The sequence below is a fragment of the Choristoneura fumiferana genome, chromosome 9, assembly GCF_025370935.1.
Source record: "Choristoneura fumiferana chromosome 9, NRCan_CFum_1, whole genome shotgun sequence".
In the NCBI taxonomy this organism is placed as follows: Eukaryota; Metazoa; Arthropoda; class Insecta; order Lepidoptera; family Tortricidae; genus Choristoneura; species Choristoneura fumiferana.
Genome location: NC_133480.1, coordinates 6,032,723 through 6,104,811, shown reverse-complemented (window position 1 = coordinate 6,104,811; position 72,089 = coordinate 6,032,723). Strand labels below are relative to the sequence as shown.

General features: G+C 37.1%; 2 protein-coding genes and 1 long non-coding RNA gene across 4 annotated transcripts; 2 read left to right on the top strand and 1 right to left on the bottom strand.

Moving 5' to 3' along the window:
* Window positions 1–11,701: 11,701 nt before the first annotated feature.
* Window positions 11,702–32,401, top strand: LOC141431052 (neo-calmodulin). The gene is made up of 7 exons (XM_074092024.1): window positions 11,702–11,786; window positions 12,156–12,259; window positions 22,827–22,963; window positions 24,239–24,382; window positions 25,607–25,816; window positions 28,235–28,291; window positions 29,244–32,401. The coding sequence occupies exons 1-7, from the start codon at window positions 11,784–11,786 to the stop codon at window positions 29,342–29,344; spliced, it is 756 nt and encodes a 251-aa protein (XP_073948125.1). The 5' UTR covers window positions 11,702–11,783; the 3' UTR covers window positions 29,345–32,401.
* Window positions 25,831–27,279, top strand: LOC141431053 (uncharacterized). Its single transcript, XR_012451692.1, has 2 exons — window positions 25,831–26,269; window positions 26,424–27,279. It is a non-coding gene; the product is annotated as an uncharacterized lncRNA (long non-coding RNA).
* Window positions 32,402–33,915: 1,514 nt separating the features above from the next.
* Pgam5 (Phosphoglycerate mutase 5) lies at window positions 33,916–45,616 on the bottom strand. Of its 2 annotated transcripts, none has more exons than XM_074092023.1 (6): window positions 45,173–45,616; window positions 44,852–45,030; window positions 42,860–43,077; window positions 41,477–41,607; window positions 39,491–39,637; window positions 33,916–37,337 (listed from the first exon to the last, which is right to left on the bottom strand). In XM_074092023.1, the coding sequence occupies exons 1-6, from the start codon at window positions 45,346–45,348 to the stop codon at window positions 37,268–37,270; spliced, it is 921 nt and encodes a 306-aa protein (XP_073948124.1). In that variant the 5' UTR covers window positions 45,349–45,616; the 3' UTR covers window positions 33,916–37,267. The 2 variants fall into 2 exon arrangements, with proteins under 2 accessions (XP_073948124.1, XP_073948123.1); XM_074092022.1 differs by having other exon boundaries at window positions 41,477–41,610; window positions 45,173–45,609.
* Between the last annotated feature and the right edge of the window lie 26,473 nt (window positions 45,617–72,089).

Sequence of the window (72,089 nt, the reverse complement as noted above, 5' to 3'; positions counted from 1 at the left end):
GTCGTCATTATCGAAGATAAATCGATGAATATTTATTAAACTAGCCATTTGGGCACGTGATAAGAGATAAATAGATATTTGTTCGCGCGTTTTTTAAAATTCTTCCTGTGAGAGGGTGAAATAACGGATGAAACTTTATATGGAAGATCGTCATTATTGAAGATAAATCGATGGTTCTTTTGTGAAACTTGGCATTTGGACATTATAAGAAATAAATAGATATTTGTTCAAGCGTTTTTGAAATTTTTACCGGCGAGGGGATGTTAGCAGAGGAAATGATGCAGTGTTAGCAGTGCCCTTTAAGCTCATAGCAAAATGTACGCAATGTGGGGTTATAATAGATGGCTTATTGACATAGACAGTCAGACATGAAAAATTATGATTTCCAGATTTTTCTTATTTATTGTGCTATATAAGAGCTACCTTTATGCAAAAAAAATCCAAGTTTTTAGGACAGCCGGAAGTGCCCTATAACTTTTTCTGTTAAGGCAATTTGTATGGACACACCTTTTTAATGACTGTAGCTTTTGATTGCCTTGACTTAGAAGTTTGATTTTTTCACAGATTTCGGGACTATTGACCTGAGTTTAGGGTTTTAATCTCAATTCGATACCGATACGAGATAGAGGATCTTGACAGACAGACGGACGTACGGACAGCAAAGTGATCCTATAAGGTTCCATTTTTTCCTTTTGAGCTACGGAACCCAAAATCATTTATTCCGGCGCTTTTAAAATTTCGACCTATAAATATGGGGATGAAAGTTCTTAAGTAATTCCAAACAAATTTACTATAAGTATGTTTATCGGAAATATGTGTAGCTATGCTTAGTAAAAATGCCGTTTTAATTATAATCCTACCCTCCTAACTTACAATAAAGGACGTAAGGTGTCAAGAGTTCACTATGAGGAATAATAATTAGTCCTTTTGTGTTGGTAGGGTAGAATACACGTCGTATTGCTAAAATGTGGCTACCCGCAAAATATTTATGTTTTACCAAAGAACATGGATGTATGGATGTTCAGTTCAGTTCAGTTAAGTTTATTTTATTCAGTAAACTGTGGAAGTTTCTATGTGCTATTATTGGCAGAATAGGTATCCTAAATAAATTAAATACTTCCCAAAGTTATTATTCCACGCGGACGAAGTCGCGGGCAAAAGCTAGTAATATTATAAATGCGAAAGTTTGTAAGTCTGTTTGTTTGTTTGTGTACATTCATCACGACTAAACTCCTGAACCAACTTTAGATTAAATCGGTCACAGATAGTTTGAGTCCCGGAGAAGGACATAGGATAGTTTTTATCCCGGAAATTGCATAGTTCCCGCGGGATAGCGATATACGAATTCTGCGCGGACGGAGTGGCGAGTGACGGCTAGTTATTTAATATTTTCAAATAAGTCGACTTAATAGTAGAGGTAAAGAAATATAATTAGATTTACTAGATGCATTGTATTTACCGCTGGTATTTACCGATAATGGGATATGTACCTACTTAGAAACTGTTTCTACATACAACTTGACGTTCCAAATAAAAATAAACTTGACGTTCCATATCAATTCCGTACCTACACCAATAAGACTAATTTTATGTTATATACTAAAAGTCGCTGAACTAGACATGTTTTGTCTTAGAGGACGTAATATTGAGACTTCTGCATGCTACCTACTAGATAGTAGGCAGAAGTACGTAACAAGTAAGTAGGTGAAAAGATGTCAGCGATGTTGTTTTTCAGTATATTACGTTATCTCACTAAAGTTATTAGAAGCGTGTCCGTATTTATAACCACATATAGATTAAACACGTTTCAAGAAAATGTTCATTAATTAAAAATGTTTATAGGTTAGGTACTGAAATTAAATTTATAAGCGTTATTACTAATGGCTAATTGATTTAAGCTGAAATTGGATTTACCATAAATTACTGACCTTTATAATACAGTCTAACACAGGATTGTTGAGCTGATTGTTGAATCAGGTTTATTAGTGGTAATACTTTTGAATTCCGTTAGTACTAAGAGTTTGTATTACTGCTAAATTACGAACAGAGCCTAGAGTGAGTTAGACGATTTATTGGTGTGGTTGTATACTTAAGTCTTAAACTTCCTGCTTAATTTTAACACATTTTTTTTATTTTAAAGTAATTTATTGAATCAGGCGTTACTTTGCGGATGTCCATATCAATAAACTAAACGAATTTCTTTGCTCACCCGCGACCTTATGATAGCTAAGTTTATGCAAGATATGAGTGTTCATGCAGTTTCTCCACCTCCACACTGTAAGAACACACACAAACCCATTTATCCACCACCACAATACACTGATGCATTTCGAACTCAACTAGAGCTCATCTTCAGAGCAACACAACGTACACCATACTACCAGAATACCAGATGTTACTCTAAAAAAAACTACCATATGTCCTTCCCGGAGACTCAAACTATTAAATACTATTTTTTTCTAAATAAATCAATAACATTAAATTCAGCTTTCGTCTATTCAAAGTCAATCATTTTAGACACTCAATTGTTATAAATTAAGATGATATTTTCGTCAATCTGTACCAATCAAAACTAATAAAACGAATTCAAGGACGGGTCAGTATCGAGCGAGAAAGTCGAAGCAAACCGAACTTACGAGGAAAGTACGTGTATATTACAATACTGTACCTACTGTACGAGTGTAAGCAAGGACCATGTATGTAAGTTTTCGGTTACAAAATACGTCTCGATCGCGTTCGCGTTTAAATCTCAATTTGTATTGAAACACGAACATCACCTCTATATGTCAGTCTGTCTGTTACGCTTTCACGCTTAAACCGCTGAACCGATTTTGATGAAATTTGGTACAGAGATAGAATAAATCTTGGGAAAGAACATAGGCTAGCTTTTATCGCGAAAAAGGCTTTAAGGAGTTGAAAGTTAATATGGGAGATCGTCATTTATTAAAGATAAATCGATGGTTCTTTATGAAACTTGGCATTTGGGCACGTGATAAGAGATAAATAGATATTTGTTCAAGCGTTTTTGAAAATTTTACCAGCGAGAGGATGTTAGCAGAGCCTTCTAAGCTCATAAGCAAAATGTACGCAATGTGGGTTCATTTTAGATGGCTTATTGACATAGACAGTCAGACATGAAAAATAATGATTTGTTGGATTTTTCTTATTTATTGTGCTATAAGAGCTTTACCTTTATGCAAAATTCCAAGTTTCTAGGATAGGAAGTACCTACCCTATAACTTTTTCTGTTACGGCGATTTGTATGGAAAAACCTTTTTAATAACTGTAGCTTTTGACTTTTACACAGCTTTCGGGACTATTAAAACTCGATACCTATACTCCGCGCGTTTACGAGATAAAGGGTCTTGACAGACGGACGGACGGTCAGCAAAGTGATCCTATAAGGGTTATATTTTTTCCTTTTGAGATACGGAACCCTAAAAAACATTTGTTCCGGCGCTTTTCAAATTTCGACTTATTTACTTGAAAATATGGGGATGAAAGTTCTTTTAAGGAATTTCAAACAAATTTACTATAAGTATATTTATCGGAAATATATGTACCTATGCTTAGTAAAAATGCCGTCCTTATTATAATATTAAATATTACTCTTACTACCCTCCTAACTTACAATAAAGGACGTAAGGTGTCAAGAGTTCACTATGAAGAATTAGTCCTTTTGTGTTGGCGCAGGGTAGAATACACGTCGTATTGCTAAAATTAAATGTAGCTTCCCGCAAAATATTTATGTTTTACCAAAGAACATGGATGGATGGATGGAAGAACAAAAAAAAATTAGTTTATATTTATAGCAAACCGTAGAAACATCAATTCATAAATTATAATTTGACAAATTATTTACATACATAACAATAAATACTATCTAACATCCAATACTAAAACTATTTATAAACTAATAAGGAAATAGAAATAGGTAGCCTAAATAAATTAAATATTTCCCAAAGTTATTATTCCACGCGGACGAAGTCGCGGGCAAAAGCTAGTGTATAATAAATGCGAAAGTCTGTGAAGATGTTTGGAGGTTTGGATGTTTGTTACTTCATCACGTCTAAACCACTGAACCGATTTAGATGAAATTCGGTATATAGAGTCCTGGAAAAGAACATAGGGTAGTTTTTTTCCCAAAAAAATACATGGTTCCCGAGGGATAGCGATTAACGAATTCTGCGCGGAGCGGACGGAGTCGGGGGTAACGGCTAGTAAATCATAATGGTGTGCACGTTAGACCTCTTGGTGTCGGGCAGGTAATTGCCGACCTAGGTTGTTTGAACCTGAATTACCTATGTCGTGTTACTAAGCACCTACCGCGGGTAGAATAAAATTTAATTGCAGTAGGCGTTACTAAATAAATAATGCAACTGACAGCTAATTAGCCCACTCGAACAGTTCATATTAATTATAATAATAATCACCTATCGTACAGACTTATCGGAAAAATACTATTGTGTAGCCTCTTAGCGTTTTTATAAAACTTGTTCTCTTCAAATACCTACATACCTACTGGATAAGTAAAACTGTGTAAAGTTAAGCACATGAGTTTGTAAACACCTGTTAAAATTTTATAAACTGTGTGCTCGGAGCTAAACAACTAACATTAGATTAAAAAAACATGCGCGTGGGTATAAAACCCGTAATTGACACGGACCCCACCCCGCAGGGTTGGGTCGCTCACTTTTCTCCGCAACATAGGTAACATATGGCAACTTGCTAAAAAAAATATCTCAATTTAGCTTAATACCTAGTCTTTAGATGTACAAAACCCGCCAACATTTTTTCAGCAAGTGGCCATTAGACTTATGTACTTAAATCCTACAATAAAAATATGACAGTAAACAACTGGTACCTAACATTAACAGTTGTATACCAAGTCGAGGTGCTAAGACGCGGTTGGTTGGACCGGTGCGGTGTTAATCACACCACTCAACCGGCGTCAATTTCAAACAGAAATAAAACTAATAAAAACACTCACCGAGCGTCTTCATGAACTCATCGAAGTTCTCCGAAGATTCCAGCTTGTATTTCTTGCCAACGAAATCCATTTTAAATTGATTTGGTTTTTTTCGTAAAAACGACCAAAGCTCGCGCTCGCTTACCGGCTTCTACTCGAATGAATACCCCGCCACAGCGCGCATGCCTAAGTAACTGAGTGAATGGATGAGCGGCTGAACGAATGAACGGATCAACTGACTCATTCGACCTTGGTAGTGATGTGTCTCGCTCGAGTTATCGAAGCGGCCGAGATCGCGAGTTCAACGGACTCACCGGCGACATAATGTAATCTTATTCAATGCGGTTGGTCTAAAAACATGCAGAACGTTATTCTTGAATGACTCTTTCATAACTAGTCCTTCGTGACCTGAATGGTGGTACTAAGAGCTAAAGAATTCGATAACATTTGCAGCTATATGTAATAGGTACCTACTTGTATTTTTTTCGAGACTGATTCATCAATGGGGCTTTTTGAATAAGTTTCCATATCGATGGTTAAGTTCAAAAGGTCACAGCACTACTGCATAGGCATCTCTTTCCGTCATAGTGTTAACTAGTAATTTTATCTCTTCCTTCCATGGCTATTCATTGGAGCCCTCGCTCGTGATTATACGAAAAGGGTCACCGTGTTTTGCCGATGTTGCTGCCAAAATACACTGCAGTTCGATTAAAATGAAAATTAAACCCATACCAACATAAAAAATTTGTACGTATCTACATACCTGCTGATCAAGAACTTAATACATGATTATTTAAGGAGGAGGTATTTATAAGTAAGTACTTAAAATTTTATTGTTTTTGACAATCTTCGTGGTAGGAATAAGAATGATTTCAATTTAATTTTAAGAAGGTGAAAAATAACTTATTTACTCCAAATAACTAAAACACACGTTACGTTATAACAATCCTCCTAACATAATACCAACTTAAAATTTCATCATCATCCCAGCCTATATACGTCCCACTGCAGGGCACAGGCCTCCCCTCAGAATGAGAGGGCTTGGGCCATAGTTCCCACGCGGGCCCAGTGCGGATTGGGAACTTCACACACACCATTGAATTGCTTCGCAGGTTTGTGCAGGTTTCCTCACGATGTTTTCCTTCACCGCAAAGCTCGTGGTAAATTTCAAATGTAACTCCGCACATGAATTTCGAAAAACTCAGAGGTGCGAGCCGGGGTTTGAACCCACGACCCTCTGCTTGAGAGGTGATGGGTCAAACCACTAGGCCACCACGGCTTACTTACAATTTAATACATAAAATTTTATTAAAAAAGTAGAAAAATAAAACAAAGTAAAAATAAAACTTGTCACTCTGACCCGACGCCCTGAGAGGGACGGTACGATATGGACTTCGATTTTCGAATTTCGTAGTAGCCCCCCCCTTTAATATGGTTATAGATAGGCACCAAGATATCCCGTTTACATTTATAGATACCTAACCTACACCAAAACTGCTGCAATTTTGATTTGGATACTTAATCTAATCTCATGTAGTTATCAAGTAGTTACATTGAAAGTATTTCTTAAAACAAATGAGCACTTACGTCAAAATACCTGAAACTTTATATTAGTAATGCAACTGGACACATACAAATGTTCTGAGAATGAGTGTTAGATGTTTAATAATATAAAAAAATAATAAGTTCATCATCATCATCATCATCATATCAGCCTTAGGACGTCCACTGTTGGACATAGGCCTCGCCCATAGACCTCCAGTTGCCTCGGTCGGAAGCGGCTTGCATCCACCGTGAACCCGCGACTTTAACCAGGACCAGAGGCCGTATTGCCTATCGTATCTGACGCTCGCGATCGCAACCAAATGACAGATCTCGCATAAAATATAAAAACTGTCATTTGATTGCGATCAGAAACGTTAGACAATACGGCCTCAGTCAGGACTTTACAATACAATACAATAACTCTTTACTGCACACCAACACAGTAAGCAGTACAGAAAACACAGGTATATACGTAGAGATTTATTATATAAGGTAGGTACCTAAGCAATAGGCGGCCTTATCGCTTATTATTAGTTATTACGGGTGGTTTTGTGACATGTAGGTATATTAAATAAAAATAAAATTAAAACAAACCTTTTGGAAACAAGCTTTTATTACTTGTAAGTAGGGAAGGGCCGAATATTCGTTTTATATTCGGTTTACCGAATATTCGTATTCGGTCGAATATTCGGCTAAATCACCGAATGTTTGGCAAAGTGGTACTCAAACTTTTTACTATATTGAGCTATGTATGAGTTGTGTTAAATGTGTTATTTTTATGAGGTACAGTCGGAGTAAAAAAATATTCGTCACCCTAAGATCTATTTTCCTTTGCTCAGTATGAGCGCTAATCTGCTTTACCGATTGAGTAGGACATACTGCGTCAACCTGTCAACCTGCTAAACATAATCAGGTGACCATAGCAACCCTACCACTACACCTTGGCACTGACAAACACTGACAATTAAATAGAATATTATTTAGTTAAAAAAAATGCGTAAATATATACTTTTGCAAATGTGGAATCATTTACATATTAATGCACGTGACTGTACAATTTAAAGTTGGGGGGTTTCAACAATAACTCTTTATTATATATTTTCATTTACCTAAATGCGTCCGTACCCTATTGCATTGCACCTGTTGGTACAACGACTGACAAACGACACATAAGTAGTGACAACGCTGTACGAAGCCGAAATTAGCCGAGTCCAAAGACCGATGTGCAATCTTTATATGGCCGGGTACTATAATTGGAATACATAACAGAGTTATCCGGAGATGGATATTAAACCGTCTATTACAATACCGATACTACTTTCCTAGAAAGCTAAACCGGAATTGAGCAATCAAACAATAAGTTTTTGAAGAGATGTGATTCACTCAATAATGGCTGAACAAAACTAACAAAGCAATAGCAAATGGAATGACAAAGATACAAAAGATATTTATAGAAACTGGAGTTAAAAATAGCTTTATTGGTGGTATGCAGTAGGTACAGTCGGCATTAAATGGATTTGCCGTGTGTAAAGTGCTCTGCCAGCATTGAATATTCATAGATACTGCAAATTTGTATGGATGGATGGAATCCTCGGTGCGCGAGTCCGACTCGAACTTGGCCGTTTTTTTTGTCCTTTTGTAATCTCATTGTTACTGTTTTATGGTAAGTAATAAATAAAGATCAAGATTTTATCATTGTTACTTAAAGGCACTCCAGATCTACTATACCTGATCCTTATCATATCTTAAATTTTAATGCAACGTTTACAAATGTCACGGATTTCTGTCTAAATAAAAAAATGCATTGTATTGAAATGCATCCTCAGCTCCTCGCGCCGTTCACCAACCACGTTTGTTTCTCATCTGCACATAGCTTTGCACCTTTCGCACAGCTCTGATACGCAGCCTTGTCCGATAGTTTCAGAACCCTTCACGAAGTTTTCAAGGCCAGTTGGTATTGCTAGATGTATTATTAATAGCAGCATTCAAAGTCAAAGTCAAAATATCTTTATTCAATTTTAGTAATAACAATCACTTCACTTCGAATAGACGTTGCCTTTTGTCTGGAAAGGGCCTTGGGTTGAAGCTTTTTAGTTTTCCAGTGCCAGTGTGTAATTGAATATGTTGTATGTAATGTTTTAAACTTTCGTGATTTTCGTGACCACATAACAGTAGCCGCCGCGTGGTCCCGAGTAAGCTTGAAACACGCAGAGAGCGGTGGCGGGGCGGTGCGGCGCGGCGCGGAGGCGCGCGGTACCGGTTGTAATATTCGAACTAACATGAAAGAGGGCACACAGAATACCGCGCGGGAAATATGCGTGGCGCGGTATTCTGTATGCCCTCTTTCATGTTAGCTCGAATATTACAACCGGTACCGCCTCCGCGCCGCGCCGCACGTCTCCACCTCCACGCCGCGCCGCACGGCTCCGCCTCCCGCGTCAGTGTCTAGCTGTAGTGTGTGCCACTGTACGTGGTTGAAACGTCGAGGTAATTACTCTTTATTTAGCGTGATAATTCCCGAGTAAATATAACATGTACTTATCTATTTATATAAGTATTTTTATCCGTCTACTACTCATAACATAAGCTTTGCTTTAAGACTAGGTCAATTGGTATCCATTGTCTTAATATGCTTACATTTATTGATTTAATTGATTATTTCTGTTACCAACTCATATAATACCAAAACAAAGAGTAGGTACCTATAAAACTAACAAGTTTCTACTAAATATTACGTTTTTGAATACCTACAAGATTTTTTTTTGTTGACAGTACTTGCATTGTCACAGAACTTACATTATGTACTTATACCAAATTATAAGTCTTTCCGACCACTGGAAGTGAGTCAAAATGAACTTACAAGATTTGGCCCACCAACAACAACAACAACAAACGTACTAAACTAAACTTATTATAAAGTAAGTTAGATGTAGCCGATATGTTATTTATAAATTTATTTACTGGTTTATTCGAAAATTTCGCACCTGGCGCCCTAACAGTCGTTTTTATTTCTATTACATATTTGTATGTATAATGTAATAATGTTTGCTCTCGGGTATTGGATGTTTTATATGTATTTTATTTTTATCTATCTATATAAGTATGTTTATCCGTTGCCTAGTATCCATAGTACAAGCTTTGCTTAGTTTGGGTCTAGGTCAATTCAATTGGTGGCAATTAGTGTCCCATGATATTTATTATTATTTATTTATTAGATACCTAATACACAGAATTTCAGCATTCGATTCCATTTCCATAATTTCAGTAATCAAATCACGGTGTAAAGTATGTACATAAGTACTTAATTGAAATTACCGATAAGCAGTCGTTTCCATTACAAACTAAATACGCCTTGCAAAAAATTGCAATGCCTTGCAGCTTCTAGAGAGCTAACAAAGCAACTTTAACAACCTAACATGCTTCACTCACTTCTTTTCAACTTTAAACCCTATTCAAGAAACATACGGTTGATTCTGCATCAACGCTGGTAAGATAGATACGAGTTAGTCGAAGTAAGTCGATAGGCAACCCATTCCGTTCAACCTCGAAAGCCTTCGGTCGCGCATGCGTGGAACGTTGACACCCGTTCAGCTTCCCAGCACCTTTTGTCAGTACCGTTGAAACCTTCAGCCACCCTTGTCTTCACGGAAAAAAGTAATCGAAATTTAAAAAACAAAACATTCAGTGTTCTTTGCTACCCAAGGTAAGTTGCTTAACTTGTTTGGTTTGAAGGATTGAATGGGAATATTTTGTATGGACGATTAAATTTGATTTGCATAAGTGTGTGGTTGGAATCATTAATTATGTACCTGCAGAGCCGGCTGTCGAAGATGGCTTCTAATCTTATGAAAATGGGTGGAACGGTTTTACGATTTTGCTTAATGTTTTATTTTGTAACTGTTACATTTATGGTCTCTAAAGCAGGAGATCGTAGGTTCGAGGCCGGGCGCGCTCTTTGTTTTTCGGGATTTAACATTTAAAATAAACATCATGAGGAGACACTCGAAGTAACTGTAGGTATGGTGTTATTCTATGGTTCTCAATGCGAACTAGGCCCGCGAGGGAAATACAGCCGTAATGCCTCTGATCCTGATAGGAGACCTGTGCCCAGCAGTGAGATGACGTATGGGTTGGAGATAAATTGTTATTGTTGATTGATTGATTATTAAAGGGTTACACCCTGGTAGATCAGTTTGTTCTCTCTATATAATCGACAATTTAAAATGTCCACAAGTATCTTTGTATGGTTTTAAAATATCTAAAAATTCTTCTTCAACTCGGATTGTCAAACAATAAAGATCCATTTGAATAAATAAAACAACTGCTTCATAGTCCCAGTACTGCAGCGGAAAAGTTGGTTTTGAAATTAGAGCAGGCAGTCAAATTATTCCTTTATTACTCAGTATATTAGCATGTGTCACATTTATGCCCCTAGAGTACCTATTCCATAACTTTTTTTAGTATCTTATCTTCTATCTTATCTAATACTTATTAAAACGTAGTTTAGATAAAATATCTTTTTTTATTTGTGAGTACAAACTCGTACCCCGGCTTCGCACCTCTAGTTTTTCGAATTCATGTGCGGAATTACATTTGAAATTTACCACGAGCTTTGCGGTGAAGTAAAGCATCGTGAGGAAACCTGCACAAACCTGCGAAGCGATTCAATGGTGCGTGCGAAGTTCCCAATCCGGCGTACTCTTGTTCTGAGAGGAGGCCTGTGCCCAGCAGTGGGATGTATATAGGCTGGGATGATGATGATGATGACAAACTCGTAACCAAAGGTTTTCGAATTAAACATAGTCCTGCGTTCTGTACCTACCTTATCATAAGTAGCCTTAGTTTAAATTAGGCAAGAAAATCCGTGTAAGTTGTAGGTAGGTACAGTCAATTACAAAGATATCGATAAGGTCAAACTTAGGCCAAAGTTACTAAAATATGTATACTTGACTTTATTGACTTAACATTAAGGTCGTTAGGCATTCTCTTTAACCCTGCAACTCCTTGCTACTTCAAAGAGCGATTGTGCAATTAAAAACGGATCATCAAAATCAAAAAATGGGTTCGCTAACAACTCGCTGTATTTTTCAACGACACCCAACGAGTGAGGGTGCAATGTTAAGACCGCCACCTTGCACAGTATGTGTGTTTGTGCAGGAAGCGGCGGGCGCGGGACGCCTGCGCAGGCGCGACGAGCCGACCCAACATATTCTCCGCGGTCAACAACTTCTTCGCTGATTCGCCGCTGGTGAATCAGCTCAAAGGCATCATGGTGAGTGTGAACTTATCTGTGTCATGCACGCTGTCACAGGCATCACATTTAGCAGTCAATAGCAGAAAAAAGCCTCGTAAATATTTTGCCAACGAGTAAGTTGAAGAAGAAGATAAAACATTTATTTACAACAACACAAGGCACAACAATATTATTTAATAAAGACAACACGAAGGACACAGTGTGTCATTGCGGTTGCGAATCGGACACTGGCTCAGTATACTCGTAATGCTGAAAAAAAAAACCCCAGCTCTCAATAACTCCTCTCCACATCTCCAAAACTACCTACTGTGCTTAAAATTCCATTCCTAATTTTATCTGTGGTTGATTTTTAAATTACATCAAGCTTTACCGCATGGTTTGTTTCAGACGAGACAAACGAGCAGCAGCGGGGGTGAGCCCGGCCCGCCGGACGAGCCCTCCCGCCCCGCCAGCCGCGGCCCCCCTTCCGTTGCACTCAGTCACTCCGAGAGGCGAGTATTACCACTCCACTCAGTTGTATAGGCTAGCAGTAGCAGCAGCGACTCCTTCCACCTCGCCAGCTGTGGCTCCCCCCCCCCCGTTGCACTCAATAACTACGCACTCCAATATGACTCCAATAGACAAGCCAGGCAGTTATAAGTGAGTGGCAGCGGCGACAAACTCTTTCTTCGAGCTGCGGTCCCCCCTCCCCCGTCCGTGGCCCTCAGTCGCTTCGAGTCTCAAATAGTTCGAAGTTCGAGAGGCAAATATTAAAACTCCACTCAGTTACGTAGGCCAGCAGTAGCAGCTGTGAATCCTTCCATGTTGCCAGCGCTACCTGCCCCCCTCCCCTCCCGTCGCACTCAATAACTACGCACTCAGAGAGACAAGTCAGGCAGTATGTAAGGCAGTGTGAGCGGCAGCGGTGGAAAACTCTCTCCCTCACTAGCCGCAATCAACCCCCCGTTGCACTCAGTCACTTTGAGAGCAAAAGTTGAAATTTTGTTTTGTAGACGATAGTTAGACCAAAAAACTCAAACACACCTATTGACAACAAAAACACACTACATCACAACAAAAACAGTAAAAACATAAATAGGAGAAGAGAGAAAAATTAGAGACGTTGTGCTGTAGTGTGATGCCAAAAGGACAACAAGTAAGTAGTCAAACAATTGGCCTTTACTCCAAAAAGTACGTTTTAATTCTGATAGTGTAACCCATTTCGCCCTTTCAGGTACACCTATGGTATACCGAATGTGGAAAATAATTAGTTGTTGACATGGATCGATACGCTTTCCACATTTCCTCGAATCAACATGTCAGCGTTATAAATTCTGAGTAGGTATAGAACACAGAATATTATTGCGATGGTTGGAAGGTTAATTGATCGAAGCGCCATTTTTGTGGAAAATTTTAAATACCTAACTCAAACGATATAGAAAAATTCACCGATTCCGAACATGCTCATATAAAACTTTCAACCGTTGATTGTACAATCAAGTAAAAGCTTTGTTGTTTGAGTGATTAGTATAATCAATTTTAAACCGCGGCGTGCCGTCAAATAGACGTTAAATTACTAACTACTATTGTTTCTACGTTACAATGGTTTGTACGTTTTTTTTTAATAAATAAACTGGCGAAGTATGTTTTATTTATTTGAATTTTGGGCCAAAAATATTTTTGACACCTAACGACCTACCACCACCACCACCTACGACCACCTAAGTATAAAAATGTCTCTCAGACAATTTAACGCATATTTTGTACATAGTCGAATAATGATCAAAAACAAAATTATGGTCTAATTAAAAATGGCACGTGCACACCCAAATCATGATATTTATTGAAATATTTGGCTCAAAATAAATCTAAACATAGGCTAAGTTCTGTGAATAAAGGCTTATAATAGAATTCCACGAATACCGTAGAGGGTGCCGTAGCTGCTACGCTGTAGGCAGCTACGCCGTAGCTTGTTACTTCAATGCTTTATTCTTTACACGTACTGAAGCATTAAATTTGCACGTTACATAAGCATACAGGAATATACATGAGTTTGTTTTATTAAAAAACAAGCTTCATTACCTACTTGTAAATTAGGTGGGTGTGTTCTATAATTAAAGGAGAAACAGATTCTTGACAAGGCTGGAAAGTATTTAAAATTAAAAAAGTTATTTTTTGCAGTTCAATGTTTTCTTCTTTTTTTATTTACATATGCTACGAGGCGCTACTTTTTGCTTAGTTTCATAGTTCTATGCTAAATACGTAAGCTTTAGTTTTGTTTCCCACGGTTCTAGATTAAATTACACTTTAAAACTTTTTTTTCAGTTTTATCATTTGATAGCCTGAACAATCATGTGCTGCCGTAAAATATTTAAATGGAGTTTCTAAGTTTCTTTTTTGCGGCTACAAAAAAACAGTCACAAATATTTCGTATTAATTTTTAACTTGATGACTCTTCGTGTTCTTGAGATAAAGAATCGTGACAGAAGGCCACACAAACAATGAAGTCATCCATAAATAACGGTTTCTTTTTTACTTCTGAGGCTCGAAACAGTGGCGGCACACCCTGTACCTAATGGTTTTTCCGGCAGCGGAACGACGAGCGTGTTCTCTGTCCATTGCGTGGCCGAGACGAGACGCGTGCCGCCCATTATCTACCTGGTAGTGGTAGCACACGCGATGAACAACTAAAACGCTAGCTTACCACTGCCTGTTGGCGTCCAGTTCGCTGTCTTATACGTGTGTACGTCCATCCCCAACACATCGTCACGTACTCCGAATATGACAGCTCGGAATAGTGATTAATGACTGATAATGCCAGACATTTGTTACATAATTATTATACCTAAGTATTTTCTGGTAAACCAAAGATTGCAGAGGACTGCTTACTCTCTTTTACTTTGATTACCAGTGTTCGGAAAGGGTGAACTGTTATGAGAGTTTGCATAACATGGACATACCCTGTCATTTAATGGTAGGTAGTTGTCATCTTATTATACGAACGCAATTTTATTTAATTTAGACTACTTTTCTACTAGAAGCTTTACGTCGCCGTGAAAACGATCATAAGGTAGTGAACATAGGTCGTAGCTGTCGCTTCCGAATCGCCTTTACAAACCATGTATAGGCAGAGTCATTCACGATGACGCGTGCCGTGGTTCTTATTACAATGTCATTAATGTCTAATTTTGACAAAATCACGCGTCTTCGTGGATGGCTCTAGGTATACTTAGGTACGTAAATGCCGCACCAACATGGCCGCTGCTTAAATCATCTTTCATAGATGATATAGGCCAATGATGATGATGATGATGATGAAGTAAATCTAGACACGCGGCAGTATATGAACAAGAACCATTTCGAGTAACTTTCGACAAAACTGAACCCCTAAATCAAAGCACTATAGTAACTCCGAAGGTCCGTTTTTGCCTCAGTATTTAATCCCAAAGGAATTGTAAGTTATGACTGGGATAACACCGTAAATTGTAACTTGATGAGGTTGATTAAGGTTAGTGATATTATTTATATTTTAAAGGTTGAGAGTGAGTGCATTTTTAGAGAAGACTCTTTCAACAAATAATAGTCACAGGTAGTAAAATAATCTTCTAGTTAGACGACAATAGTTCCTCAACTCATACATAATGCAATAAGGGATAGCTATAATAGTTATTTATGTGACTGATACATTATGAAAGGAATGAAAACACGAGTGAGGTTTTATAAAACGAATGGCTCTGTGCACGACATCAGCGCCACCTAGCGTCCCCAACTTTTATGGCTCTGATGCTCTGACGTTTTGAAATTTCTTCGCGACATTGTGACAAAAATCAAACCTATAACGTATTAATTTATACGTATTAATAATACAAAATTACTGTGATACCGTGATTTGGGTGGGCAAAGGTTGTGAATTCATTTTTGGTCATTAAAATTAAATGAGGTAAGTAAAATTTATTCAAAAAGTGTTTTATTTTCGTTATGTCAGGGTTTGTTTACTTCATGTTTAGTTGTACTTTTACTGTAAAACGAAAGATAAAGCTATCTTATTTTTTTTCTTTGAATAATAGTAAAGTTATATTGTTCTTATATCGCTAGAAATAAATTAAATATCGTTTTCAGATCAAAATTAGTATCATTTTGAAGACCGGTTTTGTGAGTATCACTCAATATAAAATTTCAACCACAAACCGTTTCATAAGGAAAATTGTTGCTGGACATGTCCGAGATGTAGAGGAATTAAGAACAAAACAGGGACAGTGTTCAATAATTCAAGCTCGCATCATAACACAAACATCTATTACTAAAATTAGGTAGTTAAAGTCTATATAAATTGCTTTGTTAATGACAGATTCATATGAGTATGACAGATGACAGAGCCAGAACTATTTTTACTTTTGGCCACCATGAGCGCTGCGATAGATTTCATCACACCCACCTAGTACTTCGCACCCTCCCATCGAGTTAGTGGTATGACTGACAGTGACAGTTGTAGTTTTTTAATTCATAAAAAACTTGTCTTGGCTTGAGCTTAAGTCGATTTTGATTCTCAAATAGATTTAAATATTCGAGATTCAAAAAATATATATGGAACAATAACTTTATTATGGAACGAAATTACAAATCGACTAATTCGATTATCGCAACCTAACATGATTATTTTTTCTAGAAGTTGTTCGAAATTTGAATTTAATTAAAGTGTCGCTTACCGACCCTTTAATGTAAACATGATGCAACCACAGATAGTAGTTTCTTAATATAGGTCATTGCTTATCGTCTCTGAACATATTGTAGGTTAAGTTATGATATGGATGTAGATAAAATTAAATTATGTATTACTAGTGTTTAACTGCGGTTTCGTTGAATTCCGGGATTTTACTAAATTCCCACGGGGATTCTCAAAAATTACATCTTGGATTTCATTGACGTTGTACATTAATAACCCGAGTCAAATTTCATGAATGTTTCTGAACCTTGCGGTTGAAATTTGAAGATTTTATCCCGATCCTATATGTTATTCCAGATGTTCAGCTATCTACACACCATACTTCATCCAAATCTGCCCCGACACACACAGATACTACCAGCCTTTCACATTTATATTTTATTTATTAATAGGACAAAATTAAATATGCCCTTTGGAGCGCGTGGACTATTCTGACTTTCATTTCTTTTCAGCCTTAACAAAAGTAAATTGTACTTATTTGCTTAAGGCTTAAAGTATTTCAAAAAAATTAAAATACTTAAATAAATAACAGTCTCGAATACTATTCAGATTATAAGCTATAAAACAACTATAACAAGGCCTCACCCGAGAAGGGATTTGTATCGATTGCTCTCCCACCGCGCCATCGAGAGAATTTATCGGAAAATTTTATTGCAAAGCTCTCCTCGCTACTGACGGGGAGGGGGCAAATATTTAGTTCCTTGGAAAGTCATACAGTTTGAAACAGTTAAGAATATTATGCAACTATTTTATTTATGCACAGTTAAGTATATTATAGCGCATAATAGATATTCCATCAAGAAAAGTCGGAATACGATGGTACCTGAAGTCTCAATCAAATATTGTATTAAATGAGTGTCAATTTTTGTGTTCATTAATATACAGAGAACTTTATTATTTAGTGTCAAATGTCAAGACGGCTGTACGATGGGTACTAAAACTAATTAAAAGAACACGATAAATACGATTTTTTCCAATAAAATACGATGGAAAACCATATACAGTCAACGTCAAAAATAAGTGATCACTTTTGTATCTTATCGCTTTCAGTCGTTTAGTATGGCTTTTCAAACATTACGTTAAAGACTGTACTACATCTGTGTAATATAATAAATTAATAATACTTACCAAATGACGGGTCATGTTGACAAGGTTCTGAATCAATTTGGTTAACTGTGGTACGAAACATTCGTGTCACGAGCCCGATTTTCGGTTGGCCGGTTATTTATTCAATAAAACATGTCAGCTGTAAAATGTTTTTGGCATAAGCCACATTAATCTTCAAATAAAGTTTCTAATTTCCATACAAGATTGTAATTAAGTCTTTAGCAAATCAACGCAGTGCTCTAATCACTTTAAGAACTTTGAAACAATCAGGAACACTTCGCTAAACAAGTAACTTTTTCAAGTTCACATCGTCTATGTAAAACATTTAGGGGCTGTTTTACCATCCATTGATTAGTGTCAACTGACAGTTAAATGTGATGCTGTCTCCGTCTATTCGAACAAAACAAATTGAGACGGCATCACATTTAACCGCCAGTTAACACTAATCAGTGGATGGTGAAACAGCCCCTTAATCCCAAATTTTATCTGCGTGAAACAGACAGTTTCTGCAGACATTTTGTACAAATATAAGGTAAACGTCCCAGTGCTCGACACGCTAATGCCCAATAGACGACACCCTGCTGTCATCTCTATTGCTAACGATATAAGATTAAAGATGCCAACTATTGGGACAGTGACGAGCACTCGTACGTTTACTTTAATTATTATCTCAGGATCCAAGAGACTTGTGACATGTATGGGGGATAATTTTATGAAATCAATTATTTACTATTTTATTTTTGCATACTAACTGCTTCAATTCGTGGTTGGCTCCGCATATCAGGGGGCACTTAGTGCCCCCGCCAAGTCGAGCAAAACAAAAACAAAGGCACGGCCGTACCATACTTTTCTCGAAGCCATTCAGGCTATTTTCAACATTTTTCTTTATATTAATTCCAAATGTACCTAAATGTAAATTTTTGTACTGCTGTGTGCTGTACAATAAAGGATTTTTTTCGTTGTAATTTTTTTTGTTTAATTTGAATATTCCATAATGCTTTAGTGACATTCATAGATAAATACATTATGGTAAGCAAAACAATCCCGCTACAAGTTAACGTACTCGTATTTGTTCAAGAAATATACAATTACAACCGAGCCTATTTCCGTCGCCCAATTTGGTGGATAAATATTTACACACAAGCCTGGCTTTATTATCACTCGTGATATCATTGTCCCGTTTTCCCAACCTTAGTGTGAGAGAGATGCCAGCACGTGCTCGATGGGGAATAAAAAAAATCCCAAAGATAGTTTTTTAGGAGTGGTTATCGGAATCCATTGGTGATATAAAAGCTATGCTGCAATCACACGAGACAATGCAAAAAAAAGAATTCAGCGTTTTTCTGGCATTTTTTTTTCATCATTACTTGCGGCAAGTATTAAACAGAGATGATACTTAGGGGCTGTTTCACCATCCACTGATTAGTGTTAACTAACGGTTAAATGTGATGCCGTCTCCGTCTATTCGAACAAAACAAATAGAGACGGCATCACATTCAACCGACAGTTAACACTAATCAATGGATGGTGAAACAGCCCCTTAGGGTTAAATTTTAATAAAAAGTGAGGACAATACCGATGCATCCAGCGTGATGAAAATTCTTGCGACTGTCCTACCGTTTTGCGCCTATAAACGTGGTATAGTACGAGTATGACGTTACGGACCTTTCAAAACGCTCATCAAGGGTTCCGTGAATTCGACAAGTATTCAATGCTCAATACTCAGTTTTGGTAAACTTACCCATTAACTAGTAGTTAAAGCTAACAGCCTTTGGCTTCACACATAATATTTATTTTTTATTTTATTTCCACAAAAGAAATGACAGAGTTATTTTTATGGGAGCTCGGAGCGGTGCGGGTTTCCCTTTCGTCCTTTCTTTAGCAAATCCTTCAAGCAATTATTCAGATTAAAATATCAGCCAACTTTCTAAAGCTTCTTTAGGTAATCCCGCGAAATAAATGTAAGTGTTAGGTTGGGATTTTTACGAAATTTGCCTTGTATTTTTGGCTCTTACCCTAAATGTTAGTGCCATTTTCTAGATCAAGACTAAAGCTTACTTACAAGATGGTGACTGAAATCCATAGTCACATAGATTTTTACTTCACGAATTTTCAACCGTGAGAAGAAGAAGAGGAAGCCGTGGTGGTCTAGTGGTTTGACCTATCGCCTCTCAAGCAGAGGGTCGTGGGTTCGAACCCCGGCTCGCACCTCTGAGTTTATCGAAATTCATGTGCGGAATTACATTTGAAATTTACCACGGGCTTTGCGGTGAAGGAAAACATCGTGAGGAAACCTGCGCAAACCTGCGAAGCGATTCAATGGTGCGTGCGAAGTTCCCAATCCGCACTGGGCCCTCGTGGGAACTATGGCCCAAGCCCTCTTTTTCTGAGAGGAGGCCTGTGCCCAGCAGTGGGACGTATTGACAGAGAGCATGTTTTTGTGAGGATAATATGTTCTTCATTTAAACGACTTTATACCTAGATTAGTAAGTAATAATGAATTTTTACATAAAAATAAAAACATATAAAATAAACTAAAGCGGGCTTCCTCTTCCAAAGGTAGCGCAGCGCGCGCGGGGCATTGTACCCAAGACGCTGGCGGGCGTTTATTCCAGCGTTTCAACCGTCTCATTATTCTACACTTTTCTGCAAGAATGACCGAATATTCTGATACAGTTTTTTAGTTATCTGGTAGAAATACAGGAACACTTACAAATAATTGTAAAAACGACATCAAAATCTACAGCCAATTCGTAAAAAATATGACCACATAAATGAGGCTTGAATAAACGCCCTGGCGGCGTTGCCCCGCTGCACTGCGAGGCTGTCTTTGGGCGAAGCAAAAGCCTGCTCTTAGGTCGCCAGAGACGCCGATTAATTTGTCCGACACTTCTTTCATAAACTTTTAGGGCCTGTTTCACCATCCATTGATTAGCGTTAACCGACGGTTAAATGTGATGCCGTCTCCGTCTATTTGAACAAAACAAATAGAGACGGCATCACACCTAACCGCCAGTTAACACTAATCAATGGATGGTGAAACAGCCCCTTAAACTATTAAACTCAAATGAAGATCACAATGTGTAATTCCTGTATTTAGTAGGTAAGGTAATTTTATAAATTGTAATGATTGAGCGAAGCTGAGGATTAAGTCTAGTTCTCCATGCTTACGGTAGCTACCCACTACACCCTATCATAATATGACTGTAATAGGACGTACCAGGCACGGAATCTAACGCGACACGGACTACAACATGTCAACAGCGTCAAATTCGCTACTCAGAAAAAATGCGTTTGTGGAAATCATATTGTTAGAGTAGCGTTTTGTCTTCTACGCACGCAATCAGCATAATACTGTCTAGCGTGGGGATTATGCCCCCTCCTCAAAACCAAAATGAAACTACGACATCGCGGGCAACCGGTGTTTGTAAGTGACGAGTTGTCTCTCATTTTGGCGTTCTAAGGGGGAGGCTTTTTGTTCAGCAGTGGACGTCTTCCGGCTGATGATGATGACTACTTATTCAAAGGAACAAAGATATAACCGGGTCAGTTCAACTAAATTGCCGTCCCTCGGAACTGCAAACAAAAAGGGTCTTCTTATTGTATTACTAAAAGAAAACATTTACTTAATACGTGTGGATTTTCTATTTAAGATTCGCGTCTTTGTACTCGGGGGACCCTTATCTTAGGCTTAAACGTGACAAGGGACATATTGTTCCTATAGTTACGTTTTTACGCGTTATAAGCGACTTTATTTGAAGTGGTGAAGCAGAAAGTTAGACTTTTTACGTATAGCTAAGTAGAGACCGAATTATATGCAACATAAGAAATTGTGAAATTGAAAAGTTTTTAATCTTTATTAATTTTAAAAACTAAGTATCGTCAGTAATTTTATGATTCCCTAGGTTAGGTTAGGTTTTTTAGTAGATTCTTACCATGAGATAGTGATCCAAATGTTCAGTATTAAAATTGTGCCATCAATCACTCAAAATAATTTCAAAAGTGGAAAAATACCGTTCCATATTATTTGAGCTTGGGTGCTACCTTGCTACGTTAACACTGGCTATAAATGAATCTTGATATTATCATATTAGCTATCCTGCCCAGAAATATTGCAAATAAGTATAGTGAAAATATTAATCATCACAAGATTTTTGATAAAATGCAGTAATCGACGAAAAATATAAGTTATCATAAGGTCGCATTTTATGTTAGTAGTATATGTATTGTATGTATGTATTTATATCATTATATCATTTGTATTTATTTTAATATTATTGATTTTTTGTTTGTTCTTGTTTTCTGTTTCTGATTCCGCCAGCTATTTTTGTTTGACATAACCATAAGTTCTTGTACCTGCAACCTTTTTACTATACTATTTATACTAAGTAAATCAGGTTAAGTTTTACGTTTGGGGGACAAACCCTTAATAATTACACCGCTGGCCTCAGACTCTTTCGTCTATTGTAAACTCCAATAAAGGTCTCTACCCACTACCCGCCCGTATCATGCCATGACTGTAACAGGAGCGTGCCAGGAACGGAATGTCAAGCGCATACATGACACCCGACGGCGACGGTTGGGCGTAGTCTCATACTTTTCAATACAAAGAATATATTTTTGCCTGACACGTTGTTATTAGGTACATGCTATTACGGTCATTTATTTATTATTTACTAGCTTTTGCCCGCGGCTTCACCCGCGTGGAATTTGGTTATCGCGCGCTGTTCCCTCTGGAACTGTGCATTTTCCCGGGGTAAAAAGTAGCCTATGTCACTCTCTGGTCCTTAAACTATATCTCTATGCCAAAAACCACATCAATCCGTCGCTCCGTCTCGACGTGAAAGACGGACAAACATACAAACACACACTTTCGCATTTATAATATTAGTATAAGTATGTAACTGTAAATTTAAAGACATACAAATAATCATAATATTATGTAGCAAAAATCCACATAATTAATAATAAAAAATAAAACATAATAAAAGAGTTATTTATGGATTTATATCCTTGCTTCCCTGAGGCGACGGAAGACCACGCCCTTCGGCCAGAAGTCGGAGTGCTGGAACATCTGCTGGTGCTTAGCATTTGGATCTAAAAGAGCGAAAATTTTTAGCCCTATTAGACTCGAGCGAGCGGATAACTAACTCAGCTCCTTCCAACCGACTTCTCTTTCTTCCTTCTTCTTCGTTGGTATATACGATACGGTGTAATGGGTAGACCTTTAACAGTAACTGTTATCACAGCCAGTTGTCGCAGCGGTCGGTGTCCCCGGCGCCGCAGCGGCAGGTGACGTTCCTGAAGCCGGCAGCCGACACCACGCTGGACCGGAAGGCTTCCATCGTTGACGAGACCAGTGGAATTACGAGGACGCAAATGAAGGGTGAGTGAAGTACATACGCACGGAGTTGAGTTTAAATTGATTTTTGATAAATTTGGTTTCATACTTTATTGTCTTTGTTAATAAACGGAACAAACAGAAATAACTAACTTAGCTACGTTTAAATATTACAAATCTAAATCTTGCCCCTGCGGAGAGTGCTCATAGGGCTGGCTGCATTTCCGCGCTGGATTGTGATTATAACACAATACAAAACAAACAAGCAAAACAAGCAACAGATAATCCCAGAAAATTATAACACAGGAATGGGGATATCAGAAAATGCAGAAAAATAAGCTTATTCTTTGAATGTGTGGGTGGGATGTCAATTGTTTCATATTGATTCATACCTAACTGTTGCTCGGGACTCATCGATTTTGTTTGTTTGTACAAATTTATACTTACTCTTTATTTGTACATAAAGGAAAAACCAAAAAGTTACAAAAAATAAAAATAAATTTTTAAACACAAAGGCGGACTTATACCTGAAGAGATCTCTGCCAGTCAGCCTTTGAGTGGTGGTTTTCTTTGTTTTCCTGAGGGTTCATATGAGAAGGAGAAAGAAAACCGATCTTCTGTTTCGGGTTCGAACGCCCTAGCAAACCAGTTGAATTGTAAGTAAGTAGTCGTAGGTTAAATTGTATATGGGTGTGACTGCACCTGCGAGCAGCGCTTGAAAATAATACAAAATAGATAAAATTTAAACACTGCGGGCTAGATTATATTTAGTATGTACCTACTTCTTTAATATTCGTAAGGCAGTAAAATACGAGTGAATCATCAGATAAAGAACGATGATAGCACATTTATGACTGCGGTTTACGCGGAAATCCGGGTAAAAATAAAACGTAAAAATGTAATCGATTAAATTTATTAATCAATTGACCTAGGTATGGGATAGCAATAAATGAATTCTGCGTGGACGGAGTCGCGGGTAACGGCTATATGTTATACAGTAGGTACAATTCAAAGCAAAGTAAGTAAGTTGTAAGCAAAGTATATCTCCATCTTATTCTAGCAATTGCGTTCAGTGCAAATGCCAGCGCTTGCCAAACTTGTAGACGCGACATTAGGTGTTAGGGTCTCCGCTAATTCGCGCGGGTGCACTGCACGGCGCGGGCGCCCGTGTAGCGTGCTGTTTCAGTATAGGTTTCAATAGAGCAGAGACCCGCCTTACGTAGCGCTGCTCTCAGATGTCATGAAACAAGCACTCGCGCGAGGAGGCCCTTATCGATTTTGGGAAAAATGGTGATCCTTCACAATTTTTTTCCTCCACAGAATTTCGCGAAGCCTTCCGTCTCTTCGACAAGGATGGAGACGGAACCATTACCAAAGAGGAGCTTGGGCGGGTCATGCGCAGCCTGGGACAGTTCGCGCGCGTCGAAGAGCTGCAGGATATGCTGCAGGAAGTGGACAGCGACGGTGAGGGTCCAAAGACTGGTAGACCAGAATTAGGGTACAGGAGGTGTTCGGACGGGTCATTCGTGCTCTGGAGCAATCCCGCGGCTTTTTTTATTTTATTTTTATTCCAAAAAAGGGTACAACAAAACTTACAAGAAAAAGGACAGTATCCTTACTAGTGACCTAATCAAGAAAATACGTAAACGTGACAGTTGTGGTACCTACACACAGCTATACAACAGTAAGCCCTCTAACTCCTAAGCTAAGTGAAAACAACCATGTAAACAACCATGCACACAAATACGCACACATAGACGTGTCTCAACAATGCACGACCTATGTGACAATAATATGACTAAAATAAAAATAAAAAAACATACAAGACAAACATACAAGACAACAAGAAATATAACTCTGAAAACAAAGGACTGTTGATGAATTTGGTTCCGAATCGAAAACTAAAAATGTACTCGTATGGTTACTAAACGATTTTAGTCAGAGTCGAAATCCTTAACTGATTTAGCAACAGTGACAGATAAAACAATCCATTGTCTTATCAAATACTGGCCATTTACAACGGGATTATTGTCTTGTACATAAATTAAATGATAGTAAACATTGATAAGTGAAATTTACAAGCTTGTTTAGCTTGTACAAACATAAGCCGGGTGTCAAAGTACAATCGGAAGTGCCAAGTTCATATTGAGGTAGGTACCTCAGGTGGTGGTTTCAAACGAGATTCAGCCACTTTTGTACCCAGTAAATTGGCATAGGGCCCAAACCTATCGACGCGGAATTGGCTTAAGCTGACAAAAAAACTTTATGTCCACGCATTAAGAGCGAAAAAGACGTCGATCGGCTCAGCCGTCGCGAAACGACGTTTACCGACAGAAAGACGTCTTTTTCGCTCTTATTGCGTGGACATTACATCGTTTTTTGGTAGGCTTAAGCCGATTTCGTGTCAATAGATGTGCGGTGACCCATAAAAGGTTTTAGTCTGACACTTTAGCTGACGGTATGTTGAAAACCGTTTAGCCTTTATCCATCAGAGATGCGCGAGGATGTGTTGCGAGAAATGTGTATTTCGTGCTGAACCAATAGAAACGCTTCAGTTACCTATCGTTGTTCCGCTTAGCTGTTTGCACTGAGTGAGGATATTTAGATAAATTAAGCGTTTTTCTCTCATTCTCGCACATCTTTGTTGGAAAAGCTTTATACTTATCTATTTCGGTCTAACATTTGCAGGCGACGGCAACGTCAGTTTCGAGGAGTTCGTCAGCATCCTTTCCAAGTCGATGTCGGGCGCGGGCGGCGGCACCAGCTCGGCGGAGCAGGAGGAGCGGGAGCTCCGGGACGCCTTCCGCGTCTTCGACAAGCACAACCGCGGGTACATCTGCGCGTCGGACCTGCGGGCCGTGCTGCAGTGCTTGGGGGAAGACATGTCAGAGGAGGAAAGTACGTACCACTTACATATACAGGATGTCCCAAGACCACATGGAGGGAAAGTATCTTCAATATTGTAGGTAGACAATTTTACTGAAAAGAGACTTCATTTTATGATTTTTCAAAAAATTTGGAAAAATCGCTTGTCTGAACCAAGTAATTAGGTACCGTAAAACTACACAACTATAGTATAGGGCCCCAACTTTAGTCCAGTGAACTTGTCAAACAACATCGTAGCTGCATCGACTAGTAGCGACGTCTAGTTTATTATTTATTACTATTATCATTCACTGACGTATGTAGGAACTAGTTTCTTGCGTATCCAATAGATGGCCAACGGATTCAAGTCAGTTGGTTGCTTGCTGGAAGAACCGGTATAAACGTGTCGTTTGAGCTCCGCAAACTTTTATTCCCAGATAGTGGTTGAAGCGACGATATAAACTCTGTGTTGGATTCAAATGGAAGGTAATGTTTCTTGGATGTAATTAATATATAGTTTATTGTAAAAATTGCAAGATTAAAAAAATGTGAAGGTTTTTTTTGTAATCTCGCCCTTGGGTTCCAACTATAGTACTAACGGATTTTTGGACCATAATTAAGTCAACATATTTTATTCCAGAAAATGACGTCACGAGATAAAATGATGAGAAGAAAAATAGGTGGGCGAGCGTATAAGTGCTACAGCGATCGCCAAATGGAACTTTGTCTCATGGATATCACAAAAAAAAAAACACTAACACATCGTGAAGCTGCTAATAGTTATTTGTGTCACAAGGGAGCAAAATGGTGTATTTACGGCGAGGGCGTAAATTTAATCCAGAATGTAGCAAAGTATTCTAAAGTAGAATCCTAAGCGTAACGAGGGATTCAAGTGTTAGCGCCCAAGATGAAAATAATTTTGCTCCGGAGTGGCTCATACAACTTTTCACATCGAGCATTAATAAACTTGAAAAAAAAATTCTAAATATTATTAAAGAACAACCAGCATAAGAAAATGGCGTGGCTTTACAATTATAAACTTCAAAAAATGGCATTTGCAATAAAACACTTAGAAAAGCCTTGAACAGAAAAGTTGCACTTTGCTCCCTCTCGCCAGGGAGGAAAAGTTACTTTTCTGAAGGAGAGGTGTGAAAAAAAAACCTAGGAGCTCTGCATATTCTATCGAATGAATGAGATTGTTTTCGCGATCGAAACGCCATTGAAATTAGGCACAAAGCGTGCATTGTTCCATGTACCCGAAACTCGAATCTAAATGGGGCAAGCCAAAAAGTAAAACTCATTTTCTAGTTACATATGTTATAAGTATGTAGTTGATTTTTATAAAAGATTTAATTGTAATTTAATTACTTACATTTGTTACTTCTTGTTGAAGATAAAATTAACAATTTAAAAGCATTTATTAAAGATTAAAAAGATCTCAAAAACTGTGATTTCTTAAATACGTAATTTTGCTAATAAATAATACTTTGATCTCACTTTTTGTGTTTATTTTTATAGTACAAATTTAGAGGTATTAAAATAAATCACCCAACTATAGTCAAAGATGCCATAACATGCGATTTCAATAGGATTTATAATCTGGCCTATTGTTGTCAAAATACTATGCAACAATAGTCCAAAAATAATTAAAAAAAAATATATATATTAACTCAATACTTTAACTTGTGACTAAACTTTATTATCTTAATACATTTTCCTTTATCTAAAGACATAACTAAGACTTAAATATGTCAATCCATTCGTTAGAGGCAAAAGCACAAAGTTGAAACCTTACGATTCGGTACCATAGTTGTGTAGTTTTACGGTATCGAATCCTCCAAATGTAAAAAAAAAAAACACTTGTAATTTTACGACACCGATCAAAAGGCTCAATCAGAATTATTTTCCAAGTATTTTTATAATGTAACAGCATCTTAGATAAATGGAAGAACATAAAATTCTACATTCACAATTTCAGTCATATGAATAGGCAGGATCTTCATCAGTGGCGTAGCGTGGGTATCAGCCGCCCTCTTATTAGGGTACCTACTCATTCTAATCGGTCCAGTCGGTATCATCACCATCCCAGCCTATACACGTCTCACTGCTAGGCACAGTCCTCCTCTCACAATGAGAACACTTGGGCCGTAGTTCCTACTCGGGCCCAGTGCGGACTGGGAACTTCACACATACCATTAAATTTTTTATGTTATTTTGCCACCCCGAGCGGACCCCCCCCCCCTACGCTACGCCACTGATCTTCATAATGACCTAAATTTTACAGAAATCAAAAATGACACGGTGTATGTCTAGGAAACAGCGTGTTGTGTTTCCGAGTTTTAGAAGTTAATGAAGAATATTAGGCTACCATAGGTACCTCCTATGCTATTAGTTCAAAAGCCAGACAGAGCTTCTAAGAGTACCTACCTATATAAGAACATTTTCTTTCAGTTGAAGACATGATAAAGGAAGTGGATTCAGACGGCGATGGGCGAATTGATTTTCTAGGTAAGACAAACATTTCAAAGGGAAATTACTTATTATTCCGACAACTCTAAAAATACTCGTATACCCAATAATATCAGCTATCATATAGGTATCATAATCATCACTCTTAATTGGATAATTTACTAACCTTGTATGCCGTGCCGAGAGACTCGCACAATTGTACCCGTCGTACGCCTTGTCCCGTATGCGTACCTCTATTCAATTCTGGATTTGTCGATAGGCCGTACCTACCTATAGGCCGCGGCAGATTTCGGAGGACGACGAGAATATTATTATTTTCGAAAGGTACCTAGGTACATGGGGCGGCGGAAATAAAGTGGCCTACACATGAAAAATATATATCCGCCACTGCCTCTATTAGTCGATGCCAGGGGACTCGCAAGCTTGTACCCATCGTATGCCTTGTCCGATATTCGTACCTGTAGGTACTAGTCGTACCTACCCGTCGTTTGCCGTGTCCCGTATCCGTACCTCTACTAACCGTACGTATTATGGCTCGCACAATTGTACCCGTATCCATATTTTAAAGCTCGGTTGCCTGGTGCCGTATCCGTCCTCAAATAGAATCGAACGTGTTTTTGACGACAGGATGGCCAACTGGTTAGAGAACCTGACTACGAAGCTACGATGTATGAATAATACGAATGTTTGTTCTCGGGTCTTGGATGTTCAATATACGTATTTAAGTATGTGTTTATCTATATAAGTAAGTTTATCCGTTGCCTAGTATCCATAGTACAAGCTTTGCTTAGTTTGGGACTAGGTCAATTGGTGTGAAGTGTCCCATGCTATTTATTATTATTTAAATTTTGACGTTATTTCCATCGAAAAAGACACACAAAGGGTTATAAGTGTGAGAGCCCATGTGGCATACAACCGGTATATGTAGGTAGGTACTGCTGATACGGAACTAGGCATACGAAAGGTAAAAACTTGTAAAAACGGCTTTCAGAATTCGTCCGAGCCCTCGGTGAGCCAGAAGATGCGTGCGACGACGAAGACGAAGAAGATGCCATCGAAATTCCTCTCCCGCGACCAGTCGCCGCCAACTAAACCTACCAAGACTACGCAAACCAGTGACACCACTAGTTGATTCTCTAATTAATTCATTAAAGTGTTACTTTGCGGAGTCCGAGGAGATACGATACATATCAATGTATTATACACGAGCGCGACAGCTATGTTTACATGATCCACATTATGTATGTATTATTATGTTGTTCAGTATTGACTTTGAGAATAAATTCGTTGAAAGTTCGAAACGTGTTAACATTTCATGAGTTTGTGATAGTCGGGTCTGTGTAACATGGATCGATTTCAATATATCTGATAAGGGACGAAGATCGATCCTGATTACCTTTAATGGATGCTGATGCTGTGTCGAAATATCGGGAGTTCATTAACGTAATCGCGGTCTAAGTAAGTACGTCCCGCAAGAGATGTATCTCATGTAATTAATCAATAATTATGTTATGGTGCTCCCACATTGGCTGTTATAAATGTTATAAAACACGATAGGTAACATTTTTTAATACTTTAAGTTTTGTAACAACTTGTTAGATGTTTTAAACGCTCCCACATTGGTATAAAAATGATACACAATACCTACTCGTAACACCATATAAAATGCATTTACAATTCATTGTGTAATATTTTCACAGTTATATAAATGTGATGCCGTCTCTTTTTGTTTTGCTCGAATAGACGGAGACGGCATCACATTTATCCGTCAACTAAATTTTATCAATGGATGGTGAAACTTCCTTAATCTCATGTAATACTTCGCATCTTGGTATATAAAAAAAAGTGAAATAACGTTCACGGACTGGTCAAACGTCGAACTTCCTAATGGAAAGTGTTAAGTGGAGTTAATACTCTTCAACAGTTACCTAACGTTTAATGGGTGAACTAGAACTAGTTCGTCATACCTCTAACTAAAGTAAATTGGAAGAAATTTGATGAACTGTTTTTGTTTCATTACCCGATTTTTAAGTAAGTTATGTTATAAAACAAAAGTAGCTTAGTTATGTGGGTAGAATCGAACCTTGAATTTAAAGCCTCATGGTAAAGACATCTTGTTTATTATTATAAACGGAAATTCGCAAATTTCCTAATTTTAAACGCGATTTAACACAACAGCTTTCGTTTTTTTCGAGTTAAAACCGTTTATTAACAACCGTGCGAAGGGTGTCATTTATATGCAGAATATTCTTAAAATATTTATGAAAATAATAACTTAGCTTATTGCCAAAATAATTCCAGAATTCAATATTTAAGAGTTACACGAACGAAACGGTAATTTAGATAGCAATAATTTATCGATAGTTTTATGCTTAAATTATTATGACACCAATTTATGATATCAACATTACGCTGTGTACATAGCTTCACTCGAGATTTATATAATAACCATTCCTATCCAGAGCGAGATAGATAAATTATGCAAGTAAATAAAGTATTATATTCGAATTTTAATATCGTTGAATTGGTTTTGGAGGGCAATAAACAGACAGAGGTACGATTATAAATTAATTTACTTAATACCTGAACTTGTGTGCGTGTTGCAGAAGACCTCGATTCGCTTTGCTCCTAGGAAGAAGGGCTACGAATAAGCCCGAAACATGTAAAGCTAAAATTAATTTAAGACGTGAATTATCCGATTTTTTCATTAAATATGAGCGAGTCTAACGGTAGTTTCGTGTCCAATGTGATCAAGTTTTTAGATAATTAATGCTTTAAACTAGGAATCATAACAAGTTGAAGTATGCCGTAGGCTTCAGTATAAATTGTATACTTTGACACAAATTTGATACGCATAATACAAGGTGAATCTTTGAACGTTATTCAAGCTATTGAAATTAGTCTGATAAAATTTGATATTGCCATTCATTTAGTTCGTGATTTAGGTACTTTCTAAGCTTGAAACGTTAAAAATTTGACCTGTATAATATTATTATGAAGTATCATACCATACCTAGGTACTACATGTTTAATGTTTGTTTACACTAGTAACGAGCTGGCAGGTAATCATAGAGAACTCTCTAAGAGTACCTAGGTATGTATCATATGTTACCTCTGAATACAGTAGTGCCCTCTAAAAGCCAAACTTCCTCAAGTTCTCCAACTACTTATACATATCTTAACAGGGATTTATCTAATTACCAAATGAAATTGTTAAGAAAACTGGATGTACGTGTCATTGTGTCTCAAATTTGCAGAATGTTCAAAAATTTGTAGGTCTGTACACTGTACTTACTACATTTTGTGCTTCATTATAAGCAGGTACCAATTTGAATGGACTTAGGTGACTTTGATATGAGTCGACGCATTTAGTTAGATCTATACAGTCCAACATCAAGTAAGTAAAACGATGGGTGTGTAGGATGTTTAACCCTTAATAAGGTAGAGGCGATTTAGCGACCACTTGCATTGAGTTTTAAGCTGAGCCTTATTAACTTCAAAATACGTCACAATTTCCATTGTAATTTTGAAAATACGACTAGCTTTAATAATATCCTTTGCCAAGTATGTATTCGATAGCTGCTTTTGATTATGTGGTAGTATGCTCCAATAAATAGGGCCTTATTAAGGGTTAAGTTATTGTACCTACTGATTTGTAGTGTGCAATAATAAATTTACTCTAGTATCTCATTTTATGAGTTATGAGAAGTAAAAATCTTACATAAATGAGCTCTACCAGCGTCCAGTTTTCTGCAAAGGTTGTAATTAAATAGGTAAGTTGTAAACCAGATTATACAATATAATTGATGCTTAACAAGTAGGTACCTACTTTATGATATGAAATATAAAATAAACAGTTGAATTGTTAAATTTAATTTTAATATCGATGTTGTGTGCTAATGAAAATATTGACCAATAAAATGTACTACGAATAAGTCTTGTTTTTGTTTTTCTAATAACAATGCTTCAAAATATTATCAAATTAACTAAATGATAATTAACTAATTAATTATTGAATCCTTGTTGTCCGTTACTCGGTACTACTGTGCTTAACTGTCCATGAATCCATGATTAGTGCCGTCACTTTAAAGGTTAATTCGATAGAAACAGTTAGTTCTGTATAGCACCTATGGCATAGAAATATTTAAAATTAGTTGGTAAAGAATCACCAAATATAGTTATTCACCGTTATTTACAAGTACAGTCAAGGGCATAAATATATGTACGTTTCCAGAGCCTCAAATATATAACTATGTAATATTTATAAGCCACATATATGCGTGCGGCAATTTGATCAGAAATATATCGAGTCATTAAAATGTAATTTATTGAATCAGGCGTTACTTTGCGGAGGTCCATATCAATGAACTAAAAGAATTTCCTTGCTCACCCGCGACCTTACGATAGCTAAGCTTATGCAAAATATGCGTGTTCATGTAGTTCCTCCACCTCCACACTGTAAGAACACACACAAATCACACAAACCCATCTATCACCACCACCACACTACACTGACGCGTTTCGAACTCAACCAGAGCTCATCTTCAGAGTGACACAACCGTACACCATGCTACCAGTTGTTAGACTAACGAACCACAATCTAACAATCTAGTTCGTTTCTCATATACATGTGAACAAATCAGGCGTCAAAAATATCTACACACGTATATCATAAACAAGTGAACATAACAGAGGTCAAAAATATGTACACGATTTTGAGTTGTGTCGTATCAAATTAAAGCAGATATTTATGGCTGCTTGTTTGCCTACATGTCTTTGTCTGTCATTGTACAGATATAAATGAGCGAATTTGTACACATTTTAATGACTCGACAAATGTGCATATATATTTGAAGCTCTGGGAACGTAGGTACATATATTTATGACCTTGACTCCAGTTGAATTCCTTCGAAAACTTTAGACCAAAAATTTGATCATAAATCTCTAAACACGCTTCTACGCCGTTAACAAAAGAGTCGTGTTCACATGTTTTTTGATTAAATGTCTGCTCAGACGTTTAAGAACTCGACTTTACACACAGTCAATCAATTTGATTCCTAGGCCATCACAGAACCGTCTCGTAATGACAGGGTTCTATGGTGGCCCAGGAATCAAATTGGTTGACTAGTTAACGATATTTTAATTTAATTGCCCAATCCAACATATAGTTGTACACTTACAGCCGGAGGCACAGAAGTGTAAGGCCACTGTTACACATGCTTGTTAGTAGCAAGAGAGCATGCTACTATCGAGCTAACGCTACCCAGTAGCATGTGCGAACAGGACATGCTACTACTTATCGAGCATGATTATTAGTGGCATGCTCGAGACGGGCGGAAGGGGGAAAGGTAATAAGCAAGCGTGAACGCGTTTGCTTCAGTCCATGAGCATGCTCATTAGTGGCATGCTCATAAACATGCTTATAAATTAAAGCACGGAAATTAACCCTGAGCGTTAATTTCCGCGCATATGACAGTCCAGCCCGCCAGTCAGCGCTTACGCTTGCTACGTGCACCTTGCCCCGCGCATCTCCCACTCCCCTGGAATACCTTATTTTGTACTTTTCTGGATTAAGGTTCACCGCTACCGCGTGTTGAACTACAGTCAAAACAGATTGTTTAAATTAACATTTAAAATTTCAAATCGACTTAAGTAAAACATGATTAAATCAGATATTTTTTATTAATATATCAAATTTTTTACATCTATACATTTTCTACAAAATCGTGTTATTTGCAATGAGGTATGAGCTCCACAGTACATCCGGATGCACATTAATTCACATTTAATTGACAATTCAAGATTTTAAGAAACTCAAATTATACACGGTAAGGAATTGCCATAGCTTTACAGTGCTCAAGTTAGATTAACTGTCACAATTAAGTAACGTGACAGCTCTCGATGCAGATCGTGATACACTCAGCCGGAGCGTATCTAAAACTTTACTCAAATGGCGCACCCTAAACTTGGCAGTGTATCTTATAAGATACATAATTTTAGATCATCGTTTTGTATTTTTTTTAAAGTTAATTTTGTTAGCTCTACAAGAGTCCAGTCCAACAAGGCTTGAATTCAGTAAACTTGACTCACCTTGCCAAGTTTAGGGTTAAATTCATCGAGACCTGTCATGCCTACTCATTAATTGCACCAGAATCAGTACAACGCGGGGCGTGTGTGACGATGAGAGATAATGTTAGATAAATGTTTATATATTTTGGTCAATCAACTTTTTCTTGTTTGCTATTCTGTCCCGTTGTCCAAGAGACAACAGTGTTGTTTCTTAAACAACTGTTATAATTATAATATACTGGGTGTGGCCTGTAACACGAACAAATAATTAAAACACAGATCGTACTCGTCAAAGTGAACAACATTAATTCAGCGACTTTTAGAAATAATGGAGTCTTTAAGCTTCTCTCTTTTTCATACAAATTAAATACTGTTATCAATGTATGCCCTATCCTAGAACCCAACTGACGTCGCCTGTCATGCTACAAACATCAAGCAGTTTGCTTTACATTGATTCTTCCAATAAACTTTAAATTGTAATAAAAATAAAAATAACTAATTATTTTTAAAAGTCGCTGAATTAATGTTGTAAGTTTGTCGAGTACGATCTATGTTTTAATTATTTGCTCGTGTTACAGGCCACATCCGTTATGCTATTAATGTAAGTACTTAGGAGATAGTCCATAAAATAATGGGCTTGTAATTACAACAGAAATGTACGCAGTATGAAATATAACCACAGAAAACATATTAAAACTCACGCTTTTAAGCAGTTGTCCAGGGGACGTAACCATGTCAACAAGATACATGAAAAAATTGATTGACCCATTTTCGTTATAAGCTGCACGTTGCTCTATAAAAAAATATTTATACTTATTGACCAAACTGAACGGAACCCGCTCAGATTAAATAATATCCAAAACTCTTTCATAAAATTTACCAATACAAATTTTTCATGGAAATTCTTTGCCTAAGCTAGTAACATTGGCACATGGTAATACTTAATACAATTACATACATATTTTACAGTTTTATTCATAAACTGAAATACAGTCAAACAAACTGATTCATGTACTGTTATTATAATTTCCTTGACAAAAGTACCTATGGTGTGACAACTTGTCATTAGTAGCACAAAAGTTCCACCTGGTACATGATTAATTTGTTCCACTGTATCAACTTTTTCAATGCCTCGCCAAATACTAAACAAAATGTACTTACAAAGGTTGACGATTACGTACATAAACTAGATTTGTATACATAAAAAATCTTCACCATCGTTACTTTATTTCTCCGGGTAGGTAGTCACTTACAGGATCATAATTCCTGTTGACATCCAATAATAATTTTATTTGAATTTGGTAAAAATTATACATCGACGCGCAAAAATAACATGTCTCTTCATTAACTTTGTATCATTACTTTTGGTCATCAGTATAATATTGAAGGTAGCGTTGCATTAGATAAAGAAATCTTATCGTAGCTCATAACATAATTATACCAAGAGTAGGTTCCCTAGAAAGTAGACAAATGCTACTCAAATGGGGTACCTTCACAGTTAAAACGTCAGGAAAAGGATGGTCAGCTAAAGGTAAAACACGATAACCCATTGAAATATTCGAAAGTTTATTTCAACCAATTTACAATAGTAGGGGAGGCTATGATGCTAAATAGGCATTTACTCGAGCGTCGTGGAGATCTATTCAATTTTGGAGATTAGTTTTTTTTTTTTTAGATATTGTAGTTTAGATGCCGCAGCATGTCTCTGATATCGAAATTATTTGTCTGCCGACTTGTAGTGGGGGTGGCCATCCAGAAGGGTAGAAAAATAAATAATTCCAGCGCGTCAGATAATCATAGGGGATGATAAGTGAACCCTAAAAAGGCTCCCATTCAAAAGATTCACGATTCGGAAGTGGCTCAAGCTCAAGCTCGTAGCGGTTTTTTTTAATGTAGAAAAAAAACGACAATTATAATGGACTTTTTTTTTCTTTTTTTTTACAGCGAAAAATTATTTCCAGAACAATACAGGTCCAACTATAAAAAAAGGAATATCAGGATGCCAGTATTATTCCTTGTATTCATGTGACACGCTCGAGTAAATCCCAAAATCCCCTTTTCGGCTCCCCTACTACAAAGATATCGTATGTTACACAAAATGTTTAATTTGGTTCTCTGCTATTTGGGCAAAATATTTTTCGCAAATGTTTCATTTCCCAAGAATCAAATTTCTACGAAACCATATCATTTTCGGAACTTTCATAAAACAAACCTTACCTACCAACTGTGCTCTATGAAACCATAAGAAAATATTCTGAGAAAAATTTTTGGTTTCGGAGAAATTTGATACTTGGGAAATGAAACATTTGGGGAAAAAAAAATGTGCGAAACGGCAGTACATGGTTTAATTTACATAGCTAAAATCCAATGGCAACTCCTATATTAGAGGAAATTATAAAAAAGTTGATATTTTAATGTCTTTAGTCTATCTAGTTAAATAAATATACATTGTACGTATTTAAAGGCTAGAGAAAGTACAATTATCGAATGATAATGAGCGATTACTACCCAATAACAATAATGAATGAAATGTAAATGTGTAAGTAATAGCTCCGTATGAATCAGGTTTCTTGCCGACAATAAATATTAATCCCACTTTAAAGCGGATATTTGTCATAGTTAATGTTTTTTTAGCGATTTTTTTTATCTAACGCAAGTTGCATCATGGTAGAAGAGATCAAAAGTAGCACGACTTGATCCTATTTACAAAAGTTTCAAGAACACGATGCTTAATAGAGCAATAAGGGTTTCTGTGACAGGCTGATTGGCCCTAGTATCTTGAGAGCTTTACAACTTTGACATTGTGTCACGTTTGCGATTGGTTAACTAAATGAGCCAATCACAAGCAAAACTGTAACGTCAAATGGATCTCTCGATACTAACGCCATCTAGCGATATTTCGCCTGTCAAAAAACCCTGATTAACACTTAATTTAAATAATCTTCCTCACTTTTCATTGGTAGCAGGTTTTTGTTTGCTTTCAAGTTTCTTCGCATCTCGATGCCTGTGACTATTTCTGTTGATATTGAATTTTGAAGTTATTATTTTATAGATTTGGAACTGGGCCCATAACCGATTAGACAATTTTACAGCAGCAATGTTCTGTTAAAAGAGCTTAGTTACATTTTTATGTAGGAGCGAAGGTATGAAGAAAATATATAGATACAAATAGTGATTATGGGATGAATGATATAATACTTAAGTATCTACATCTTAGTTAAAACAATAAATTCTATCAATACACAAATACGTAACTATAAATACTGTAAAAAAACCATAGCGTCGGCTGGATCAATCAACTTTTTAGTGTAGCTTGTAGCCATGGTAACGTCTCCTGAGTTACTTATTAAAAGTATGATTTTATGGGGTACAAATCCACTAAAAGTTAAGACCTGTGACAGTTTTAAGGCTTGTCTCCTAAGCATGTTAAAAGTATACAATGCAAACATTTTTCTAATCAAACGCATCACTGATGATGTCTCCTGGGTTACGGGGCCGAATAACAACACTAAAAAGTTGATTGACCAGGCTTAGCTTTTATTTGAACACAGAGAAAATGATCAACTTACAATATACTTACACTTAAACAGAATATGCATAATATTTAGTTTACTGGCCCAAATAAATCAAGTATATTTAATGTGTAAACATGGATATGTCACAGAGTAAAAAGGCGTTGCTATTTAGCACATTGCAAGCTGCTGCAAGCCTGACCCAGACGCTAGCTGCTCGGAAATCTTACGACCCTACAGTTTGCTCTATGCATTGCGTGGCCGATATCGCCGCACTGTGTTTATTTGGCAACACACGCCAAAGCGGCGGACGCAAACTATACCTTGACTAGAGGCTTTTTCACAACCGCACATTCGGTTTAACTATTTCCTTCAGTCACGCGGTATAGGATGTGGATAGGAGTTGGTGAATGCGACCGCGAGCTTCCGGGCGTTAGATAATATTGGCACAGAATAATGCCTTGATCACACGTACCGAGCAAACGGGCGAGACAGTGATGTAAGCGAGTAACTGTTCACACATGTTTTGAAATTAGGACAGTCAGTTCAGTTCAAAAATGGACCGAGTGGCGAGACAGTGGACGTTCAGTCAGACCTGCCTGCTGGAAGCGGGAGGGTGGACACTCGGCCTAGTAGATAGAACGGGAGCCGAGCTACTGTCTCGCCACTTCGTTCGGTACGTGTGATCAAGGCATAACACACTTGGAAACACAATCGTTTTCACCACTTCTTTCTGTCAAACAGTACAAGATGGGGATAGAAAGAGATGGTGTATGCGGTCTTGAACGTCAGCGGATAGAGAATACGGCCTTAGTTCGTATGTGACATTCGGTAGAAACCTGCAGTCAAAATTTATCGCACTTATCAAAAAAATCTTGATACTCGTAAAGGCAAAGGCACCCTGCGACAGGGTTCTACCGCACGTACAAACTTGTCAAGGTATAATTTAAAACTGTAGTCTCGAAAAATAAATGTTTTTTCGTCTTTCAAGGTCAAGATCACAGCATTCTTAAGGATATGAGAGCAATAAAAAGTTTTATAGTTTTTTAGAGTCCGATCAGTTTTTAATGCTCTTATTATATTTAAACAATTTTTAAAGTTTTACTTTTTTAAATCATAATTAATAGCACACCCGAGACTTGCACCACGACGATATATTGGGTCTTTCATAAATTACGTCAAAACCCCAATAATTTTGATGATTTTTAGACCCCATACCCCTTCACAATTACTATGAAAATCTCAATTATTTTCTTCATGCGAAACAAATCGCCAGTTTTTTCTTTTTAATTGATAAACATCGATGCATATAGGGAAATTGAAATTATTATCAACCGCAATTAAAAAATATAGAAAACATTTACTACGGTGATCATTTTAACAAAGGTTTCAGAGTAGTTTTATTTGCGCGCATAAGCTGGTTTTTGGAAGCGTGTACGAGCGTACACGTGCGGTTTTGTTTTCTTCGAGCGTTGAACACGCAGGAATGAGCGCACACGCGCGTATGCCAAAAACGACTACAAAAAAAGCTTATCTGAAACCGCCCTAACATGACCACTTGCTAAAATATTCAGTATTAACTTTAGGGTCTGGAGTGTGGTATCAATTCAGTCGATAGCAATTATCTAATGGTTGTCCGAACATTGTCATAGTTTACCGGCTGGTGATATACTTGGGTTCCATGAAGCCGGTGTCGCTTAGTGACCGAAGCACCACATTACCGTTGGGCAGGATGGAGATCCATGTGATGGAGCCATGGTTCAGGGCTATCCGGAGCCATGCTTCAGGTGGAAACTGGAGAACCCTGGAAAGTTTAAATTAAAAACCTGACTACGAAGCTTGAGGTAGGTCCCGGGTTCGATTCCCGTGTCGGGGCAGATATTTGTATGAAAAATACGAATGTTTGTTCTCGGGTCTTGGGTGTTTAATATGTATTTAAGTATGTATCTATATCTATATAATTATATTTATCCGTTGCTTAGTACCCATAACACAAGCTTTGCTAAGCTTACTTTGGGACTAGGTCAATTGGTGTGAATTGTCCCGTGATATTTTTATTTATTTAAAAGGGTAGACAAGCGAACAAACGTGAAGATTTCATTCAGTGTACCTTTTGAACGCCACAGTCGGCTACACACGACAAAAAAATAGCTGAAAACATGCCATAGGCGCCACGAAATGCCGACGTGGTGCCTATGGCACGATTTCCAGCTGTTCGTGTTTTGCCGACTGTTCGTACTGCACTAGTTGGCGCTAGTATCGCGAGGTCCATTTGTCAATTTTGACATTAGTGCCATGTTTGTGATAGTGATGTGCCAGTCGCTGTTTTGGTGGATCGAGTCGACTCGAGTCATTTTATGTGGTATTCGAATCCTGACTCGATTCCGCGACTCGAGTCAGTTAATATGGTATTCGAATCCTGACTCGGTTCCGCGATTCGAGTCCAGTGAATACCTACTAGAGTCTATGTTTGGTATCTATTCGAATGTTTACTCGAGTCAAGAAATTCGAGTCTAGAAATAGAGTCAGTTACCAGTTTTATAAAAAAAGGAAAAATCGAAAAGGAGTATCTTGAAACAGCATAGTATATGTTTAGCAGTGACACAACGTTAATAAATATTTTTTTGAAATATATAAACATTAAATAAAAACAGAACATACCTAGCTAAGCGAGATATCTAGGAACTAGAAATGAAATCAAGTTCTAGGTATTTGTTTTATTACACCACAAAAAGAGATCTTTTATTCATTAGCCATTTGAGATGAGAATTTGCAGGTTCAAGCTTCATACTTCATTGCTTAAGTAAACAGAGATTGAATTCAAGCGAGTCAATCTGACTCGAATACTAGACTCGAGTCAGTTGTACTCGCATAATAGAATCGAGTCAGCGAGTACGATACGAAACAGATTCTCTCCGACTCGAGTACCGAATCGAGTCTGGCGTACTCGAATCAAAACATTTTGGTACTCGAGTAGGCGAGTCCTAAGCAGGAATCGAGTCTGACTCGAGTTAAACCGTACTCGGCACATCACTTGGCTAAATAACTAAATGAGCCAATCGCAAGCAAGACTGTAAAACGTCAAACGGACTTCTCGATACGAACGCCATTCTTTAACCAGATAGTCTCCTCGTACTTTTAGCTTTTAGCTAATGCAATTGGTTGTGTCGGAGTTGAAAAATCCTATTACTGATCACCCCATGTGAGAAAGGACTAACCCGCCCTAACCTAACCTAAGTGGACAGGGAGTTAGTAATTAGCTTAAAAATTCATACAAAACCGTTCGGCTGTTCCTTCGAAGGAACTATTGTGTTTGTTTTCCGCACTAGTTCCTTCACAAGAGATGAAGGAAGAACTGCGTTTATTTTTCCGCCTATGTTCCTTTCGCAGTACTAGCACCTTCAGTTCTTGCAAGGAACAAGGGCGAAAAAATAAACACAGTTCTTCCTTCATCTCTGGTGAAGGCACTAGACTAGTGCGAAAAAAAACGAAATAGTTCATTCGAAGGAACAGCCAAAGGAACTATCGCGAATAATACAAATGAGTGCGAGCGAGTGTGCCGAGACCGAACGCCCGCCGCACTCCCGCCCCGGTGCCGTCCTTTGTGTGCTTTGCCTTTGAAGTTGCAATCATATCTGCTCACCTGCACACGAAGTATCGTATCACATTGGCGTGGCAGACGAGAAGAGTGTAGGAGTCCCGGGCCTGGTCCGGCGGCGCGCGGTGGAAGTAGCGGCGGAAGCCTGCCTCTATCCGGGCTCCGTCCTGGAAGAACTGCTGGCCGTGCAAACCGGCTGGTGACTATTTGCTCATCTATGTCAAAGTATCGGGAACCCAAGCCTAGCATAGTGTTGATTCCAGAGTAGGCAGTAGTGCGCCTCCACAGCGCGCCACCAGCACTAGCGCTGCCTACCCCTGCTGCCTACTCAATGCACACCATAGAGTCTATGGCATAGACTGACACTCTGTCTCTCTGGTGTTGTAATTAAAAAAAAAGTTGAACTGAATAATTATAAACAAGAACAAAGTAAACACCAAAGAGCTGTTTCGCCACCCATTGATTAATTTTATTTGACGGATAAATGTGATACCGTCTCCGTCTATTCAAACAAAACAAACACAGACGACATCACATTTATCAGTCAGATAAATTTAATCAATAAATGGTAAAACAGGGGGTAATCCTACTATTATAAATATGAAAGTTTGCGAGTGTTACTCCTTCACGCTAAAATTTGTTGTTGGAATGTGCTCGGACGGAACTCGGACTTGAGGAGAAGGGTACTTGGGGGTTTGGGCCCCATGCACAATGGCCAGGTCAATTGTTGGCTCTGAGAGCCAACATCTGACAAAGCCATTTGCATTTACCAATTTTTTAATATGTCCCTTGCATAGGGAAAATGAGCGAGCACCCATGAGGCTGACATGATCACCTGGAGTGTTCAAAGCCTCAACAAAAAAAGAGAAAAAAAAAACCTTCACGCTAAAACGGCTGAGCGGATTTATATAGCGGGGCATCTGGACACATAGGCTAATTTTTTTAATTCAGAAATTTTCACGAGATCGGGAAAAAACCTCGAAATCTCAACCGCTGTAGGCCATGTGAACACACACGCTAGTACGGTTCGGTAAATTCACACACACCATTGAATTGCTTCGCAGGTTTGTGCGGGTTCTCTCACGCATCACGCATGTTTCCCATACCGGAAAGCTGGTGGTAAATTTCAAAAGTAATTTCGCACATCAATTTTTATAAACTCAGAGCTGCAAGCCTTTGTTTGAACCCACGATCTTTTGCTTGAAAGCCAGGTATTGTAACAATATACTAGAGCACAGTCTATAAGGAAATTAAAATCGTGTAATGTCTGTATGCTTTCATACAGGCTGAAAATTAGTGTGGTGAAGCATAGTCCTCACTGCACATGCTGAGACTGAGCCTTTTGTCATAAATTAGTTAAGCAGTTTTTGGGCAATAAATGTTTTTCTTTCTTTCAAAATGCATAGTAGATACATGAATTTAACTTACTTTTGGCTCTGGCCTCCAGTGCCCTACAGGTGGCTCGGGCGGTATAGGCGCGCCCTCTTCAATCAGCGAGCAGTTCACTACTTCCAGGTCAGCAGGGAGGTGTTTAGCTATGAGCGTGGCGGTTTCTTGAGCTCTGGTCATTGTGGAGCGTACAAGCAGATCCCATTTAATGTCCAGGCATGCTAGTCTTCGGCCTGTCATGTCGGCCTGTTGCTTGCCTGGAAATACAGTGATAGCTCATTAACTTTTGAAATAGGAAATAGGAATTGTTTAGTTCTGGCGTAGAAATATTAAATACACTAATAAATTAGAAATATTAAAATGTCAATCAAATCGTCATTCATTATGCATCAAATTAATTTAAACCATTTTTTTAAATCTTACATTTTAACAAGGTTTTATTCCACTAAATATGACTAGGGCAGAAGTACCGTTTGTGGCCATTTATTGTTTAAATATATGTTTGAAATAAATTTATAGTAATAAATCATTACAAACTTTATTTGTTTCAGTATAAGCTTTTGAAAACTCACTAAACATATAAATTTAATACAATAACTTTTTATATATGACTTCAAATGTCAACTGGCCAAAAACGGGCTTAAGGTGGCCAAAACCGGTACGTCTGCCCTATGTCAGCCTCATGGGGAGCCTCTGATACATGTTACACTCTCCAAAATTATTATTAAAATACGAATAAAATTTTCATTCATTAATTTCACTATGTATCAAATTAATTTAAATCAAAATTATTATTAAAGGTAAATAAAGAAACAATAATAAAGGTAGTGAGTGTGACATGCTACTTTGGCAATAAAATTTCGATCCTGTGTGCTGTGCGCGCGTGTCCTGTGTGTTGTAACTTTAATTTTAATTATATTTTTAATTGCATGTTAATTTTACCGTTTTAATTATTTGATTTAACTTTTGTTTGTGTATTTATTTATATTCAGGATTATGATTTAATGTAATGTAATGATTGTATTGAATGTGATTTAAGATTTTAATTTTTAACTTTAAATTGTATGGGTTTAATAAAATTATGCCTAAATAAAGAAAATTATTATTTTTATTATTATTATAATAATTCCTTTATTATACTTATTAACCGTAACAAGTAGACTTGAAGAGAAGGGTTCTTGGGAGTTTAGGCCCCATGCACAATGGCCAGGTCAATTGTTGGCTCTGAGAGCCAACATCTGACAAAGCCATTTGTATTTACCACTTTTTTAAATATGTCCCATGCATACCGAAAATGAGCGAGAACCCATGAAGCTGAAATTGATCACCTGGAGTGTTCAAAGCCTCAATAAAAAGAAGAAAAAAAACCCTTGGCAAGTTGAAACAAGTGTACTGAATTCAAGCCTCGTTGGATTCTCGACTAACAAAAATAACTAAAAAAAAAATACAAAAAGATGATCTAAAATGATGTATCTTATAAGATACAATACCAAGAACAGGGTTAACTTACTTACAATGAACTAAGGGACCATACACCATGCTACCAGATGTTACTCACATAACGTAACATAACATTTGTGGCTCTGAACATGAGCTCTGGTTGAGTTTGAAACATGTCAGTGTAGTGTGGTGGTGGTGATAGATGGGTTTGTGTGATTTGTGTGTGTTATTACAGTGTGTAGGGTTGGAGGAACTGCATGAGCACACATATGTTGCATAAACTTAGCTATCATAAGGTCGCAGGTGAGCAAAGAAATTCTTTTAGTTCATTGATATGGACCTCCGCAAAGTAACGCCCGATTCAATAAATCATTACTTAAAGGCTTTTATTTAGCTTGTCCTATTTGTTAATTTATTTATTCGGGTCAAATCTTGGAAGCTAAATTTGACGCACCTCCTGTGATCAGATTGACTTGAAATTTGGCATGGAAATGTAGTTCAAATCACAAAGTCCACAAACAGAACAGTCAGCAAAAAAGCTTGTATTAATAATGTTTTTTTTTTACAAAAAACTATTTCCTTCATTCTCACCCAAGTCTGTCAGTGTTCTTTCCTTGTCAGTAGCACCATCCACAAAATACTGGCCATGCCTGATGAGGAACAAATGCCTCACAGCTTTACCCTTCGCCTTTTCTAACTTTTCATTATATTCATTTTCCGCTTCAGGTTTGTTGCCTTTCAAAGGTCTCACAAGCGCTTCTGGTTCACGGCTAAAGAAAGGAATAATTCTTCATCATTTCCAAAATAATTCAACATATCACAAGCATTGTAATGTCTATCATTTTTTATCAAAAACTTAAGCCATAAGACAACAATGCTTACGAACAAAAAATGACATAAAAAATAACTTACTGATCCCAATTTGAATCCCATTTAACACTTGGTGTATAATTCGTGGTCCATGAATTATGCACACCAAATTTTCTCTGGTTTTTATCATTATTATTAAATTGGTAATACGCTAGACCGCCGCCCACAGCGCCTAAACTAATAATAGCTATTTTATGTAATCTGGAGAACGAAGGCATTATGAACAGTAGCGTATCTTACTAACTACTAGTAAACTTATGTAGAAATTTGATAAAATGCTTTCATTTAATTGTAAAAACTTGCAGCGTTCACGTTAATATCCCATACATAACCTCACTTTTGATTTAAGAGAACTGACAGTAGAGGCACAGGGCGGCCACGCCATACAAAACAAAATACGCGTTCTTGTTGAATCTACATAGGCACGACGACGTCTATACATGCGTCAATGTGTGCGTAAGCCACACAGGGCTGACTATCGCAAAACTCTAGTACATACTATAGGGTATGTAGGTATGGCTTATATAGTGTAAATAAATGTAATCGTTAATCATATATTTTTATTTAAACCTACTTAAAATGTGTCTGTCTATGTATTTAAGCATTATTATTTTAAATTACAATAAATATATGACTACAAACTTGAACGAATTATTCGGTACCTAATTAGTTATTTCATATATTAATCGCGATACTTTTAGAAAGCATTATTATTTATATTAGGAAATCGAAAAAAACTCTTTTTCTTATCTTTAGCTGTTGACAAACACCTATACAATGCACAGTATAATCACCATTTCGCAAAATGATTGCTCCCGAACTTAGTGCCGTGCGACGGTGCGACCTATATACATCGCGTTGCGCGCCCGACTGCGTTCCTTCCTGCGGTTTTCCTGTAATCTGCGCTTGAGGGGTGGGGTAACTCGAAGTACTCGAACCGGTGCGGGGCGGAGCGTGACCATTCTGTACGTCAGTACTATTATATATTCAATTCAATTCAATTTTTGGGATTATAATGGCCCCATCGAACGATGCGATGATTCCGCCAATGTCGAGGTTGGATAAGACACTGCCAGACGACTTCAGGTCGAGTACGGTAGAGCTGTCCTTGTTCGGTAGAATACCAGCCACGACCAATCTAAAACAAAAATATTATATATTCTGTCAGACAGATGACATAAATGACAGAATCAGTGTTGCCAACTCCTAGAAACTCGAGTCGCTAGACTCAAAATCAAAGGACGCTAAAATGAATCGTTTTTTGTCTCACTAGACACTGTAATCTTTCAAAGTATTGCCAACATCATCTTAGTACCATACTCCACAGTGTTGCATAGTCGCTACAGATATTGCAAAATATTCACAAGCGTAAATTAATTCCACCAGAAGCGAGCGAACTCAGGATTTTGTCTGGGAGACACAAAGGCCACTGATGGTCTGAAAGTTTGGAATACAAAAAAAAAAACTTAAAATAAGTAGAAGATTTCCGAAGTCATTGAAAAAAGTTTATCATTCAATTAAAGTTAGTTTTTAAACAAATAAATGTACTTCTGAACCTAACCTATCCGAGTCGCTTCTGCTCCGAACCGTCTTGCTCGCTCGCTTCGCTCGCTCGTACAAATCAAGCAGCGCTTTCAGAAAGACCATCATTGCCAAGAAGAAGGCGCCGCAAGAAACATGTGAAAACCGCAAAATACTTAAAAACTACAGTATTCAATTAAAGTAAAAATTACAAAATAATAATAATAATACAGAGATGTATGGGGTCCATTAGTTACAAATCTATCCCGTGGGATTGTCCGGATAAATACTAGCGTATGTGTTATTCTAGACATCCAGCTACCTTCATACCAAATTTCTTGACTCTGAGCCCAGCGGTTATTATTTCAAGATATTATCCCTATCCCGTGGGAATATCGGGTCGAAAAGTTATCTACGTGTTATTCCAGACGTCTAACTATCTACATACCAAATTTCATGTATCTAAGCCTAGCGGTTGTTATTTCGAAATTTTATCCCTATTCCGTGGGAATATCGGAATAAAAAGTATCCTATGTTTTAATCCAGATTATAAACTAACTTTTTGCCAAATTTCATCCAAATCCCTCCAGCCGTTTCAGCGTGAAGAAGTTTCAAACATTTTTCGTGATAAAGTCTATTCGTGGTAAAGTCTATTCGTGATATAGTTTTCGTGATAAAGTTTTTTCGTGATAAAGTCTATTCGTGATATAGTCTATTCGTGATTTAGTTTTCGTGATAAAGTCGTTCGTGAAAAAGTTTTCGTGAAATAGTTTTCGTGATATGGTCTTTTCGTGATAAAGTCCATTCGTGATAAAGTTTTTTCGTGATAGTCGTTCGTGAAAAAGTTTTCGTGAAAAAGTTTTTCGTGATTAAGTACTGACACGGCAGTTGGCAGTATACTCGGCGCGAATAGCCAAGAGATACGGATTAGAATCTCATCCGATGAAAACTTTTTCGTTTAAAAAAAAATCATTAGAGTAGACTATTTTACCCCTCGTACAGAGTAATATTCTCGGAAATAAATGGCAGCACTGAGTTTTGAGGTTACGTTTGTAAATACAATTTAAAATGGATAAGAGATGGCTTATTTTATCACGAAACACTATATGATTAAATGTCACCTGGAGAAACACCGAAGCAAGGCAAGAAACAAAAGAAACATCTGCAACGCATCTGCAATACCCCTGGTGTTGCAGATGTTTATGGGCGGTGTTGATCTCTTACCATCAGGAGACCCACATGCTCGTTTGCCATCCAGTTGAATAAAAAAAAGCTCTAATCGCTCCAATAAAGTAAAATGTTGAATTTCATTTTTCCATTTTCAACGGATGCCACGTCAAACCATACGGAATGCACATAAGTAAAAGAGGGCCTTTATTTTGCGACAAAGTAATAAAATTTGATTAAAAAACATCGATCGCGACACAAATGTCAAACTTTGATTTGCAAATTAATCCGCCAACCTTGAAATAGCCGACACGCGGTGAGGGACAAAAATGTCATGCTCAGTCCTTTTTTTTACAACTTAAATAGAGTAATTTGGTCTCCTCTTCTTGTGCGAATGAAAAGGAATATGTCCAGCATTCTATAGGTTACTCTTTCTACGCGATAAGCAAATGACCTACCTTCATTAAGAAACTTCTATCTGTGGTTGCATTATAATATTAAGGGGCTGTTTCACCATCCATTGATTAATGTTAACTGGCGGTTAGGTGTGATGCCGTCTCTATTTGTTTTGTTCGAATAGACGGAGACGGCGTCACATTTAACCGTCGGTTAACGCTAATCAATGGATGGTGAAACAGCCCCTAATTATAATGTTTATCGGTAAGCGACACTTTAATAACATTCAGATTTCGAACATCTTAAAAAAACAAAAATCATGTTTGGTTGCGATAGTCGAATAAATTAATTTATTAAGATAAAAATAAACCAAAAAGCAGAAATAATATTAAAACTAAATTAAAATCTATATTAAAAACTAAGCTATATCTAAAAACGGCCCCTGCGGCATTGTGCCGAAGATGCTGGCAGCATTTCCTCGTTGAATCGCTAGGCTAATTCTTTGAGCGAGGTAGCTGCCAGGTCTTCGGTCACCGGTGGCATCTATAAGCCTCTCCGAAATATCTTTGAAGAGGCTTATTGCTCCTGGGCCCCACGGACCAAGGATCTCGACACCGAAAGGGACGAAATTATATTTGGCGCCGAGACCACTATATTTGCTTATCTTGGCGGTTTCGGCTGCCTCTGCTGCGGCTGCTGCCCTTGTGGAGGTCCGGTGGAGATGCGAAGGGGCTAGTGTGTGTCTACATAGAACATCCCACACCAGAACCCTTCCCATACTCCACGGGATCAAAGACATACCGTCTGGTCTCTTGCCGTCGTCTCTTAAAATACCCAACGGCTCCAAGAGAGCCGGCACGTTATCCGACGCAAGAGACCGACGAATAATGTCGCTAAGGGCAGCGTGTCTCACGAAACGGCCCGCGCTCTTCTGGCAGGAGAGTCCGTGGTGTCCAGCTGGTCTACATCGCTTCCGCAGGGGCAACGATGTAGAGCGCAGACCGGTACCCCAAGACGTAAACAAACTGCGAGTATTGGGGTCGAGAAAAGTGCCAGTGGTTGCAGATGGGTGTGCGTGGAGCCAGAAACCAGCCTCTTTTGTTCTTACTGCTAGAAGTCTGGCTCGATCTGCGGTACAACACTGGATAAGAAGGGAGTCAGCGGTTAATTTGCAAATTGTGTCGTCCCTTTGAAAATTTGGATTATCGAGAAAATTTTGGCCAGGGTAAGCAATTCGCCAGGCAAGCGTCGTTTTTGCGTCCACCAAGCCCGAAGTCTCATAGTATGTAGGTAGGATCTTACCTATGATACTAGACGAATTGATAAAAAAATATATAAAATCATTTTTCAAGGAACCAGTCTACATATTTATTGTTTTATTATGTATGACACATTCTTGTTACCTTGATGAAAACATGTTGACATTTCCATGGAATACATCTATACCTATATATAAAATAACAAACTGACTGACTGACTGACTGACTTATAGATCAACGCACAGCCCAAACCGCTAGGCCTAGAAACTTGAAATTTGGAATATATATTGCGTGATAGGTGTAGTCACGCACTAAGAAAGGATTTTTTGAAATTCCTACGGGATAGGGAATAAATGGGATTTATATTTTCACTTCAAAATGGCCCTATTTCCGTAACTATAATTATTAGAAACTTCAAATTTGGAATGCAAATAGATAATACTAACAGCTAAAAACAGTTTTCAGGATTTTTCGACATTCCCATGGGATAGAGAATAAATGGGATTCATATTTTTTTTTTTTCAATTAATGACCCAATTTCCGTAACTATAATTATCAGACATCATATTTGGCATCTACATACCAAATTTCATGTATCTAAGCCTAGCGGTTGTTATTTCAAAATTTTATCCCTATCCCGTGGGAATATCGGAGTAAAAAATAACCTATGTGTTATTCCACTGGTCCAGCTACCTACATACCAAATTTCATGGCTCTAAGCCCAGTGGTTGTTTTTTCGAGATTTTATCCCTGGGTATCCCGTAGGAATATCGGGTCAAAAAGTTATCTACGTGTTATTCCAGACGTCTAACTATCTACATACCAAATTTCATGTATCTAAGCCTAGCGGTTGTTATTTCAAAATTTTATCCCTATCCCGTGGGAATATCGGAGTGAAAAATAACCTATGTGTTATTCCAGAGGTCCAGCTACCTACATACCAAATTTCATGGCTCTAAGCCCAGTGGTTGTTATTTCGAGATTTTATCCCTGGGTATCCCGTAGGAATATCGGGTCAAAAAGTTATCTACGTGTTATTCCAGACGTCTAACTATCTACATACCAAATTTCATGTATCTAAGCCTAGCGGTTGTTATTTCGAAATTTTATCCCTATCCCGTGGGAATATCGGAATAAAAAGTATCCTATGTTTTAATCCAGATTATAAACTAACTTTTTGCCAAATTTCATCCAAATCCCTCCAGCCGTTTCAGCGTGAAGAAGTTTCAAACATTTTTCGTGATAAAGTCTATTCGTGGTAAAGTCTTTTCGTGATATAGTCTGTTCGTGATTAAGTTTTCGTGGTAAAGTTTTCTCGTGATATAGTCTGTTCGTGGTAAAGTCTTTTCGTGATATAGTCTGTTCGTGATTAAGTTTTCGTGATAAAGTCTTTAGTGGTAAAGTTTTCGTGAAAAAGTCTTTAGTGGTAAAGTCTATTCGTGATAAAGTTTTTCGTGATAAAGTTTTCGTGATAAAGTCGTTCGTGAAAAAGTTTTTCGTGAAATAATACAAGCGCCGTTTTTTATAGAGAGACGAATTAAAAGGCCGGAGCTGAATCGTAACACTATAATATTGTTCATTTGCGTCTGACATTTTCATTTTTGGTGTTGCCATGCAACATAGCTCCCCCCACAGAAATAAACAACAATAAAAGTGGACTGTAGTTATATAAATCTAGGTTGATGAAATATTTCCGAAAGATGAACCAATTCCCCAAATACACCTCTTAAATTACATACAAACTATGTAACACATTGACAAGCATAAAAAACTAAACATCAGTCATTTCTAAGACTATAAACTTAGAGTACTTATAACAACTTAACAGCTTTTTATAACAACTTACAAAACATAAATAGAAATAGAAATAGAAATAGAAGACATTTATTCACGTTCACAAAGACACACAAATACAACCAACTAAAAACAACACAGCAAACACAATATAAACAAAAAAAGAAATACAAAAATTAAAAATGATTTTGTGTGTCCTCGCAAAAAGTGAAACGGCCGCTGACTCAGCATTATGCTGAGGCGTTAAACGCCTGCAGCGCTGATATTCTGTCAGAACCGTCTGTGACTCGCGGAATGATACACAAATATACTCACATATACAAAATTAAGATATATAAATATATTTTATTGTAAGTAAACAAGAAATAAAAAAACTACAATAAACATATAAGTAAAAATAAAAAACCCAAACATGTCATTCCTATGACTTTAAACTCAAAGAGTGATTTTATTTGCACTTTTTATTTCTTTTAATAACACTTTGCACTCTCAAAGTAATACAATTATAATACCAGCTAGGTATTTAAGGTAACATTTTCATAACACAGTAGAACATACACCTTCAAGTATCTTATATAAATCTGGTACATGTTAGGCAACACACTTGTGTGGGCTTATTTCTGCGTGCAAAAAAGCGTATGAAGCATGCGAGAAAGGTGTCAGTTCGGAGGTCAGATACCAGCTCCAAATGGACAGCTTTTGTTTTGTTTCGGTTCCATTTTTCATTATTTTTTAATTTTAAGGAGTCGGTTTACTTTTTTGGTAATTATATTTATTTATTCTGGACTTCTAATATGACGTTTGCAAAATTTCACGGGAATCGGTGCAGTAGTTACGGCGGGAAAGCGTAACAAACAAACAAACTCACTTTCCCCTTTAAAATAGTAAGGATTTACTAAGTGCATTGTCTTGTCACTCGACAGTTAAGTGTTGGGGTTTTACTTAAATATGATTGATAACGATCCATTATTATAACTGAGTGTAGTCTTGCTCACGTCTCCCGAATCACCCTTTATTTCTCGCATTCAATAAATAGATTTTAAGCAGACGAATCCGCGGGCAGTTAATAGTATTATCACTTATTATATACAATAATAATTGTGCAATATGTGTGCGCCTGCTCACTTATATCAGCCACGGCGTCGGAACGTGACAAGTGATGAGAAATGCTAGGGGGGATAAAACTTGCCAGGAAAATCAAAAATCACTCGCATCAACGCACTCAGTAGGGAATACAACAATCTGCTTATTGTTAACAAAAAATATATTACCTAAGTACTAAGAAATGCGCGTGTAAGTTAATCAATTGGAAGCAAGCTCGTGGTAAAACCGGTGAAAAAAAGTGAGTAAATTTTATGTTTTCGTGCTTTGCCGTGAGTAGCGGGATTTTTTTTAAAATATGTTTAAAAAACTTAATCTGTGAAAATATTGATCAAAAGAATTGTTAATGCAAATTATATACACCTTTATATCACCTAAGAAATCTTTATATTTATACTTAAATAAAAATGAATTATTGAAATGTATGCATTTCAATAATTCATTTTTAACTTTAAATTGTAACTTCCGAACGACACGGCACCAAATTGGGTAATTCTTTTATGTGTTCTTTATTGTCAGGAAAAGGTTTGTGTGAAACAAAATTAAAAAAGTAACGGAGGCGAAGCCGCGGGAAACAGCTAGTTTTAAATAAACGGAGAAATACCTAAATAAGTAATTAATTACCTAATAGGGTGAAGCCAGATCAGCGTAACTTTTTGTGTTGTGAGTCGCGTAATTTCGTTTTTTGCAATGTGTTGTGGTGTGTCATTTTGTGTCGCCGTGTGGCACAAATTTGATTTTTGTATAAAACCGAATTTAGGTTGCAGAAAAACCCCTTGCCATTCCCGGAGCAAAAGTGCCCATACTGTTAGATAGCTAAATCTTTCAAAAAGTAAATTGTTCAAATGTATCTTTATTGTTGCACAAATTGAGTTCTTTCTAAAGAAGATTTTTTTAAATACAAAAATACTAAGTATACTAAGTACAATTTACTTTTTGAAAGATTTAGCTATCCAACAGTATGGGCACTTTTGCTCCGGGAATCGCAAGGGTTTTTATATATTAGAACCTTTTAAATTGTCAATTAGACGATAAATAAAACATGTAGGCAATAGATAGTCGACCATAAAAAGTCCACCTGGAATTAATTAATTATTACATACTTAATCATAACTGTATTTTTTTTTAAATGGGCCAAGGCCATCCTAGGAGCCTGTCGGAAAAGTACTAATTTATCTTGCTTTCGGGCGTTTTCAAAAAGTGTAACATCTTTTTTTTTTTGGAAAAAATATGGTTTTTCCTACTCAGACTCAAGAGCACAATCGATTCTGATCGTTTAAAAAAATGACCCTATTTTTTCATACAAAATTTTATGATAGTTTGTCACGGCCATACCCCATACTAAGTGTATGAAAAAAAAACGTCGCAAAACTGAATTTTTTTGGGCAATTTTTTAAACTATCGGAATCGATTATGCTCATGATTCTGAGTAGGAAAAACCATATTTTTACCAAAATTTAAAAAAAAGAAAGGGTAAGTCAATTTTTTTAAAACGCCCTTCCTCAACTAGCTTACGAAGTTTACCGAAGCTAATTGAGAAAGCAAGATAAATACAAACTTAGTCGTCAAAATACGATGGAAAAACATTATTTTTATTAAGTACCTAGATCAGTGTTTGTTTTTAATTGCGTGAATTCCGACAACCGTCATAATTCGACTTTTTAGAGATTTAATAGTAGGCATATTTTTATCGAGGGACTAAAATAAGCCAATATATATCCGAGGTGGTTAGCCACCCGAGCTTTAGCGAGGGTGTCTATTTATCCGAGGGTTTATATCTTGACTTTTAGTCTCGTAGTGAAAACTCTATTTTTCACTTCGATTGCGAGAAAAAATAGTAATTTTAGTAAGTACAAAAATATAAATAAATCATTCTAGATTTCGGCGGCAAAAGATTATCAATTAAGACTTTTGGGTAATTATTTGAGGTGTAAGATAAATGTTACAGAAATAAAAACACACATTTTGATGTGGTCTGTTTTATTTTGAACATAAGGATATGTACCGATAAGATGCTTTATATTATAAGAGATCGATAAAGTTTATTTTGGTTAAAAAAAGCAAATATCCAATTTTAACGGTAACGAAAATGAGCATCGAGACCACGAAAAAGAACATTTTGTTTATTTTAAAATCTTATAATTGTACTATTTGAATGAAAATCCGATCATAATGAGAAAACGAATAAGCATTATTTAATTAATCAGGTATCAACAGAAATAGACAATCGATATCTATATAAAAAAAAATTAAAACTTGACCACGAAAATGACGACTTCAAATTGTCATTTTGTAACCTTTTAAATACTATGTAGAAATTACTTAATTAAAGTAAGATTAATAACTTCAACTCACAAACCAAAACAGTTTTCAATACCTTCCCCCCGTGCAGGTCTACGGTAAACCAGAACGAAATTATGTTACAACAAAATGCTCCTGTAAATGACGAAGTTTTCTTTTAATATTTAGATATATACATTTCACACGTACATTCAGGGCAAAATAATTCTTGAACCTCTCGCCAGTTAACAAAATTGGCGACGCACTGGTCATAATTCCTATAACCACACCTGGAGCAAATGTTGTTGACGGTCAACCATTCTTCGTTTAAATCAATTAAATCAATAACGGCATAAACGATTACACTGTAAAAGCAGAAAATTCTATAAAAAGTGTTCTGTATTTTTTCTACTTGTAGGGAAAATCATCTTTTTCGTGGTCTTTAATCAGTTTCGTGGCCCATAGGACCACGAAAATGATGACCACGAAATTGAAAAGCTCTTACTTTCGCGGCTCTGCAGTAAATATCCTATAGATTTGAAGCAAATGAAATCAATATTGAATAACTTAACTGCAAATGACACAGCACCAGTAAAACATTATATTTATTTACCCAATACTTACCAAGTCGCAACCGTAACGAAAATGACGCTCGATCTTTGACGCAAATCTAACTGAACCTTTATTACATTAATTATAGATAAATAATTATGACTTGCGATAAACATTATACGTTATATTGACGCAGTCTTATTTTCAAAGTTGCTTATAGTTAAAAAAGGATTTACAGGAGGTTTGACCTCTTTTTTTTGTTTAAAATATACTTAATAAGTGTGACCACGAAAATTATGGTGTATTTTGGAACAACGGGAAATGTAGAAAAAAATAGTCTTATCAATGTCCTAATTTTTTTATGTTTGCATGCTTGGTATATCATATTATGAACATTCAATCCATGTTTTAAACAGCAAGTTTTTCTATACCTTGTATTTTTTACAATACTACAAAGTAATCAGGGATAATCCGAACCTGACCACGTAACTGACTTTTGTGCAGAAAATTTAAGTTATTGTGGAAAAAAGATAAAATAGAATAAAATGTATTTACCGCAAGTTTCAGTGATAATATCCTAAGCAACTTAAAAACAATAAACGATATATTTCTTATTTTATAACTGAAAATTTGAGTCTGAACACTATTGAACCTCTCGAAATAATAACCCTTTTGCTCTTTGCTCGACATCATAATTTTCCTATAGCTTGATGACATTGTGAGAATAATCAATTTATTTTAATCGCTTACGATTTATGCTCTACAATAATTTCAATTTTTTTTGCGGTAATTACACTGGTAATTAAGTAGTTTTTTCCAACCAGACACAGATATAACAAAATCGCATCGCCGAAATGCTCCATTCACAAACTGGAAAAAATAGAATGGCGCCACCTTCTATGCGGAAGAAACATAGAACTAAGACCACGTAGACTAAGAACGTAACATTTTCGTCTTGAAATAGGTCCACACACAAAGTTATTTTTTGCAAGTACTGGCTGTTTGAGTTTATCTAAGTCACTCAAAGTAAATTAAAAAAAAAAAAATACTTTTACTCCCTAGGGACTAAAGTACTCACTTTACTCCCGCCTCGTAAAGTTATATTGACCTACTTTTAGAGCACGAGAAGTGAAAAAAAAATTCTACTGGACTTATTATTAGGAGACTGACCTTTCCATAATAAAACTTGTTGTCAGGGCATTATTAGTCGAATTATTACAACCAAAAAAAGCTTGAAAGCTAGCATATTTTTTTATACAAGATGGCTTATTTCAGTTTATAAACTCCTAATCATATGATATGATATGAATGAATAAGTAGATGTTATTAGCCAGTAGGTACCTATTCAAATTTATTTTACAACAATTAACAAAATTAAATTGGATTTAACAGTAAGTAATTTCAATGAAAAACTTTACGTCATCTTGATTAATCCCCTGTTAAACATGATAGTACCTGGGCGACCGAGCTTTACTCGGACCGAAACTCGGTACCAAGCGTTTTCACAGTGGATAAGCTAGATCGATTTTTCATCCCCGAAAACCCCTACATACCAAATTTCATCGAAATTAAATTTCTTAGATGGATAGATTATGTAAATACTTACGTAACGTTGTTGTACCGTAACATTGGCAAGTAAATTATTTTCTATTATTAGGCAACAGAAAGTCAGGTTGTTTACAAACAAGCTGAGATATGTGGTGCATAGGAGAAATTCGTGTCTGTATCACTTTCCAGTGGTGGTGTAGTCGTATAGCACGTGGCACGGAATGCCCAGGACCCGGGTTCGATTCCCAGCGCTGGTCTTATTTTTCTGATTTTTCTATGCATCTATATTACAGTTTGTTTTTTCGATATGGGTTTTAAGGGATGATCGTAAAAGTAACAAAAAATTTGGAAAATACAAAAAGATTCCAAAAAAACAATCTTATAGGTACGTTGTAACTAAATACCCTTTATTCGTCATCTATTCTATAGACTGGTGGAACAACCAGATAGAACCCCGGCTAAAATATAATAGTAATAGCATTGACTATAACTTCTAGATATATAGATAGAACGTTATATGTTACTGCAAACCTTGCAAACACACACAATCAAAATTACAGAAATTAAAAAAGAACAGTCTTAACTAGAATGAATTTGGATACAATTTGGTGTGTATACTTATACACATAGGATACTTTTATCCCGATACTGCTACGTGACGACAGTTGATTGGTGGTGTAATCAACCCTACCTGCCTCATAGTCCCTTTTCCCATCCGAACTCAGACGACAAATGAACCTATGTAGTATGTACTTTAATATTTAGGTCCACGATGTCATGGCACCTGTTACTAATGCTGGTGGCAATCGTCACAACGCTGCCGCTGGTGTTCTGGCTCCACTGGCGATGGCGGAACCGTCGGATGCTGGAACTGGCAGCCAGCGTCCCTGGCCCTCCAGCGCTGCCAGTGCTGGGCAATGCTCTGCTCTTCATGGCCAGTCCGAATGGTAAGATATTTGAACACACCACAGCTGCGTTTCCTCTGGAGACGTGCAAGGAATGTACTTGTCATGAACCAAGACCAATAGAAGCGCTTAATTTACCTACCTATTCTCACTCAGCACGAAAAACACCTCGGTGGAGCGAGGATACGTAAAAGCAGCATTTCCACCAGAGATGTGCGAGGATGTATTGCGAGGAATATTTGACTCCTCTTGTGCAAGGTCCGCCCGGATTGCTATCACCATCTTGCTCGCTAATCCTGCCGTGAAGCAGCTGTTGTGTTTCGGCGTGGAGAGCAAGACACCCGGTGAAACTACTGGTACTTGAGGTATCCCATCTTAGGCCTCTAGGTTGGCAACGCATCTTCAATACCCCTGGTGTTGCAGATGTTTATGGGCGGTGGTGCTCTCTTACTATCAGGAGACCCACGTGCTCGTTCGCCATCCAGCCGTCGATTAATAAAAAAAAAGCTTCAGTTACATCGCCTCGCTCCGCTCAGCTGTTTCCACCAGAGATGTGCTGTGCGAGGATGTGTAAATGAAGCGTTTCTGGGCGATTACTCGAGCGTTTCAACCGCATCATTTTTTTTAACGAATTGTTTGTAGATTTTGTGTTGTTTTCAATTATTTTTTTAGAGACGTTAGAGTTTCTGTATTTCTACCAGATAACTAAAAAGCTGTATCAGAATATTCGGCCATTTTTACATAGAAATGTCTAGAGAAATAAAAAAAAAAGATTATTGGTGGAAACGCAGCTGAATGAAGCGTTTCTATTGGTTCATGACAAACGTTCAATGCATAAAAAATCATAGAAGAAAACCGGCCAAGAGCGTGTCGGACACGCCCAAAATAGGGTTCCGTAGCCATTACGAAAAAATTAAGTACCTAATATTTTTCTAAGGATTTCGTATTTTATACGGAATCTTCTAAGATAAGGTAGGTATATTTTAAATCATAGGTTTTTTTTTTTTTTTTTATTCGACTGGATGGCAAACGAGCAAGTGGGTTAAACTCTTAAACTACTAATAATTCTCAAGCAATATTACCCGTTATAGTTATCCTTGTATTTTTGATATGCTATAACTAACTAGGTACCTACCATCCTGATTTTTTCAAATTTGTCTACCCAACAGTTTAGATTTTAGATGGACGCTCGATTTTAATGAAAATTTGCACTTTAAAGTTGAATATTTCGCAAAAATATCAATGAATCGAAAAAAGCAAACCCCTAATAGTTTTAAAAGACATATCTAACGATACCCCACACTATAGGGTTGGATGAGAAAAAAAATTCACCCCCACTTTACATCTATGGGTGGTATCCTAAAAAATTACATTTTATTTTTTGATTGTACCATTTTGTTGGCATAGTTTACTTATATATCGGTGCAAAATTTCAGCTTTCTTGCATTGATAGTTCCCGAGCAAAGCCGCGGACGGACGGACCGACAGACAGACAGACAAACAGACATGGTGAAACTATAAGGGTTCTGTTTTTGCCATTTTGGCTCCGGAACCCTAAAAAAGACGTTCCGTTGCGGATGCTGAATAAATCTTTAGTCGCTGCACTTATTATTTCCCATTTCTGATTATGACATAAGTAGGTAACCTAGCTAATAAGTCAGTTAAACAAAAACAAATAACATCTCGAGAGAGATTTTTCATGTGGCAAACAAGGATCGTTTGTTTATTTTAACAACACTTTGTTACAATAAGAGGCATCGTTATATGAGATTAGGTGTTAATAATGTGTACATGTGCAGTACACTATTAAAACCATTACTCTTCCTTTTGCCTTTTTTATTGTCAGGTAAAAATACGTCTAAGTATAACAAACCTAAATGTTAACACGGACGGTATTTCGTAAAACAAGTGTACATAAGTATACCACACGTGATGATAATAAATTTAAATTTGTCCTATTCCGTTAACAATAAATTTAAACACGAAATGTACAGAAACGTGCTAAGAATGCGTATGTTCACATTATTACATTTCGGCAAAACTTGTTAAATGCAACCTCGTATTAGGTGACAACAACACTTACTTGCTGCTGCGCGGCGTTATTTATTCCGTCTCTTTTATTTAACCGATGTCCTTTAGATATAATACATCTCACGTAAACAATTTAAATTGGAGAGCCTTGGTTGTAATAGTCCGTTTTCCCACTCTTACTACTGACCTAGCCTTAACCCTCGGCTTCACTCGCGTACCTATAATATTAAATCTAACTAGTTAAATCTAATAATACTCGTAACTAGTCGAATTAAAATTCTGGGATTTTCAAAATTCCTAGAGGAATTACCTAAAATTACGCCTTGTTCTTGATTTAACAATTGCTTTTTGTAACAATTTTAACCGAAAAAAACTATTGTCAATCCAATTGTCAATTTTTTTTCACACCTTTCGTTCAGAAAAGTAACTTTTCCTCCCTGACGAGAGGGAGCAAAGTGCAACTTTTCTGTTCAAGGCTTTTATTGCAAATACAAATTTTTTTAATTGATAATTGTAAAACCACGCCATTTTCTCTATCCTGGTTTCTCTTTAATTATATTTAGAATTGTTTTTTTTTTCAAGTTTCTTGATACTCGGTGTGAAAAGTTTTTTGAGCCACTTGGGAGCAAAATTATTTTCATCTTGGGCGTTAAGACTTGAATCCCTCATTACGCTCAGGATTCTATTGTAGAATCCTTCGCTGCATTCTGGATTCAATGTACTGCCCTCGCCGTAAATACACCATTATTGCATGTCAATGCAGCACATACGTATTCAGCCTATGCCTATTGAGTTTTTTTCTTAATTAGTCATATTACAAATTTTTTAATGCAAGTCAAATATTATTAAATCATTTTCATTAGTTTCATATAAGCAGACAAATAAACAAAAAAGTTAAAAAATTGTTAAGAAAAAAATAATAATCGGTAGGTAAATTACAATGGTATATGTCCACACAGCCTATCTCTGTACAGCTTAACTCCTTGGTTCAATTTGATAATGATAACTTACTAATTTTAGAAATAAATTGACTAAAATTGATTGTTACTATTTTACGAGTATCTACCTACTGTTTGTCTTTAATCATTATTTTGAGCATTTCAAGTTTTGTTAAATAATTTATTGCTTAACAATAAAGTCAATTGACAAGATTTCATATTTCTAAGACTATAATTTGATTCGTTCTCTGTATTCTGTTTGGAAAGAGAAAAACGCTGATATTTTTAAAATTTCGCTACAACTATTAATTAATTTATTAAAAAATTTTTAAGATGTGTTTATTCTAAAAGGGCATAACTCCAAAACTACGACACAATAGATCCATTACTTTTGTCTAGTCTCTTAAAAAAAAGATCACGTAAATCTGACGTAGACGTTGCATAGAGACAATATCAAAATTATGACAGCTCCTTTTTCTGGTGATAAAGGCAAAGGAAACATATCTATTCTGTTGTAGTTTTGGCAAATTCAGACATATTTTTTTAATTTTTTGTATTTTTTTTAATATGGAGAAATCAATTATAATAAATATTTTCCCCATGTTCAGGAGGCAAAACTCTTTCGATTTCTGTAGTAAATAACAGATGTTAAAAAAATTAAATCTTGTCAATTGATTTTTTTAATATGATCACATTGACCTTCGACCTTTGCTTAAAAGTGCCGCTGTCTTTTATGAATTTGTAACGAACCCCCCCCAAAATAAACTTTTTGCCCTCTCGAGCTAAACCTAAAGCTAACTGCTCATTAATCAAAACTCCTAAGCTCAAAGCTATGACCTACCTATATACAGCCTACCTATATAACTAGAGCTTATGAGTCCTACTGAGATGTCTGAAACCTACTATATGATAGCGTGAAGATGTGAATTGGCCATGTGATCGTCTAGTGGTTGTCTAGTGCCTAAATAAAATGATTGACCCTTCGTTGTGTCCGTCCTAGGTAACCCCATACGGTACTTTTAGTGAAAAGTAAAGATTGGTTGGTCTGCATTTAAGCTACAACTAATTATCTACCTACCTATAAAGCAGCTAAGAACACATTACTAGAAAATAACTAATTTGACTAGGAATATAGAATGGTGTAGTGTGTTATGGAATGCTGTTAGGGGAACAGGGGCAAGTTGTATCCATGACTACTTGAGAGGAACAAGTATAGCTATAAAGTATGACCTTCTGAAATAAAGCGCATTAATAAATGCTTATGGTAGAACATAGTAAAATATCTAAGATTTAAGGAGATTAACCTAGTGATTATATAGGTCTGTGAAGTTTATTAAAATCATGACTTTTAAAACACTTAGCTATAATAACAAACCAAGATTTCTAAAATGCTAAGAAGGGAAGAACACAGGATTAGTAAAAACACAGTGTAAAATAAAAACAGTAAAATAAGCCAAATGAAAACAGTTTAATAAAACACAAACAAAATGAGAATAAAATAATGTTTCCTTTTGCTATAGTATAATGGGATATACAGAATACTACCCACACTATAAGGATTTTATGTGAGCGATAGGTAGAACAGGAATATGGTACTATAAGTTTTCCATTTTACTTCAGCAATTGGAAATAAGCACACAGAATTAAATGGATTAGTTAAGTAAATAGAGAGCATTCTAGGGCTCAAATGCAGAATAATTAAGTTGTATATAGGTAATATACTTATGCGTCCACCAGGTGAAGTAAAGATTGATGGTTTAGTATTTAAGTTGCTAACATTTCCTATCGCCTTATATGACCACCTGAGAGAGGGATCTACTGCTCGAGACCTGAGAGTTGATAATTGTGGTAACTATGTGGATATGTAGTGATTAGTTAGTCAATAGTATACTTACAGCAAATTCTCATCTGCCTATCAGTTCTAATTTTTAGCTTTGTTAGTTCCACAGCGGTGGGATTCTAGACTCAAGTGCAAGCTAAAATGTTGTACCTAGGTAAAGTATATAATCACAAGCGATAATGCTTGCCTGTTGTTTGTAGATGAAATATATTTTCCTTTCCAATAATATATTAATGCACTAGGTGTTAGGTTTATTCTTACTATAGCTTGTATTTGTATTGATTGAATTCTCAAGAAGAATTATAGGATTTATTTGGAAATAATCTACATCACCAATTTCAACGATTAATTATAAGCTTGAGGTTAATGTAGAAAGGGTTAATATATATATATATATATATATATATATATATATATATATATATTATATGTATAACCCCCCCTTACCTCCGACCGTTTATAGACCGGGGTGGTAGATAATAAATCGGGTATTCTTATCTTACCAAGTAAAGGCAGATTGTTAGTTTTGCAGGTAAGTAGTATTCATTCACTACCTATAGAATACCAACCAACTTAATATCTATTGGATGGAGGTAATGGTCTCCCCGTCTGTACAGTTAAACACAATATAAGTTACCCACTTTAAGAATACTGCAATTAATTATATTATTGTTTTGTAAGAATCTGTCGATAGCAGATAGTTTATACATTTACGATTTATTCAGTCTGGCTCTCAGTACATGAATAGCGTTCCCCTGTCAAGAATAGAACTTTGCTACATGCCTAGCTTTGACCAAATATAACACATAAATGTCGAGAATTTTCTTTGAATGGAATTATCAGTAGGTATCCCATGATTGTGTCAACCTCAGACATAGAAACTTTAATAGTTTTTTTTTATTTCTCTATTAAGTCCCTAAGCACACATATATTATATATATAGCACACAACAGTAAATGAGTAAAGTTAACAAGGGCGTACTTACATGACTCGTTGCACAAGATAAAGAAATACATATCTGACCTCACAGTTCCTGGTTCCTGGGTAATGGTGACCGCGGTGATTCTAGCGGGGGTTTTCGTTAGCACCGCAAGGTATCCAACCCCGAGGCTCAAATCAGACCTCACAGAATAAAGAACTAAGCTGGAAGACTAGTAGCAAAGGAACCGAAACAAAACGCATGGGTACTCCCCTAGCGACATCGGCTCCGCTACCACCCCGCCAGCTATTCACAAACACAAAAATGAAGCCTGGAGAACTAACAGCGAAAAGACCGAAACAAAACGCGTGGGTAACCCCAGCGACATCGGCCTAACACTGCCAGCCCGCCAGCTTATATACAAATAAAATCGCGTAGTTACTATGTAGATCAATTACCCAGCAGCGTAACGACCTGCACTTGAAAGAACCCAAAGTTGACTATCCGTTCCTACGAGCCGCAGCCCTTTTTATAGTTTTTTTGTGCGACAGCGTGTATTCCTGCTATAACTACATCTACCCCACCTGCTAATACTGCTAACACTCCTACATTTCCTGCTCTATAAGCACTTCCTGTTTCCCCAGCTACTAAGGCGCCAGCGCCGTTAAGAGGTTTTCTTAATATTGCTGCGCCTCCGGCCGCCTGCGTTCCCTCGTTTCCGTGCATTTCGGGCCCTTCCGCATATCGCTTCAGCTAAGTCTCGCGCATCTCGCGCGCTTTATGCTCCTACGGTTACAACTGCGCTTCCTAACATCCAAGCGTTTACAACTACAGCAGCTGTTCAAGGCTTTCCTACAATTCATACGACTGCGCCTACACCTGTGTTTTAGGTTACTAAGGAGACAGAGCCGCTTAAGAGGTTTTATGTAATTCCGGTGTTTACGTACACAGCTAAGACTCCTACTATTGCGCGATTCCGTGCGGCAGCGCCTCCCGCGCGTATACCTACACTTCCTGTTATACATACTACTGCAGCGCCAACGGCGTTTCGTGCTATGCGTTTCCGGCGTCCGGAGAGCTTAAGTAAATTCCTTCATTTCCTAGCACTCGTCCTACTGCAGAGACAGCGGCGTTTCGAGTATCGCGTTTCGAGCTACTTAACCAACAGCTACACTTCCTATTCTTTCATAGACAACGGTGTCTCATGCGTTTCGTAAACTTCGAGCTTTTACTGGAACAACTGCATTTCCTATCATACAAGCGTTTACAACTACAGCTGCTGTTCAAGGTTTTCCTACAATCCATACTGCAGCGCCTATACCTGTGTTTTAGGCTACTAGGGAGACAGAGCCGCTTAAGAGGTTTTATGTAATACCGGCGTTTACGTACACAGCTAAGACTCCTACTACAGCGCGATTCCGTGTGGCAGCGCCTCCCGCGCGTACACCTACACTTCCTGTTATACATACTACTGCTGCGTCAACGGCGTTTCGTGCTATGCGTTTCCGGCGTCCGGAGAGCTTAAGTAAATTCCTTCATTTCCTAGCGCTCGTCCTACTGCAGAGACAGCGGCGTTTAGAGTATCGCGTTTCGAGCTACTTAACCAATAGCTACACTTCCTATTCTTTCAAAGACAACGGTGTCTCATGCGTTTCGTAAACTCCGAGCTTTTACTGGAGCAACTGCGTTTCCTATCATACAAGCTATTACTGGGACAGTAGCGACCCGAGGGTTTTCTACACTTCGCGCCCTTGCGCCTACATCCGCGCTTTCAACTACCAGGGAGACAGAAGCGTTTAAGGGGTTACAAGCAATTCCTACACTTTGGCACACAGCTAGACTTAATACTATTGCGAATTGTTACGAGGCAGCGGTGTCTACGTGCACATATACGTTCCCTACTATATCGACGTCTCATACTATGTGTTTCGAGAGCCAGAAACGCTTAAGCCTCCTCCCCCATCTCCTAGCGTACGGACTATTACACAGGCCGTGGCGTTCTAAGCATCGTGTTTCGAGCTACTTGAACTTCAGTTATATTTCCTATCACTCCAGAGACAACGATGCCTCCCGTGTTTCGTAAACCTAAGGATTCTACGGCCGTAATGGCTTTTCCTGTCACACGAGCTATTTACAAGCTAGCTGTGGCCCAAGGGTTTCCTACAATTCAAGCTTCTGTGTCTTCGACTACCAGGGAGACAGAACCGCCTAAAGGGTTACAGTTAATTCTACACTTCTTCATACAGCTAGTCTTTATACAATAGCGTAATACTATGCGACAGCGACGCCCCCTGCCACAAGAATTATTACAAAGTCAACGGTTTCTCTCGCGATCCCGGCGTTTACATATATTCCTACATTTCACGACGTCACATATATAACTCAATCTCCTTATGCTTAACGCTCTCCTCGAGCTAAGCACCTAGCTGGATTTCCTACCTCACTAACTACCAGGATAACAGGAGTCATAAGGAGTATACAAGTACTTGAACTACAACTTTCCCGGGCCCTATATGCCTCCATGTTCGCGCTTCCAGCCGGATCTTTCACAGTATAAATCACCAGGAACGCATCACCTAACAGGAGTACTACGCGGTTTTACTAAGTCATTCGAGTGTGATAGTAATAGAGTTTGCGAAGGTCAGAACGAGACAGACATATGGCTGTCAGTTCCGAACGATAAAAGAAGAATATTGCAGCTTGAATGGAGTCGCCAGAGTGCGAAAGAAATAGAGTTTGTAAGAGTAAGAGCGAGACAGGTGAACGACTCTGAATAATGAATGAAGAATGAAACGTAAAAGTTGATTCTAAACAATATGTAAAAGAGTTAGACCATGAGACGCACGATACCTTCTTCTCTATCCGCTTTTAATTTGTTTGTGATTATGGCCAAATCCCATGCATTTAAGGTAAATTTTACAATATGAATCACTAGGGAGGCAGCGCCTAATAGGAGAACTACAGATTTTTATTAATGAAAGTGTTAGAACGCGAAGGAAATAAAGTTCATAAAGGTTGTAATGAGATAGTCATATTATCACCGTAAGATGAATGGAAGCGAAGGTTAGTTCTAAGTTTGAATAATGTATGGGCTGTGAAAATCGAAGAGCTTTATTGTTTTATCATCAAGTATATTATATTTCATTTGAATCCATGTATTCACTTGTGATTAAATATAGTCACCCTTTCTTTTAATGTGATCATTTAGGTAAATAACTAAGCGATTAACCGAATAATAGAGACCAGACATGGTAAACAGCAGAGGCTTATTTAATACATTGTGAACTTTGCAGTAGTTATTTAATTTTATGTTTATTTATTTATTTATTCATATATTTGTGAACGAAGCGGTACAAGGTGTCTCTTGTTCCGTTTCAATCACCCCCAAATGTTTTTGTAAGTGGAAACTGTTAAACTGGAAAAAACATTTCAACAACCTTTCACAAATATATGAGTCTTAATTATCACTTTTAATTTATAAGCGCTCTTCCCATGAATGAAAGTTGTGGCGTGGTGAGTATTTATGCCAAAAGGTATTGACCAAAGTAACTAGAGGAATCTTCAGACCTTTCGACAGTTTGATTATGGATCATTCATCACACCACGAGGGAGCGTCGGACAGAGGAACTGGTTGTGAGACAGTCAGCTCTAATAGCACTATATCAGCTCCTCCACCCCAGTCTTGCATCTGCCTGTCGACCGGAAATGGAGCCGCCAATATACCCTCCTCCAAAGCTGGATGGTTGAGCGCGAAGCATCAGTGTACATAAAGTACGGTATCCGTCATCGTGGGTCATAAACATCCGTTAACCAACAGTCTAACCCTAAATATCCCTCCAGCACCATGGACACTAGCCCTTCGGTGAATGTGTAGTGTAGTGACGATTTAGCATTAGCACCTTAGCATCTGCTTGGGTGGAAATCGTATAGTAATGAATTTCTGGCGCCAGCTTCAACGCTGATGTCATTGTTGACTTAACCTATCACCATCTGCACAAGAAATCCATTTGACGAGTGCTGTATCAAAGGTTAAGCGCCGATAAACCATCATTGCCATCCACAGAACTATTGTATTGTTATAACCCCTCAACTTGGTAATGTCTAGTAATTTTTTCAAGTTGGTCACGTCATATGATCAGGAAATCAATACACATTCACATTCATGCTCCTCCAATCTCTTTTTCACACGTGTTACAACAATCCACCAATTCCTTTAGGTGGCTCCGATGTAAGCAATAATTTTAAATTGTAAATTAATTATTATCACATTTCCCACTTTTGCAACCCATCTAAGAATTTAGTTACGCATAACTGTCCTCTAGGTAACATTCTAAGCGATATCTTGTCACTAACACCATAACTTATATGATACTTCAGTATATTTAATATCGAACATAGATCCAGACTTTCAATTTACAATTTACATGTTTGATTTAATTAAGAACACGGATTATTAAAAAAAGGTAAATAATAAAGCCGTACCTAATTTTACCTAATGAAGCGTAAATAACCTGGAGAAAGTATCGAAATAATCATTTATAAGTATATTCGAGTATAATTATTACTCGCAATTTATTAGCACTTTTCTCGTGAGTGAAATCTGTGGTGTAATGAGTACATATGCCAAAAGGTAGTGACTAAAATAAATAGAAGAATATTCGAGCCCCTTGACTGATTAATTATGAATAACTATCACACCACGAGGGAGCGTTAGATAGAGGAACTGGTTGTGAGGCAGTCAGCTCTAATAGCATTATATCGGCTCCTCCACCCCAGTCTTGCATCTGCCTGTCGACCGAAAATGGAACCGCCAATATAACCTCTTCCAAGGCCGGATGGTTGAGCGCGAAGCATCAGTGTACATAAAGTACGGTATCCTGTCATCGTGGGTTATAGACATCCGTTAATCAACAGCCCAGCCCAAAATACTCCTCCAATACAATAGACACCAGTCTTTTGGGGAATGTGCAGTGTTATGGCGATTTAGCATTAGCACCTTAGCATCAGCTTGGGTGGAAATCGTATAGTGATGAATTTTCTGGTGCCAGCGTCAACGCTGATGTCAATTTTGACTTAACCTATCACCTTTTGCACAAGAAAAATCATTGGTTGAGTGCTGTGTCAGGAGTCAAGTGCCAATAAACCATCCTTATCATCCACAGAACTGCCGAGTTGTTATAGCCCCTCATACTAGAGTAGAGTCAAGTCGTAAGTTTTTTTTTTTTCGTCCAGTCAAATTGTCAGTAAACATTCACATTCTTCCTTCCCCAATCTTGTTTTTCACACGTGCCACAACATCTCAACAATCCCTAAGGATAACTCAGATGTAAGTAATAATTTTCATGTAGAAACATTAAAGTTAATTAGACCCTAAAATTAGTAATTTCTTACTTTCTCCAATCACCTAGTGTCTACCTAACATAATTTTGTATTTTTTTTTTATTCCATAATTATATGTAGTTAGCTGAAATTTTTCCAAGCCTTCAACTTATGTTTGAAATAAAAGAACCGATTTTTTTTATATATAGTAATAACCGCAACTTAATAAATAAATTTTAGAGACAAGATTTTAAAATACCGAGGAGTCACTACGTTTACTAACGTTACCAGTACTTATTTACTCTAAGCATGAAGTAGTACAATAAGAATGGTAGGTATATTAAATGCGTTAAATGTCAACTACCTACGTTTCTTTATTTAAAACGCAGTTAAACATTAAACCTGGTTTCATTACTAATCAAGAATAGAACTGAATTAAAAGTGGAATAGTATTAGATATTTTTAAATGAAACTTATTTTGATCTAAAATTATTATAATTAATAATTGCGAAATGATAAGGCAGTAATTAACCAACTATTTACCATACCCTGATCTTTTTACGTATGTCACAAAGACACACTTATGACATAAACCTACCTAAAACTAATCAACTATTTCTACTTGGGCTTTGTGCGGCCTACTCGAACTCTCCTAACATAACCATATCGCGAGACGCACAATCATTAAATACTAGGGTAGAAGAAACGCCTCATCATAGCGAGACCCTGCCTATTCTCTGAAACAATCGCACTACTTACTACAACAGAAAAACCCCTCGCACAAGTCGCGACTTTAAAATAATCAATGATTTAATTAAATACACCTGTAAATGGATAACTCAAATGCCAAACAAACGTAGAGTAGGTAAATAATGGGAAAACCCAGATCTTTAAATATCTACTATATTCATATCCATATCTACATCTGAATATGGGAGCTAACATAAGTTTATCAAAAGCATAAAATCACTATATTTGAAGCAAAATGAATTAATAAATCTACCCACATAGAAACAATTACGTAAGAACCATCGCGAGGAAATCTGCACAACTATGAAATAGTTTAGTTTATTCCGATAGCACACGTGTCGGGAGAACGCTTGTGCCCACAATGAGTTGCACAACCGATTCTCAAACCCTTTTTGATGGTGAAATCCTATTTTAGAATTAATAGCAGTTGGGGATAAGGAAAACATACACTGATGTGAAAACAATAATTAACGGCAATAAATAATTCTAGTAATAGTAACAGTAATAGTGCATTATTAATTGCAATGACAGAAATAATAACGTTCAAAACCATATAGGCAGCTGACCCTAATTCTATGTCGCATTTGAAATCCTTATGGTAATTTAAGAAAAGCAGAAACATACTTGCACTTAATTGTACAACCACACTCTACGACGTTACCTTAACCATTGGTTACTAATGCTTGAAACTCAACTTTCAACTAAGTAATGCAAAGTCGGCGTCCACCTAACTGTCAGTTAAATCCTTTGTCTAAAATGCTGAACAAATTTTGATGAGTTTTGAAGTAAGATAGAGGAAACGGTAGGAAGATATAAAATGCACTGAATAGCTTTAGTGATCGATGGCTTAACTTAATACGGACAAAGGCCCCAGCTACAACACTAATTCCCTCAAAAATAAAAGCATGTAGGTACCTCATCTCTGGCCTAAATTATTTATACAACCTGCTTATCACTCCTGTTTCTGACTATAAATGTACCTACATTAATTGTCCCTAGGTGTATCTATGAAGCTACCAACGTTCGTATATTACTTTTGACTTAACGGATTTTTTCATGCACATTTCTTATGTATATCTATACCTTATCCATTATGAAGCTTAATAATAAAATAAAACAAAAATAATTGAAACTGTCTAGTTGCAATTTTACGCGCTAATCTAAAGTTTTATTTCAAACATCACCACAAATGATTGACAGACATACAATGCTCATGCTCACGTGTGCGTAGTTTCATTAAATTCTAGTTTTGAAATTTGGCAAACAGCTTGTGTAAGTACCAAAGAGGAACTTTACTATAAATAGATATGCTATGGAAATAAAGATGGAAAATAAACTAGCCTTATTATTATTTTCTTACATTCACGGAATCGAAACCATGGCATTGAAAATTGATGCCTAAATATATCACGTCCTGCTAACTGTCGAATACTATACCGATGTAATAAAGAAATTAGTATTTATTTAACCTACAAAAACCGTACTGTTTTCATCAACTTATTTACGTACGTTTTACGCAAGCATTCACGCTTATAAACAAAATATCTACCGCATTCAGAAATTAATCAGACAGAACTTTAAAACGAAGTTACGTTTGGATAAACACTTATTGCTAACTCAAAAATTAATCGTTATGGTACTAGCATTAAATTAAAATGCTAACTAAAATTTCCATTGAAGTTACTCAAAATTAAATCAAATACATAGCTATTGCATATACATACATACATATTTGTATGTTACCACCGCATTTATCAAACTACTACCCCAGACATTTTCAACCGGTGTGCTGCGGTTGCCGCGAAGTGCATGGTGCATTGAAACCATGTATAGCTACTTTAATGAGAAATAGTATGAAAACAACTGACGCGTCGCGTGTAAGATTAATAAGCCTCCGCTGTCCGTCATGTTATACTGTATAACTTATACATAACTATGAGTTTACTATACGGAACTCTCTACGCGCCAGTCCGACTCGCACTTGGCTGTCCTTTTATTGGTGTGCCGTAGAATTTTGACGAACAAAACGTGTCGTTAAAACCAAAAGGTTGAAAACGCCTGTACTACACAGAGCAAAACGTTTAGCAAACAAAAGTTTGTTTATCATGACTAAACCTGTTTTTTTTTCAAGGTCCTATTTGTATAGCAGGCAAAACCTAGCCAAGCACCTAGCTAATAAGTTTTTTTTCTCTGACTGTACCTTCCGCTTACCGTACCTAGTTACTCGCATTACGCTAAGTACTCGTATTACATTTTTCTATACCAAATTCCAAGTCAATCCGATCACCGGGAGTGGAACAAACTCAACTTAAGGGACCCGAACCGCACACACATACACACACCTACAGACATAATACATACATACATGCGTAATCTACTCTAACTACGCTTGACTTTTTTCTATTCGGAACTGCAAGTAGTGGTAATAAGTACTGAAACTTCAATTACACACCCCACAACTGATTGTCGTGCTACCTACGTAAAATCTTCATTCACATAGTTGCAATAATTTAATTGGTGCTATCAGGAATCTACTTAAACTCTGGACCTCTGGAGTTTTGTAAAGCAATTCTGTTGAGGACAACTATACTTTATGCCACTTACTTGCGGCCTAGCAACCGTACTTATACTATTATCTA

Excerpts from the sequence above, each read along its gene's own strand:
- LOC141431052 (XM_074092024.1), top strand. Across the intron at positions 22,964-24,238 it reads TACGAGGACGCAAATGAAGG|AATTTCGCGAAGCCTTCCGT; the intron begins GTGAGTGAAGTA and ends TTTCCTCCACAG. Across the intron at positions 24,383-25,606 it reads GCAGGAAGTGGACAGCGACG|GCGACGGCAACGTCAGTTTC; the intron begins GTGAGGGTCCAA and ends TAACATTTGCAG.
- Pgam5 (XM_074092022.1), bottom strand. The coding sequence starts at position 45,348 with ATGCCTTCGTTCTCCAGATTACATAAAATAGCTATTATTAGTTTAGGC. Across the intron at positions 39,638-41,476 it reads ATACGATACTTCGTGTGCAG|GGTTCTCCAGTTTCCACCTG; the intron begins GTGAGCAGATAT and ends TAAACTTTCCAG. Across the intron at positions 37,338-39,490 it reads CCCAAGTATATCACCAGCCG|AAATAGTCACAGGCATCGAG; the intron begins GTAAACTATGAC and ends CAATATCAACAG.